The sequence below is a fragment of the Chionomys nivalis genome, chromosome 5 (assembly GCF_950005125.1).
Source record: "Chionomys nivalis chromosome 5, mChiNiv1.1, whole genome shotgun sequence".
Taxonomy (NCBI): Eukaryota; Metazoa; Chordata; class Mammalia; order Rodentia; family Cricetidae; genus Chionomys; species Chionomys nivalis.
The window spans coordinates 101953297-102025385 of record NC_080090.1 but is presented as its reverse complement, the minus strand read 5'-3'; the positions used below and the strand labels follow the sequence as shown (position 1 = coordinate 102025385).

The 72089-nt window shown below is 40.2% G+C and overlaps 1 pseudogene; it reads right to left on the bottom strand.

Moving 5' to 3' along the window:
* Positions 1-27159: 27159 nt before the first annotated feature.
* On the bottom strand, positions 27160-41496 carry LOC130874187 (60S ribosomal protein L7a-like; annotated as a pseudogene).
* Between the last annotated feature and the right edge of the window lie 30593 nt (positions 41497-72089).

The following is a 72089-nucleotide window of genomic DNA, read 5'->3' as shown; positions in this document are numbered from 1 at the left end:
GGTATGACATCAGCCAATAAATAGAGACCTTTGTGGCTCAATTTGCCTGCTACGATTACATGAAAAGAATATTCATAATTTTCTCACTCAGAGGAAATGCTTCCTTAAAGATTTGAACTCTTTAATGTCAACAGTTTCCTAGAAAGGTTAAGCATTAAGGACATATCCTTTAGGCTCACCTTAGACACCTTCAGAGCATGGCAGCATATTTGGCTCACTGTCATGGACCCCAAACATAAACAAGCCATCTAAGACCATATCAAAAGTCATTTGAGAAAAAATAAATAAATGTTAAAGCAAAATGGTTGAACAAAGACAAAACATAAAACTTTCCATAGACAAGTTTAATATGAAGCTAATTGGACTAGAGGCATGGTTCAGCCGGAAAAGTCCTGGCTGGGAAAGTGTGGGAATTTGAGAGGGTAACCAGGACCTATGCAAAGGCTGGACATGGTACCACTAAGAGGACAAGTTTTCTTGACAAGAAACCATCAAAATATACTTCATAAATAAACACATAGTGAATTCTGGATGATCTTCTCGCACCCCCCATTGATCATGCATGTTACATCCTGTGACTTTGGTGCTGCAGACTGGAAACTGAATAAACAGCAATTCATACATTGCACTGATAAGGCTGTTGGCTCTGTCTGAACATACAAGAAGTACACACTACACTGTGCATACTGAATCACAGGGCCACACTATCAGCACTGTCTGAAACACCTTGGCTGGAATCTGAGACTACTATGTGTTTAGAATCACAGTATTTTTAGTTTTAATTTTGTCTGTATCTGTGACTGTGTCTGTGTGTGGGGGGTGTGCATGAGTGCAGGTGTCTGGGGGTATATGTGCATGAGTGCAGGTGTCTGGGGCTGTATGTGCATGAGTGCAGGTGCCCGGGGTATATGTGCATGAGTGCAGGTGTCTGGGGGTGTATGTGCATGGGTGCAGGTGTTTGGGGGTGTGTGTGCATGAGTACAGGTGTCTGGGGCTGTATGTGCATGAGTGCAGGTGTCTGGGTGTATATGTGCATGAGTGCAGGTGCCCTGGGTATATGTACATGAGTGCATGTGTCTGGGGGTATATGTGTGCATGAGTGCAGGTGTCTGGGATTGTATGTGCATGAGTGCAGGTGTCTGGGGTTGTATGTGCATGAGTGCAGGTGTCTGGGTTGTATTGCATGAGTGCAGGTGTCTGGGGGTGTATGTGCATGAGTGCAGGTGTCTGGGTTGTATTGCATGAGTGCAGGTGTCTGGGGGTATATGTGCATGAGTGCGGGTGTCTGGGGGCGTGTGTGCATGAGTGCAGGTGTCTGGGGGTGTATGTGCATGAGTACAGGTGTCTGGGGTTGTATGTGCATGAGTGCAGGTGTCTGGGGTTGTATGTGCATGAGTGCAGGTGTCTGGGTTGTATTGCATGAGTGCAGGTGTCTGGGGGTGTATGTGCATGAGTGCAGGTGTCTGGGGGTATATGTGCATGAGTGCAGGTGTCTGGGGGTGTATGTGCATGAGTGCAGGTGTCTGGGGGTGTGTGTGCATGAGTGCAGGTGTCTGGCGGTGTATGTGCATGAGTACAGGTGTCTGGGGTTGTATGTGCATGAGTGCAGGTGTCTGGGGGTATATGTGCATGAGTGCAGGTTTCTGGGGGTATATGTGCATGAGTGCAAGTATCTGGGGTTGTATATGCATGAGTGCAGGTGTCTGGGGGTATATGTGCATGAGTGCAAGTATCTGGGGTTGTATGTGCATGAGTGCAGGTGTCTGGTGGTGTATGTGCATGAGTGCAGGTGTCTGGGGGTATATGTGCATGAGTTCAGGTGTCTGGGTGTGTGTGTGTGCATGAGTGCAGGTGTCTGGGGGTAGATGTGCATGAGTGCAAGTGTCTGGGGTTGTATGTGCATGAGTGCAGGTGTCTGGGGGTGTATGTGCATGAGTGCAGGTGTCTGGGTTGTATTGCATGAGTGCAGGTGTCTGGGGGTGTATTGCATGAGTGCAGGTGTCTGGGTTGTATTGCATGAGTGCCGGTGTCTGGGGGTGTATTGCATGAGTGCAGGTGTCTGGGTTGTATTGCATGAGTGCAAGTGTCTGGGGGTGTATGTGCATGAATGCAGGTGTCTGGGGGTATATGTGCGTGGGTGCAGGTGTCTGGAGGTATATGTGCATGAGTGCAGATGTCTGGGAGCCCAGAATAGGGTATCAGATACCCTGGAACTGGAGTGCAGATGACTGTAAGCTATTGAACTTGGGATAGGATCTGCACTCAGACCCTATGCAGAAGCAGTATATTCTCTGAAACAATGACTCAACTCACCAGTCCCAAATTAAAGTATTTTTATTGGCATATAAAGTTGTCTGCTCTTAAGAACATATAATGATTTAATAATGAAAAGCACAGTTTTAATATTTGCCCTCCTCAGCATAGAAGTGTCAAATTATTCTAGCTTTGGCTTCTGTTGAGTTAACATTTATCTTTAAAATTTGCTATCTGGGTTCCTATCTTAAATTTCATAAAATTGATGAATTCATTTTGACTTATTGTCAAGACATAATTTCCAATAATTTCTGAAATGGCCCTAAATATACCTTCACCATTTTATAAGCATGCTTATGGAAGGTCATGTTCTTCTCATCCACTGACAATCACAAAATCAAAATACCAGTCAACTTTGAAGACCATTGAAGATGCTCCATCTTGCAGTATCAAATATCAGTCAAGATTTACTTCTACATGTGAGAAGGAACAGGCGTTTATCTCATTATTACATGTTTTATTTGTCTTTAATAGCTTTTTTTACAGTATATACATATATACTATATAGATATAGATATATATATAGAGAGAGAGGGAGGGACATAGAAAGACATAGAGAGAGAGAGAAAGAGAGAGAGATGAGAGGGAGATACAGATACACACACATGCTTTATTATAGATTAAATTGCTTGATTTGTATATCTGATTTTGTATACTTGTATACCTGGTCATGTAATCCTCTGTCAGGTAAAAAGTAGTCAGGATGGGAAAACATTTAAGAGGTTCCCTCTGTCTTAGACTGGAGGTAAGTGACTATTTGTGCATTCCCTCAGCATGAGCTTTGATAGAGACCCCTGGTAGCAGGCATTTCAGAGGATGCAGGATGCTCTGATCATCCGTCTTCCTTCAGCATAGTCTCTAAGACCACTGCAGTGGTGTGAGATAGCAGTGAGAAGAGAAGTGAATACCCACCAGACAAAGCACTAGCACCTTATATAAATATTCCTTAGATCACACTTGACCTCAATGTTGCTTCCTCTGTAGGTGAAATCCTAGTCACAAACACCTCAGGGGGTTCACCTGAATATAACCACTAGTATTACTGTAAGACATTGAATTGAATTCAGGTTCTCTTTGAAAGTAGGAGATGACTTAGTCAATAAAGTGCTTTCCATATAAGCACAGGGATTGAAGTTCATTCTTCAGGAATCCATGTAAAAACAGGTGTGATGTGGACCTGTAATCTCAGCAATGGGGAGTAGAAAGGAGGATCACTCTGGTCTGGTAACAACCTAACATACTGACACATTTTAGGGGCAGTGAGAGCCTCTGTCTTGAAAAACAATTGCACTAATAAATAAAATAAAATAACAGAGAAAGGGAGAGGGAGAGAAAGAGAGAGGGGGGGGAGGGAGGGAGGGAGGGAGGGAGGGAGGGAGGGAGAGAGAGAGAGAGAGAGAGAGAGAGAGAGAGAGAGAGAGAGAGAGAATGAATAAGGCTCCCATCTCAGCACCAAGGTGCCCTTTCTTGAAATTTGCAATGTTTTACCTCTAGTTAGCTCTTTTCCATTTCAGAGCTTATATATATTTTTTTAAATAAAACCAGTCATCCTAAAATTTCATTGAGTAAACACTACAAGGTTGGTCTTTCCTTAAGAGAGGACTACCTCAGGGCTTTCACTTCCACAGAGCAATAGGACTTAGTAATAGACTAATCTGCCTAATCTACCAGTAACTGTCAGAAAGCTATTCTTTTTTTTATTCATTAAAAATTTTCACCTCCTCCCATTTCCCTCCCACTCCCCACACTCCCCCTACCCCTTCTTCTCCAGTCCTAAGAGAAGTCAGGATTCCCTGCCCTGTGGGAAGTCCAAGGTCCTCCCGGCTCCACCCAGGTCTAGGAAGGTGTGCATCCAAACAGACTAGGCTCCCACAAAGCCAGTCCATGCAGTAGAATCAAAACCTAGTGCCATTGTCCTTGGCTTCTCAGTAAGCCCTCATTGTCAGCCACATTCAGAGAATCTTGTTTGATCACATGCTTGTTCAGTCCCAGTCCAGCTGGCATTGGTGAGCTCCCATTAGATCAGTTGCACTGTCTCTGTTGGTGGAGGCACCCCTTGCGGTCCTGACTTCCTTGCTCATGTTCTCCCTCCTTCTGCTCTTTATTTGGACCTTTGGAGCTCAGTCCAGTGCTCCAATGTGGGTCTCTGTCTCTATCTCCATCCATCGCCAGATGAAGTTTCTATGGTGATATGCAAGATATTCATCAGTGTGGCTATGGGATAAGGCCAGTTCAGGCACCCTTTCCTCTGCTGTCGAAGGAACATGCTGGGGACATCCCCTTGAACACCTGGGAACCCCTCTATAGTTAAGTCTCTTGCCAACCCTAAAATGGATCCCTTAATTAAGATATCTACTTCCCCGCTCCCATATCCACCCTTCCTCCATCTCAACCATCCAATTCCCCCAAGCTCTCCCCAACTCACCCCATCTCCCCTTACATCCACCCCACCCCCACCCTCAAGCTCCCAACTTTTGCCTGGCAATCTTGTCTACTTCCAATATCCAGGAGGATAACTATATGTTTTTCTTTGGGTTCACATTCTTATTTAGCTTCTCTGGGATCATGAATTATAGGCTCAAAGTCCTTTATTTATGGCTAGAATCCACTTATGAGTGAGTACATACCATATTAATCTTTTTGGGTCTAGGTTATCTCACTCAGTAAAGTGTTTTCTATTTCCATCCATTTGCATGCAAAATTCAAGATGTCATTGTTTTTTACTGCTGAGTAAAACTTTAAAGTATATATTGCAACACCTTCTTTATCCATTCTTCTATTGAGGGGCACCTAGGTTGTTTCCGGGTTCTGGTTATTACAAATAGTGCTGCAATGAACATAGTTGAACAAATGCTTTTTGTAGTATTATTGGGCATCTCTTGGATATATTCCCAAGAGTGGAATTGCTGGGTCCTGGGGTAGGCTGACTCCCAGTTTCCTGAAAAACCGCAACACTGATTTCCAAAGTGGTTGCACAAGTTTGCATTCTCACCAACAATGGGTGAGTGTTCCCTTTACTCCACATCCTCTCCAGCATAGGCTATCATTGGTGTTTTTGATTTTAGCCATTCTGACAGGTGTAAAACGGTATCTCAAAGTTGTTTTGATTTGTGTTTCCCTGATTGATAAGGAGGTTGAGCATGACCTTAAGTGTCTTTTGGCCATTTGAACTTCTTCTGTTGAGAATTCTCTGATCAGTTCAGTGCCCCATTTTTTAATTGGGTCAATTAGAGTTTTAATGTCTAGTTTCTTGAGTTCTTTATATATTTTGGAGATCAGACATTTGTCAACATCTCTGTTTTTGTGACAATACCAAGCTGTTTTCATTACTGTAGCTCTGTAATAGAGTTTGAAGTCAGGGATGGCAATGCCTCCAGAAGTACTTTTATTGTATAGGATTGTTTTGGCTATCCTGGGTTTTTTGTTTTTCCATATAAAGTTGATTATTGTTCTCTCAAGGTCTGTGAAGAATTTTGATGGGATTTTGATGGGGATTGCATTGAATCTGTAGATTGCTTTTGGTAGAATTGCCATTTTTATTATGTTGATCCTCCCAATCCAAGAGCATGGGAGATCCTTCCATTTTCTGGTACTCTCTTCAATTTTTTCATCAACACTCAAAGTTCTTGTCAAATAGATCTTTCACTTCCTTGGTTAGAGTTACCCCAAGATACTTTATGCTATTTGTGGCTATTGTGAAAGTTGATGTTTCTCTGATTTCCCTCTCCGCTCCTTTGTTCTTTGTGTATAGGAGGGCAATTGATTTTTTGGAGTTGATCTTGTATCCTGCCACATTACTAAAGGTGTTTATCAGCTGTAGGAGTTCTTTGGTAGAGTTTTTGGGGTCACTTATGTACACTACCATATCATCTGCAAATAACAAAAGTTTAACTTCTTCCTTTCCAATTTGAATCCCCTTGATCTCCTTATGCTGTCTTATTGCTATTGCTAGAACTTCTTGCACTATATTGAAGAGGTATGGAACTGGAAGCTCAGTATATGTGGAATGAAGACAAAGGTTAATGTGTTCAATAGCACTAGAGACAAAGTCAGGAACCAGGTAGAGCAGGGTCTCATGTTACACTGTCAATGTAGACTTAATCCTGAACTCAGCTCTACGTCACTGAGGTAAGTGAGATGCCATTAACTAAGGAATGGAGTGATTAGATTTTTGTGGTGTGTGTATGCATGTGCATGTGTGTATGTGCATATGCGTGCGCATGTGTGTGCTTATGTGCGCCACAGAGCTTAAGTGGATGTCATCGGACAGCCTTGGGTGTTGGTTCTTGCCTTCCTTCTTATTTGAGAGAGGCTCATTTTTATTCCTGTTAACCACAGCCCTGAAGCCTCTGGGAATTTTCCTGCCTCTACCTCTCATCTCTAGGAACACTGGAATTACAGATGTATATGCCTCTGCCTGGCTTTACAGGGGCTTTGGAGATTTAAGCTCAAGTCCTCATGCTTGCACAGCAATCGATTTACACACAGAGCCGCATCATTTTCCCTGAATATCTATACACAGAGGGAGAATGTGCATCATGGAAGACCAATCTGGAGATGATTACAGCAGTCTAAACCAGTGTCAGTGTGAACTCTAGAAATGACTGTCCCTTTCTACTGGGACAGGCTTTTGATAAACTAATAAAGAATGCCTAAATTTGAATGACATACAACAACAAAAGATGTGCATCTGTCATGTGTCAGTGCCCAGGTAGCTGTCATCCAGCCAAAGGATTTCCATAGCTTGGAATTCATGTTCACTCTGCATTCACATGTGTATAAAAACTCTATGTAATACAGAGAGAGAGACTAAAGAGTTTTATGTGGCTTCTTACCTTTAACCTTAGTTAATGGGACCAAGAATTGCCAAAGACACTAGCATATCTATGAGGAATTATTTATATTAGGCTAACTGAGGTAGAAAGAGCCACCCTGGCTGTGGGCAGCACCAAGCCATGGGATGCTGCCCTGGACTGAACACAAAGGAGGAAGTGAACTGAGCACCAGCATTCATCTCTCTCTGCTTCCTGACTGCAGATGTCAGCTGTGTGACCAGCTGCCCCATCTTCCTGCAGCTACGCCATTCCTCCCATGATGCACCAAACACCCTGAAACTCAAAGCCAAAGCAGACCCTTCTTTAAGCTGCTTTTGTCAAGTATTTATTCTAAACAAGACTAATACACTGGCTTTAAGTCATTCTCAAGGAAGTCACCCTACTACTTTTGTTCACATTTCACTGAAAAAGAAAGCAACTCCCCTGTGTCATGCCTTCCTCAAGGGGTCAGAACTGTAGCCAGGCTCTAAGGAAAAAGCCTGCAGGTAAGCTATGTAGTAGTTCTCATCTGTGCATGATGCTAAGAGGTGTTTTGTAATGACTGGAAAGTGTTCTGATTGTTACAACAATGATTGCAACTGGTATCTAGTGAGTAGAGCCAAATACACTACTCAGCATCTAACAATCAGTTAGGGGTGATATGAAACTCTGCTGAGCCCCATAAACAACCAAATTTGATGAATGGTTAACTGTTTCTGTTGATTCAGAATCAAGGAAGACTTAGCTGTGCACAGTGTCTGGTCAGCTTGCCAAGTGCTAAGCTGAGAAGCACTACCAAGCTTGGTGCCTTGAAACCCATTCTCGGTACAATGCAGCTGTACTGGCTCATGACTGCTAGCAATGTATCCCTGACACAGCAGTAGTTGCACTTTCTTATCTACACCTTTGCTTTTCAATCACCTATATCTATGACCAATGACAGTCCAAAACTACAGGTTAAAAATTGGGACCAGGATCTAACTATTTGCACACATTTGCGAGAAGTCCAGTGCTCCGTGAGCAGCAGTACCTCACCTCCAGTGTTTGAAAGTGAGCTGACAAAATAGTGTGCCATTTTGAGATACCTTCATCAAGACTGGGCCTCCTGTTGTTCTTTTCCTGTGTCTGGTTAGCATCATTTTCTTCACTAACAAAGAATAGAGTTTATTCAGACACCTGCCCATGTCTGTGCTTCAGGATAAGCTGTTTCCAGTTCATTTGATTTAGACACAGGCATACAAGACACTGAAGGTAAACGCCAAGCCAGCAAGGGCCACTGGAAGGCTTCTAAGAAAGTGTTTCTGCTTTCTTTAACCAAGAATTCAGGAGGAATGCCTTCTTATGCCCTACTGAGCGTTGCTGAATTTGTGTGTAAAACCGTGACTCTTTGTAGCCATATTGCAACTCTAATAGAAACAGTCTGAGAGCAAGCAAATCCTTTAAAGACAAAACAGAGAAATGTCAGGAGAGATATTAGTTCTGATTTAACCAACCCTGGGTACTTCATATAGAAGGATTTTTATTATCTGGTATTAAAAATTAATTTTATGGGCTGTGAAGATGGCTCAGTGGGTCACAGCACTTACTATGCAAGCATGAGGACCTGAATTCAGATCCTGGCACCCAATTTATCTTCACTTCACCAGGATTCTCCCAGAGAGCAAGTGTCTGCATTTCCCTGGAGAAAAATTTCACCTTCCATGGTGTTGTATGATTTCAATGTGCATTTATTTCAGGAAGGCTAGCCCTTGCAGAAGTATGGGAATTCATCAGGAAATGAATCTATAAGGTTATCATAAGGATTCAGAGTAAAGTTGGTGGATGGATAGGCCAATGTTTCTCGTGAGCTGTATGTGCATCATCTTAAGTGTTTCGCACACTGCACTTCAGTAGCTTATTTCTTAGCCATCCCCTAACTGAATGATAGGCTTTATAAGAGCCTAGACCAGAGATTGGGTCTCTGTTTTGCCCATATCTAGCAGAGCCAGAAACTGACATACCTTTATAAATTGCCTAATTAATATACAAAATGAAACAGTTCACATTTTATTATATGCTTTCATTATTACCTTTTAACCCATAAAATGTAAAAGGTTAAAATGCAATAATTTACCCATCAGTGGTTGTGTTTCAACATCGTTTTTGTCTTTTTGTTGTTATTGTTGTTATTGTGTTAATTCAAATATTCTGGGGACCTTTTACTCCCCAAGTCTCTTCTGCATTCTTCTGCAATCTCCAGGACCAAGGGCAAGTGTTCCAGGTGCTTAAAATTGAGTGGATTGTTATTTTTTTGATTGGGGGAAAGGGTGTTTCTAAAAATACAATTAATTTGTTCATTTAAATGACTCCTACATCAGAAGAGATACATTTCATTTCAACTTTTTTTTTTTTTTTTTTTTTTTTGGTTTTTCGAGACAGGGTTTCTCTGTGGTTTTTGGAGCCTGTCCTGGAAAAGCTAGTTTCATTTCAACTTTTTTAAAATTAAACTTTTAGTTCAACTCAATCATGTCTAAATAATTCCTGAGACAATCTACTCTTATCCATGTTTTGGCCATTTCTGAAGTATTCATGACTTATAATAATGATTAATACTTCAATATGTGTGTGTACATATTATGTACACACATAGATATGACTATCACTTTCTTCTTTTTCTCTGTATATATAGTATATATATACATATGTGATGTGCGTATGTTTATGTGTTCGTGTGTATAAAAGTTTGTGTGTGTGTGTGCCTTTGAGTCTGTAATTCATGCACTTATGCATCAAGTGTGTTTGGAGGTCAGAGTTCAACACAATGAATCATATTCCCCACCCCCCTCTCTTAATTTTTGAGACAGGTTCTGGAGTTTCCAGATTTGGCAGAGCGGGATGACCTGAAAGATCTAGGAATATGCCTGTCTCTGTTCTTTTGCTTCCCAATGCTGAGGTTATAGGCATGCATTGCAATGTCTTGGTTTTTATAGATGCTGGGGATCAAAAGTCAGGTCTTCATGTTTGCAGTCTGAACAATCTGACCATTGAAGGCTATCACTTCCTCATAGCACAAACAGCTGCTAAATACAGCTCCTTGGGATCACTAACTTGTTTCCAAAAGCCAGACTACTTCTAGAGCACTTGTACTTCGGCTGTGCTCTGTATGCAGGAACTCGGGACCAAGAAATAGTTCAAACATCATTCATAATGTACTAGAACTCTCTAACAAACCTCAGTCAAAATGAGAGCCACTTCTCGTTTCCCCTTCACAGCAACTGTGTCCTATTCTCCCCAACTTTAGAGAGAGTGCGATGAAAGATACAGAAGACAAAGGATGATCAAGAAACTGCCTTGGGAAAACATTGTTTATGTTTACTTAGAAGTACATATATAATTTGTATATTTAAACACACCACACACACACACACACACACACCACAAGTGCATACTTTAAATGATGTTATGCCAGGGCTGGAAAGATGAATCAGCAGTTCAGAACATTGCTTCTCTTCCAGAGGACCCAGTTTCAATTCCCAGCACTCACATGGCAGTTCATAACTGTCTGTAACTCTTGTTCCAAGGGATCTGACACCTTCATACAGATATACCTGCTAGCAAAACACCAATTTATATAAAATAAAAACAAATACATTATTTGAAAAAATGAATTTGTATCACCCAGGGTGATAATGCTCCAGCAAGTGCCATAGACTGACAAAACCCAGCACTAGGGATGGGATACTTCCAGGTGTTGGTCAGGAAGTACAAGAGATTCCTAAAATAATACAGGCTATTCTCATTGCCCTTGTTTGCTTTCCAGAACCTAAAGATGAGACCTACTTGCTGAAGAACCACGTACTTAAGGCAAAGAACTTGTAGGAAGTGAGCTGGAACTGACTTAGAAGCATCCTCCCTGAGTACTAGCTCTCACAGTATCAGAAGATACTACAGAAGGTATCAAGGTAGAAAAACCAAGTGATATTCTTACTCATCTATAAATTGTATGAATTGAACCAATGGACAGAACAGCAAGCTTATCTTCAAATGCTCAATAGTAGCACTTATTTCCTGGGGACAAAACTAATAACCATCTAATTGTTCTTAAGGTCCACCCCAGGAATCCCTGCCTCATATTATAAATCTAGCCAATGACTTGTGGTTAGTGATGTCATGGACACTACAAGAGAGCCCATTGCTGCCACATTCCTAAACCAGTATAATTTCCAACTGTATTCTAAAATAAATCTTTATTTCCACAGATATGTGTAGCTCTAAACCCTCAACAAAAAAGCTTATTGCTGCAGTAGATGGAGAACATTGCAGAAATCTCCAACAGATCAACAGGAAGAGAGCAACGGACACAGGAGTGTTGAATCACAGTTGATTAATCTGCAACACCAACTCTGTTCCTAAGGTTCAGGGAACACCAAGGAACAGGTGTGGGAAATTCTAACAACCAAAGGACCAGGAAACCTGTGGTGCGATAGTCTTTGCTATGTGTAACAGGGAGCTGCAAACATGAAACCTTAACAATATGATCACCTAAATGAGACTTATGCAATGGAAGTACCTGCTGATGTCCCAACATGGGAACTTTCACAAGGCCCTACTGTTTTTTATCTTCAGCACAGTGACTGAACCTTAATCTACTACTATTTCAACCAGCAACTGTGACTTCATAGTTCAACTATCAGCCTCCTTCTCTGGTAGTGGCCCAGATGCTCAGGCCACACCCAGCAGCTCTGCTGCTGTTGCTGCTGCTAAAGGTAGCTTTAACTAACTCTCCATCATTCTAATTATAAATAAGATTTAAGATTCAAAGGCTGGGGTGAAAACCTGCTAGCTCAGAGAAGTTGAGTCATAACTAACAAACCTTTTGTCTTTGCTGGTGTCTCCCCAAAAATGAAAGCCCTTCTGCTCTGCTAAGGAAAAAACAAAGCCATGCCTCCCCAAATCTCTCTCTCTACTAATTCTGGTGCAGCTCTCTATGTCTTCCAGTGCCCTCTGATGCTCTATGATTACTTTCTATCAACTAGCTGCTAACTCTGCCTCCTGACCCAAGGTTAATTTTAATTAAGTAACACAAATGCAAACTCGGTGTTCATAGTATAATCTAATAGCTCCCAACAGTATACCTCTAGGTAAATATCTATAGGTAATTCATAGTCACCAAGAAAGTAAAATCTGTTTCTCCAACAAAGAGCTGCCTGATACATTTTCTAATCCCAAGTGGTCAGCCCTAAAGACATATATACACAAACCACACTAAAAGTACTCAGAAAGCTGTATTTGTCTGTGTGTGTGTGCGTGTGTGTGTGTGTGTTTGAGAGAGAGAGAGAGAGCAAAAATTGAAAAAAGTCATGAATTTGAGAGGAAGGAGGAAAAAGAGGTGTTGAAAGGAGAAGATAGCTATAGTTATTTTTAGTGATGAGGCGAGCAGGCCTGCTTTTCGTCCTGCCTGGCTCCTGCACAGCTTGCTTTACACCCAAAATAACAGTACACAAATTGTATTCATTTAAACACTGTCAGGTCCATTAGCTCCAGCCTCTTACTGGTTAATTCTCACATCTTGATTAGCCCATTTCTATTAATGTGTATAGCACCATGAGGTGATGGCTTACCAGGAAGATTCAGCATGTCTGACCTGATGGCTAGCTTCATGGCATCTGCCTCACTGCCTTCTTCCTCCCAGTATTCTGTTCTGTCTACTCCACCCACCTAATTTTCTGCCTTATTTAAAGGCCAAGGCAGTCTCTTTATTAACCAATGAAAGTAACACATAGATGACCCACCTACATCATTTCCCCTTTTTCTGTTTAAACAAAAAGAAAGGCTTTCACTTTAACATAGTAAAATTACATATTACAAAACAGTTATCAAGCAAGAATTACAATAACAATATTTAGATCTATTTTATGTTTTTCCATAACAAAGGAAAACTGTAACTATAACTAACCATTCTTCAACTCCATCAAAGACTCCAGAAGGATATAATATTACCTAATTAAACAACTTCCAAGCTCTAGAAATGACAAATACTTCTCGCTGCCTGTACAGTCACCCAAAGTTCCACTGTACCACTGGGGCATCCATCTTCAGTCTTCAAGCCCATAGTTTCCAGCAGACATTTCCATGAAACAGGAAATTTCAAAAGCAGTTCAGTCACTATCTGCTGTGTCCTGCAGAATGTCTCACAGACTCTTTCATGAATCAGGAACCCTGAAGGCCATCTCACCTTTAGGCAAGTTCAGCAGACCTCTCTCTGTGGGTTCTCTGTGTCCAGTTTATGCAACAGTCCAGGCAAGAGTAGTTTCTTGCCCAAATGGCTAACCAACTCCATAAGGTGCCTCTTCGATGCCCATCTTCCTCTTGAAGTAGATTGGGCCAGGAGCAGACATGTCTCATTGTCATGAAAAGCCTAAATTATTAAAACATTTAAAATGCCATATTCTGTAATCTTTGGAAGATATGAAGAATACCTATCTGAAATATATCTATGCACATATAGAAAACCTAACTAACATGACTACAAACTTGACTATTATCGATGAGAGTGCTTGCTTGCCTCTAGCAAGCAGAACAGACCCAAGAAATAGCTGCCACCAAGAAAACATGCCTTACTCTATTCTTTCCCAAGCTTTCTCAGGCTTTCTGTGGATTCAGTTATCCACGTCTGGGTGCCATTCTGTAGTTAAAGCCTTTCTTTTTTGTTTAAACAGAAAAAGGGGAAATGATGGAGGAGGGTCATCTGTTTATGTGTTACTCTCATTGGTTAATTAATAAAGAAAACTGCTTGGTCTGATAGGTTGGATCATAGATAGGTGGGGAAGACAGAACAGAATGCTGGGAGAAAGAAGGCAGTGAGGCAGTCACCATGATTCTCCAACTCGAGATGACCTAGGCTACAATCTTTCCCGGTAAGCCACCACCTCATGATGCTACACAGATTATTACAAATGGGTTAAGCAAGATATGAGAGTTAGCCAAGAAGAGTCTAGATATAATGGAGAAGGCAGTCTTTAAAAAAGTACAATTTGTGTGTTGTTATTTCTGGTATAAAGCTAGCCATGCGGAAGCCAGGTGGGATGAAAAGCAGGCCTGCTCACCTCATCACTACAGTTATTGATCTGGTGGCTTTATTTTTTAAACAGGATATCATGATGTATCCAAGGATAGTCCTGGACTCACAGTATAGCTAAAGATGACCATGAATTTCTGATCTTCCTGCCTGAACCTAAGTGTTGGGATTCTAGGTATGGTCCACCACTCCTGATTTATATGGTCTGGGGTAGAATCCATGTCTTTGTGCATGAGAAGCAAGCACTGAACTAAGCTCCATTTCCAGTCTTATTCCCTTATTTTCACTGAACACATTATGTGAGTTCATATATAGGACATATTTTTATTCCTTGCTTGTAATTGAAGGATGGGTTGTGAGCTTAATCTCCTGTAATCACCACTTCAATAGGATCCTTTCACAGTAGAAACCAAGTGACTGATTTTACTAAATGTGTTCACTCTCCACTTGGACCTGCAGGTGTGTGTTGGATAGTTAAAACAGAAAAAGGTTAGAATTTTTGTTTTGATTTTGAATCTCTCTCCTTTCTTTCATCTCATACTTTGAGTGAGAACCCTGTGTAGACATGTTAACATTTCAAGAATTGCACTTGCTACTTTTTCATTGCTGTGATAAAATACCATAACCAAAGCAGCTCAGAAGATATAGTTGACTGGGGCTCACAGTTCCAAAGGGATAGGGGTTCATCATGGTGGGAAGGCATGGCAGTAAGAAGCAGACAAGGTGGTAGTATGACAAAATGGAAAGCTCACATCTTCAAATGCAGGTATGAAACATAGAGATCAAACTGGAAGTAGGTGAGGCTTTTAAATATTACATACACTCTCAGTGATGTACTTCCCCCAGCAAGGTTGTACTACCTAAACCTCCCACCAAAAGCACCACTGGGGACCAAGTATTTAATTGCAAGGAACTATGGGGGACATGTCTCATTCAATCGACTAAAGAAGTGTCCCTAGAAAACTAGCAATCCACCTCCTTTAAGGCCAGGAGCCATTCAGCTTAGTCCTGGACCTGTGTATGAATTCCTGTCCAGTGGGTCTCCATGATGCAAAGCCATGGAGATAGTATCTCACTTGGAAAAAACCAGTAGACCACTGGGCAGTGCAGGACTTTGTTGAATTCATTAAGCTTATAGAATCTTTTCTCTCTCATTATATTGTTGATTTCTTTGGTGGTTTTAAGTTTCACTTGTCAATTACACATGTGTCAGCTGTCATTTTACCCAGAAATTCTGATCCTTTATGAGTATTTTTCTTTAGAATCAACAAGGGGTTAATGCTTCCCAAATTTCCTATCTGGAATTACTAACTACAACTCCTAATCCTGGGAACTTTTCTGACTCAAGAGAGGAAGTTAAAATTAATGAGTCTTGCTTTTATAATTATCCTAAGGAAAAGATGGATAGAACCGCCTAGTAGAGAAAAAGACTCCTAGAATGGTATTAGCAGGAAGTAATAAGTTCATATGAGAAAACAACACTTGGAACATTAACCGTGTTCTGGAAAGAAGAGTAAGGAATGTATAGACAGAATAGGGGGAAAGCCTCAGGAATATACATAGTTCCAACTGTTGAGATTAAGTTCCCTGGACACCAAGCATATAGAGTCAATGGTAGTTCTGGTATTATTCAGTGATAAAAAAATGCAATGCAAAATATGGGATGTTATATCTATATTTACCCTACACAGGAGCTCATATTGGTGGAAGAAGTATGGTATGGTGGGATGGGAAAAGAGTGCCTTATCAAAACTGCCTTTAATAGAGAGATTGAGACATGGGACCCTCTTGAAGAAAGGGGAACTGTATAAAAGCATATCTTACAGACACGAAAGAACTGTTTGGGTTTGGATACTCTTATCCTTAAAGCAATGCACCACTGTCTATTATTTTTTAACTTTGTAAGCACAAGTATCTGCCAGCTGACATAAGTGCTGCAAGGGCAGGATTTGCCTGGCTCGATGTTTAGTTAAGTTTGCAAAACCGTTGAACTCTGTGTCTAGAATAAGGTTATATGTGGGGTGGGGAAGTGTACAAAGGGGAACAATGGGGACTTTTATAATGACTATGATGCATTTTTTAAAAGTCAAAAATAGGACCCAAAAATAAAGCTGATCTTGTAAGCCTGGTAGAAAAAAACTCTATTATAGTACAAGCATATATGGTTTGAGCTATTCAGGTCTATCTGAGTGCAATCCACAGGGTTGTCAGATTTTGTTTTTTGTTGTGCCGACACCCCTTCCCCATTTCAGGACATGAACCTGAGCCAAGGCTGGACCATGGCACAGGGGCATCTGGAAGATAAATTTAAAAATGATGGTTTCTTGATTCTTTCCTAGTTGAGGCATACTGAACAAATTACTTTAACACTTTACAACAGGATTAATTGTTTGATCTTTTGGAAATAAGTAACTGCTGTGGTCTATTGGAACCCAGAGTCCAGACTCTACACTAAAACTCCAGGAACACCTAATATTAAACTTAATTTCAGTCTCTAATATTTGTATACATTTTTCCCAAAGGTCATACATTTGAAAATTTTCAAGTCTCATAAAATCTGGATTCATCCCTATATTAATCATAGGCTTGACACTTATTTGAAAGATCAACAGTATGTAGAATTATAAATTTCTTGGGTCTTTAGAAAGGCCTTTTGGAAACACATGGATCATTATGGATATCTCTGACTGTCTGTTTCCTCAACCCCAAACATGATCCAACAGTAGGATGAAGTCAGTCCCCTGGAAAACTAAATTGACTTAATCTTTCTTAACCTGCTTCTGCCAAAGCTCTTAGCTCCATTAAGAGATATTTGGAAAATGGACACTCTAGGAGATGAAAAGTTCAGGAATCATGTGGACTTAGTGTCTCTTCCTGTTGAGCCTATAAAATAACCTGTAAAAGCAGCTTAAAGGAGAAAGACTTTATTTCCACTCATAGTTCATGGATGCAATGCATCATGACAGAGAATAAAACACTAGGAGCTTGAGGGAGTTGATCCCTTCACATTCACGGTCAGCAGACTAGGGTCCAACTCAACTGGATTTCTATGTTTCGTACTGTCCAGGATCCTTTGTCCAGAGGATAGTCACCAGCTATAATTAACACAGATCGTGCCACATCAACTAATGTAATCAAGATAATCCCTCACAGAACTGTCTCCTAAATTCTAGATTCTATTAAATTAACAATTATCATTAACCATCACCACCACACACATACCACCACTGCTACTACCATCACCACCACCATCAGTTCCTGGCTACTATCTTTCTTTACCACCAAAAGCATGTGATTTGTCACAACCAAATCACACACACACACACACATACATGCCTTACCAGTCTTTCTTAAAGGCTGTTATATAGGTGTTAGTGAAAGGAAACAGGTTCATTTAAAGCCACCTGAGAAGTCAGAAGAGACCCTTAATCCTAGGTCTTTAACCATAGAGGTCTCAGGACACATGCTTCTATTTAAAAAAATGGAGATGAAATCATACAAAGAACCAACCTGTAAGATATCAGGCTCTGGGTGAGGTCTTCATCTAGAGGTATGCCTTTGTCCTTCTCTGGTGGTGTTCTGTACACATGGTGCAGAGAATATTCTATGAAAGCCATAATTTCAGTTTCTAATGAGTGAGTTTATTAAGTATATCAAAAGTAAAATAACAAATCAAAGCAACATATAATCCACCATCAAATCAGGAGTTTAAAGCATGCAGCGGAGACAAAGGGTGCAGCCTGATTGGAAGTTTGCAAAGGCATCATCAAATCTGGGTCTTGCAAATATCCAGCAGGAACTGACTGGGAAGTTGAAGCAGTCAGCTGGAATTTCTAATTAAGGTTTCCCTCCATGGATGAGCTCCTGAATTTCTGTTTTCTGGCAGAAATTTTTTTAATATCATGAACTAAACAATAATAACATCTGCTCTAAACAATATGCTCTAGAACTTCTCGAGGACACCCAAACTACAAGCTGGTTGGTTTTTGCTGTTTTCCTTTCATCCTGGCAGAATTAGGGAGGTATCTTGTCTCAAGGAAAGGAGTTCTGGAGAACATTCAAAATAAGCATTTGTGGTGGGGGAATTGAGTCGGGGGGAGGGAGGGAGTACTGTAGTCAGGATCAGGATGTAATATATAAGAGAAGAATAAGATTAAATTTTTTAAGGATTGGACCCTGCAAGCCACAAGTCCCACTCTGCCCCCAAACACTCCTATCCTCTGTGACCTCAGTGGAAGCCTGAAACATTGCCAGATACTACACAGAGAGGACCAAGATATGAGTGACAACCCACCAGCCAGGACATCTTACTCTCTAGGCTCTCCACACAGAGGTAAAACCCTGGGCCCCTCCCCCACCTGCCTCAGCTTTTCTAGCCAGCCAGAAAGCAAGCTTCCTGCTGGTAGGCTGCTCCACACCCCACCCCATCGATTGGAACCTGCAAACTACAAGTCCCACTCTGCCCCAAATCTTCCCATCCCAAAAATTCATTAAACAACCTAAACAAACAACATGGTAACACCAGAACACAGTGGTCATACAACAGGAAGACTTGATCATCCTAACCCATAAGAAGCAGAAGAAAACAATTTTAAACATAATTTTATGAGGATGATGGAGACCGTTAAAGAAGAAATGAAAAAATCCCCTTAAAGAAATGGAGGAAAAGACAAACAAAAAAATGGAAGAAATCAATAAATCTCAAAAAAGAAACCCAAGAAAATCAAGAAAAAGAAACAATAAAACAGGTGAAATAAACAGTTCAAACAGTTCAAGACTTGAAGACTGAAATAGAGACAATGAAGAAAACACAAACCAAAGGAATTCTGGAAATGGAAAATCTGGGTAAATGAATGGGAACTGCAGAGACATGCATAACCAACAGAGTACAAGAGATGAAAGAGACAATCTCAGGTGTTGAAGATATTCTGGAGTAAACAGATTCATCAATCAAAGAAAACATTAAATCCAACAAATTCTTAAAACAAAACGTCCAGGAAATCTGGTATAACATGAAAAGAGCAAACATAAGAATGATAAGATTAGAAGAAGGAGAAGAACTTCAGCTCAAAGGCACAGAAAATATATTCAACAAAATCACAGAAGAAAACTTTCCCAACCTAAAGAAGGTATAAGAAGCTTCCAGAACACCAAATAGACGGGACCAAAAAAAAAAAAATGTTCCCTCACCATATAATAATCAAAATGTGAAACATACAGAATAAAGAAAGAATATTAAAAGCTGCAGAGGAAAAATGTCAAATAACATATAAAGACAGACCTATCAGAATTGAGCCCAATTTCTCAGTGTAAACCATGGAATGCAGAAGGTCCTAGACAGGTGTGGTGCAGACACTAAGAGACCACAGATCCAAGCCCAGACTCTTATACCCAACATACCTTTCATTCACCATCGATGGAAAATAACAAGATATTCCATGACAAAACTAGATTTAAACAATACCCATCCACAAATCCAGCCATACAAAAAGTATTAGAAGGAAAACTCTAACCAAATGAAGCTAACTGCACCTACAAAACATAGGCAACAGATAAGCTTATATTAACAAACACCAAATAGGGAAACACACAAACACAACCACCAAAAAATAACAAAAATTAACAATCACTGGTCATTAATACCACTTAATATCAATGGACTCAATTTACCTATAAAATGACACAGGATAAGAGAATGGGTACAAAATCAAAATTCATCCTTCTGCTGTGTACAAGAAACACACTGCAACCTCAAAGACAGACATTGCCTCATAGTAAAGGATTGGGAAAAGATTTTCCAATCAAATGGACCTAAGAAACAAGTTGGTGTAGCTATCCTACTAACTAACAAAATAGACTTCAAACTAAAATTAATCAGAAGAAATGGAGAACACTTTATACTCATAACAGGAACAAGTCGTCAAGATGAAATCTCAACCCTGAACATCTATGCCCCAAATACAGGAGTACCCAAATATGTAAAAGAAATATTACTAAAGCTTAAATTACACATCAAACCACATACACTAATAGTAGGAGACTTCAACACCCCACTCTCCCCAAGGGACAGGTCAACCATACTGAAACTTGACAGAAAAATAAGAGAACTAACAAATGTCATGAATCAAATGGGCTTACCAGACATCTACAGAACATTCTAACTAAACAAAAGGAATATACCTTCTTCTCAGCACTTCATGGACCCCTCTCTAAAACTGACCACATACTAGATAACAAAGCAAACTTCAACAGACATAAAAAAACAAACATGGAATAACCTCCTGTATCTTAGCAGCTCACCATGGTTTAAAGTTAGAATTCAATAACAACACTAATTGCAAAAAGCCTACAAACTTAAGGAAATTGAACAGTGCTCAATTGAACCACCCCTGGGTCAAGGAAGAAATAAAGAAAGAAATTAAAGACTTCCTAGAATTCAACGAAAATGAAGGCACAACATACCCAAACCTATGGGACACTATGAAAGTGGTGCTAAGAGGAAAATTTATAGTACTACTTGCCTACATATAGAAAGTGTAGAAATCTCACATGAGTGACTTAACAGCACACCTGAAAGCTCCAGAATAAAAAGAAGCAGACTCACCCAGGAGGGGTAGATGACATAAAATAGTCAAATTGAGGGCTGAAATCTATAAAATAGAAAGTAAGAAAACAATACAAAGAATCAATGAAACAAAGGTCTGGTTCTTTGAGAAAATTAACAAGTTAGACAACCGTTATCCAAACTAATCAAAAGGCAGAGAGAGAACATCCAAATTAACTAAATCAGAAATGAAAAGGGAAAGATTACAGACACTGAGGAAATCCAAAGAATCAGTAGGCCACTACAAAAACCTGTACTACACAAAATTGGAAAATGTAAAAGATATGGAAAATTTTCTGGATAGGTACCACATACCAAAATTAAATCAAGACCAGGTGAACAATAGACCTATAACATTCAAGGAAATAGAAACAGTTATCAACTGACTTCCAACCAATAAAATCCCAGGGCCGGATGGTTTCAGTGCAGAATTCTACCAGAGCTTCAAAGAAGAGGTAATACCTATACTCCTCCAAGTGTTCCACATAATAGAAACAGAAGGAACATAGCCAACTTCTTTTTATGAAGCTACAGTTACCCTGATACTAAAACCATACAAAGATTCAATCAAGAAAGAGAATTAGAGAGCAATCTCCCTCATGAATATAGATGCAAAAATACTCAAAAAAATACTGTCAAACTGAATCTGAGAACACATAAAAAAATCAGCCACTATGATGGAGTTGTCTTTATCCTAGAGATGCAGGGATGATTCTATATACGAAAAATCTATCAATACAATTCATCATATAAATAAACTGAAAAAAAATATGATCATTGCATTAGATGCTGAAAAAGCATTTGACAAAATCCAACACCCTTTCATGTTAAAGGTCTTGGAGAGATCAAGGATACAAGGAAAATATCTAAACATAATAAAATCAATATACAGCAAGTTGATAGCTAACATCAAATTAAATGGAGAGAAACTCAATGTGATTCCACTAAAATCAGGAACAAGACAAGACTGCCCACTCTCTCCATATCTCTTCAACATAGTTCTTGAAGTTCTGGCTGTAGTAATAAGACAACAAAAAGAGATCAAGGTGATTCAAATTGGAAAGGAAGAAGTTCCTTGTAGATGATGATGGTATGCATAAGTGACCCCAAAACTCTACAAGGTATACATATACAAGGTATACAAGGGAACTCTTACAGGTGATAAATACCTTCAGTAATGTGGCAGGATACAAGATCAATTAAAAAAATCAGTAGTCCTCCTATGTACAAATAATAAAGAAGTTAAGAAAGAAATCAGAGAAACATCACCTTTCACAATAGCCACAAATAACACAAGGTATCTTGGGGTAACTCTAACCAAAGAAGTGAAAGACCTCTGTTTGACAAGAACTTTAAGTCTTTAAAGAAAGAAACTAAAGAAGATACCAGAAAATAAAAAAAAAAATCTCCCATGTTCTTGGATAGGTAGGATCAATATAATAAAAATGGCAATCCTACCAAAAGCAATCATTTTACAAAAAAAAAAATCTGCTTTTTTGCCAAAAGCAGATTCAGTGCAATCCCCATCAAAATCCCAACACAATTCTTCACACACCTTGAAAGAAAAATACTCAACTTCATGTGGAAAAACAAAAACAAACCCAGAATAGCCAAAAACAATCCTGTGCAATAAAGGGACTTCAGGAGGCATCACCACCTCTTACATCAAGCTCTATTATAGAGGTACAGTAATGAAAACTGCTTGGTACGAGCATAAAATCAGACAGGTTGATCAATGGGATTGTATTAAACACTAGGATATTAGTTCACACACCTATAAACACCTAATTTTTGACAAAGAAGCTAAAATTATACAATGGAAAAGAATGCATCTTCAATAAATCGTGATGGCATAACTGAATGTCAACATGTAAAAGAATGCAAATAGATCCATATCTATCCCCATGCACAAAACTCAAGTCCAAATGGATTAAAAACCTCAGTGTAAATCTAACCACACTGAACCTGGTAGAAGAGAAAGTTGAAAGTAGCCTGCATTGCATGGGCACAGGAGACTACTTTCTAAATATAACACCAGTAGCACAGACACTAAAGGCAACAATAATGAAATAGGACCTCCTGAAACCAAGAAGCTTCTATAGCAAATGACACCATCAATAAGACAAAAAGGCAACCTACTGAATGAAAAAAGATCTTCACCAATCCCACATCTGAGAGATGACTCATCTCCAAAATATATAAAGAACTCAAGAAATTAGACATCAAAATTCCAAATAATCCAATTTGAAAATGGGGTACAGAACTAAACAGAGAATTCTCAACAGAAGAATCCTAAATGGCTGAAAGACACTTTAAGAAATGTTTAGCATTCTTATCCATCAGGGAAATGCAAATCAAATGACTCTAAGATACCATCTTATACCAATCAGAATGGCTAAGATAAAAAACACCAATGATAGCTTATGATGGAGAGGATGTGGAATACTCCTTCATTGATGGTAGGAATGAAAACTTGTACAACCACTCTGGAAATCAGTATGGTTGTTTCTCAGAAAATTGAGAATTAACCTACCTCAGAACCCAACAATACCACTCTTGAGCATATACCCAAAGGATGCTCAATCATACTACAAGGACATTTGTTCAACTATGTTCACGGCAGCATTATTTGTAATAGCCAGAACCTGAAAACAACCTAGATGCCCCTCAACCAAAGAATGGATAAAGAAAATGTGGTACATTTACACAATAGAATACTACTCAGTGAAAAAAACAACAACAACAACAAAAAAATGACATCTTGAGATTTTCATGCAAATGGATGGAACAAAAAAAAAAAAATCCTAAGTGAGGTAACCTAAACCCAGAAAGATGAAGGGTACATTCACTCATATGTGGATACTAGCTGTAAAGCAAAGGATAAAAAGCCTATAGTCCATGACCCCAGATAAGCTAAGTAACAAGGTGAACGCTAAGAAAAAAACGTAGAGATCCATCTGCGAAGTAGAAATATACAATGTTTCCTGATAAATTTGGGAGCATAGGGGTGGGGGTAAAAGGGAGGGCATAAAGAGAAGAGGGAGTGTGGAAGAGAACTTGGGGGAATGGGAATAGTTGAGATGGAGGACGGGCAAAGATGAGAGCAAGGAAAGAGATATTTTGATTGAGGGAGACATGGTGTGGCTAGAAAGAAGCCTGACACTAGAGAAATTCCCAGAAATCCATAAGGATGACCCCAGCTAAGACCCTAAGCCTTAGAGGAGAGGGGGCCCAAACTGCCCTTATCCTGTAGTCAGATTGATGAATATCTTAAATGTCACCATAGAACCTTCATCCAGCAACTGACGGAAATAGAGGTAGAGACCTGCATCGGCACACTGGACTGAGCTCCCAAAGTCCAGCTGAAGAGTGGGATGAGTGAGAATATGAGCAAAGAGGTCAAAACCATCATGAAGACACCCACAGAAATAGTTTACCTAAGCTAATGGGAGCTCACCAACTCCAAGTAGACAAGGAAAAAACCAACATAGGACCAAACTAATCCCTCTGAATGTGAGTGACAGATGTATGGCTGGGGCATACTGAGGGACCACTGGTAGTGGCACCAGGATTTAGCCCTACTGCTTACTGGCTCTTTGGGAACATATTCTCTTTGGAAGGATACCTTGCTCAGCCTAGAAATAGTAGGGAGGGCCTTGGACCTTCCACAAAGCAATGTGCCTTACCCTCTCTGAGGTGTGTATCAGGGGTAAGATAGGAGGCAGGTGGAGGGAATAGGAGGAGCGAATAGGGGAAAAGAGTGGGAACTGGGATTGGTATGTAAAATGAAAAAAAAATAGTTTGTTTTTTTAAAAAAATAAAATAAAACAATTTTAAGTATAAACGTTCTAAAACCTCGAACAAGAGTGCCCCAGACCCCCAAAGTCCACTTTTAATGAATTTAAACAACACATGACACTTTACCAATTTGTATATTATACTTGAGAACTATGCAATGGACCCCTGTCTCCTTCACTGGTTAACTAGAACTGTAACTGGAGTTTCGGGCTTAACATCCCAGCTCAAGTATCCCCAATATTCTAGGACAGCATTCCAATCTGCCAGTTAAAGAGACAAACACTGATCATGAGACTGATTAATACAAAATGCCTGGGTAGGCTAGGAAGATGGCTCAGTTTGTAAAATAAGCCTGGAGATCTGAGTTTGATTCCCAGACTCATGTACAAAGCTGTGCATAATCTGAATTGTCAGAGACAAAGACAGGAGGATACTCGGGGCATCTTATTAGCTAGTGTAGACCAATTGATGAGATTCACAATGTTCCACAGCATCTGTCTCAAAAGCAAGGTGGACAGTGTTAGGGTGATGATGTCTAAAGTCAACCTCTGGCCTCCATGTGCGCATGTAGATACACATGAACAGGAACACACCACATACATAAGGGGAGGATATAGTCACTGCAGGTACAGGACAGTGACTTAACTCTGTGCTTCCAGATTGAACAAGGATGAACTAAATGCCTGCCACAGCAGCTAAGAAAGGGTATCTCTATAGAAAAAAAAAAAAAAGACTGGGAGGACAGGAAAGGGAAAATGGGGGAGGGGAAGAGAGATTTTCAGATGAACTCTAGTTTCTGACTCACAGCTATATATAACCATAAGCTAAAGACTTAAAGTACTCTGTTGTCTGCATCTGGATGCAGCAACACACCATTGAATAAAGTCCAAAAGTAAACTAAAATAATTTACTGTATCTTCATCAGTGGGTTCTTATCACTATGAGGTCAAAATGACTGGGGCAACTTTGGTCAGCCATACTTTTGTTTTTGTTCTCAAGGTGACCATCAAACTCAAGGTATTTCCTTCATGTTAGAAAAAATCCTTAAAAATGTTATATCACAAGCCTCTAGCTGCCTTACTCTGTCTTTCAGACATGCCCCACCAATACATGCCTGCTGTCTTTCCCTGGACAGAAGACTGATAAAGCAGACTATACAGCTCTGAATCTTCCTTCCCCTTACAACTGTGACCAACTTGAAGATATCCTTGAATTATAACTTTAGTCTTATCCAGGCCTTATAATTTGTACCACAGGTTAGAGCTTGCCCTCCCCCTGAAAATCTATATAAATCAGAAACTCCCTTTGCCCTATGAAATCAAAAGTTCTGCTTCCATTAAGACTCCACTGCTCTGTCGTCCTACAGTTTGATGTCATGGTTGTCAATGGCGTTGAGCCTGCAGCACTCTAATGCTCTGCCTTGTCGGGGTTCATCATCATTTCCTGTGGTCATGAGCCTGTAACTGTCCTAAATAATACTATTATGAAGGGAGATTTTTTGTGAGATTTTTCTCCTTGAAGCTGCCATTATGTTTTCAAAGCTCAGAAACACCATGGCTATTGGTTTATGCCTAGTTGATATCAGTGCCCTGTAGTAATATATAACCAATTGAAAATGGGTATGACTGTGGTAGATGCTATGAAGCAGGCTTTGTTCTCTCTTAGAGCTCTAAATTTACTTCAAAATGTATGTAGTGCTATCAGCTAATTAAGGTAAATTAAAGATGGCCAAATTACAACTGGTAAAAGGCTGCTTGATGTTTACAATGTGTTCATCCATTGTTGCCCTTGACTGACATCTTCCCTAAAGGGTATTCCATAAAATTCCCAAGGAGCTGCCTCAAGAGCAAAGGGTTCCTGGACCGCCTTCCAGACTGCCAGCTTCAAAGGGCTTGTCCCATCTCTTGCCACAGATCAGGGATTTTGCATAACAAAAGAATAATTGAATCCGAAATGCAACAGTACATGACATAGATCACCATTTGTAACAGGAACATTTAAGTCATGAATAATGAACGATTTCCTCTGGGGTAATTTATGGTCCTGGCACTCAGCAAAGCAAACTCAGTAAGTATGCCAATGCACCCTACCTCCCACCCAGAGGAGCTCAGGGAGGCCCCTCAGCTCATTTACATCCCTTTCTTTGTGACTTCCAATTAGGGCAGATAGCAAGGTGGCAGGTATGAAGACAGGATGTTTTTGTTTTATTTTCCCCCCAATGCTTTGTGGCATCTGGCCACAAGAGTAAAGGAGAGGTTCACAAAAGCGGCTTAATATTGAGTGAGCAGCTGCCAAGGAACCATAGCTTCTCATAACTTGTGACCTCTATTGAATTTGAGTCATTACATCTGGTCATGTTGCAGAATACAAACCATCTAATAGCTAGTGTTCCCAACAGGTTAGTTGTCCAGAAGCCGATGTGCAGAAAAATAGACTCCACTCACGTTTAGATATTGAAAAACTGTCTTTACTCATCTATAAATTGTATTTTTCTAAACAGTGTATACCAAAGATATCCTCTGCATTTTGTAAGAAAAATATCCTGAAGAATTGCTATTGACTCAACCATCAATCTAGCAACCATCATGGAAGAGTGAAGCAATAAAGGGGCGGGGGAAGGAGAAGAAGAGGGTGATGTTGTGGTTTGAGAAGGAGAGGGTGATGGTATAGTTGGAGAAGGAGAGGATGATGGTGTAGTTGGGAAAGGAGAGTGTGATGGTGTAGTTGGGGAAGGAGAGGGTGATGGTGTAGTTGGGGAAGGAGAGGGTGATGGTGTAGTTGGGGAAGGAGAGGGTGATGGTGTAGTTGGAGGAGAGGGTGATGGTATAGTTGAAGAAAGAAAAGATGATGAAGCGACAAGAGCAAGGAAGTCTAAGAGAAAATCTATGAAACACCAACAAATCTGTATTTGTATCAGTGATTACAGAAAAGTATGTTAAACAGAAGAATCATGGGTGTGGCTGGAGAGATTGCTCAGTGGTTAGGAGTATATGCTGCTTTCTCAGAGGATTTGAGTTCTGTTCCCAGCTCCAACTTCTGGCACCTCACAACCACCAAGAACTCTAACTCTGATGCCCTTTTCTGGCCTCCATGAGCAGGGCACTCAAGTGTACTGACCCACACACAGACAAACATTAAAAATTAATAAAATGACCTTTAAAAAATAATCTTGAGCATACCCACAAGGGTAATAATGTTACTATTACCCACTTGTTGATGTGTTTTAGGTTCTGCACTATATAATATTCTTATTAAATCTTAGCATTACTCCATTGTCTCTATTTTCCAGTTAAAAGACAGAGAAGCAGAAATGTAAATTACTGGGAAAAAGTCAGCATGTAAATTCCGTATTTTTTTCTTGTTGTTATGAAAATTAACTGACAAGGAACAAGTTAAAGAAGAAAGGGATTATCTATCGTGGATCACCGTCCCAGGGAATTTATCCACCACTACTTGAGGCCCAAGGATTCAAGCATACAAGCCTTTAGGAGACAATTCACACTCAAACCACAAAAACAAGTGTCTACATTGGAAAAACAAGCTCATTTTGGTTTATTTAAAAGGATCAAAGATGTATTTGTATCTAGCCAAATGGAACAAAGTCAGGCAAAACACAATTTATGGCAAGCACCTGAGGCCCTTTCTATGCTAATACTATACTTGTTAATAGCAATTCAAAGCAAACACAGGATTTCAAGATCTTCAGTGTCAAGCATGAGAAACAAAATTAGACACAAATAATTAAGCTCAGACCTTGACATTTGTGCAAAATGGATGGTGTATCAAGATAGATCACATAGGCATTGATTCTGGGTAACCAAAGCAGGAAAAGACTTAATCAAAAAAAATAGGCATTGTATTGACCAGAGTGATTATCAAGTAAGTACTATAGGGCTAGAGAGATAGCTCAGTGGTTAAGAGCATTGACTGCTCTTCCAGAGGACCTGGGTTCAGTTCAAAGCACCCACATGGAAGTTATAACTATCTGTAATTCCAGTTCCAGAGGATCTGACACCCTCACACAGACATACATGCTAAAAAAAAACACCATATAAAGAAATAAAAATTAAAATGTTAAAAAAAAACGAATACTACAATAGTATTAAAACACAATGGCTAAATTTGAAATTGGCTGAGGCCTAGACATACCTAGATAAAAATTTCTTAAATAACACATTTTTTACTATTTTGCTTGATTTTTAGACATGACCTCAAATAGTCTTGAACCCCTTTGGTAGCAGAGGATGGCCTTGAATTCCTCATCCTTCTCTCTGCCTCCCTCGTGATAGAAGCACAAGTGTGACCGACCAGGCCTGGTCTACTTGCTGCTGGAGATGGAACTCTGCCTTCACACGTGCTAGGGAGGCACCCTGATAGCTGAATGCATCCCGAGCCCCACAGAGCTCTTAAGCTTTCCTTCAGGAAAAGTCTCTACACACTCCGCTAATGACTCTTGTGGTTTAGAACCAGAGATTAAAGATGAGACAGAAGCCATTTCCTTCCATCACTGGCATCTGGAGCATAAAATCCCATGCACAGAGCTTAGCTCCCACAGAACCAAAGCGGCCTGTGAAGATGTATTTATCACAGCAAGCAACCTCCTTCTTACTGCCCACCCACTCCCCAGCTGCCACGTCCCTCCTGTCAGACAACTACAGGGCACTTAAGTCCATAAACACACTGCCTTGGTTTCCTTGTATTCCAAAAGACACTGGGGAACAGAAATTTATGAAAGGAAGTGGGTTTATTAACACTTGAATTAAATCCTGTTTGTGGCCATCTTAGAAAGTTATAAAATAAAGGATAGAATACCATTAAGTTTTAATAGTGAATCAAATTAACTGGTGTGTGTGTATGTGTACATATATGTATATATATTATTATTGAGAATTTCATACTTGTATATAGTAAAATAAATGCATGTATAACTACTCCCTATTTCTCCCTCCAATTCTCTCAGATACCAAAACATGTTCCTAAGTTCCTATGACACATTGATGTATTTTGTTTTTTATGTACACAACCTACTGAGTTCAAATAGTGCTATCCACATGTACATGAATTTAGGGTCATTCACTAGAACATATGCAGTCTGTCAATGGTGACATTCCCAAAGATGGAGGATCCTCTCTCCCTGAGCAGCCAGCCAGCAACTGCCAGTAGTTTCTCAGCCATAGCAGGAGTCTTCAGATCTTCTTCGTTCAATCCATGTTGAACTTTTGGAGCCTCAGTTGTGTGCATATAACCATAGCAGCATGAGTGTAACGTCCTACCCACAAGACAGCATTTCACAGCACTCGTCCCCACACTCTTGCTCTTCCATTCTTTCCAACTTTTAGGCTAATTGCCATTTCTCTGGCAAGAAAGGGAGGCGTGGTTCCCAGGTTGCTTCTACTCTCTACTAGGAGAAGTTTCGTTGATGTTATTATTGTTTTGCTTTGCTTTTTAACTCAATTTCAGGCTCAAAAAATGAAATCTTGGAAATCATCTGATTTTGAAGAGGCTCTGTTTTTTTGTTTGCTTATTTATTTCAGAATGTAACCCCACCCTGTAGTTGGACATTTTCGTCTGGACCACCAGCACACTAATCTCATTACATAGGGACTTATTATTAATTATGAAAGCTCAGCCAATAGCTTAGGCTTATTACCAACTAACTCTTATAACTTAAATTAACCCATTTAATCAATCTACTTTTTGTCTGTATTACCTTTACTCTGTACTGCCCAAGCTGCTTCCTCTCAGTCCTTTCTTCTTCCCAGCATTCTCTCTGGCCAGAAAATTCTGCCTAGCTATTGGTTGTTTAGCTCTTTGCTAAACTAATCCAAGAGATACTTCTTCACAGTGTACAAAAAGATTACTCCATGACACACACGCACTCTAAATACAAAAACTAAATCTGAGCCTATCAGAGTTCTATGTTCTTAGGTCCATTCCTTTGATAAATGTAGAACAGAAGCCTGCTGTATCTTTGGAGGTCGATCTCAGCTGCCATTCCTGCATTCCTGTTAAATACACTAACCCGACTAGGGAAAAACAGGCAGAGTACAAATGTCTCTCTTTAGAATATTTCTTTTCCTGCCAAGGTTTCAGCATAGTGTAACTGTTAAACTACCACCAACTGATCAGGGGAAACAGCAGGAGTGTCCTTTTTTGTTTTGTTTTGTTTTTTCCTCTGGTCTCCTAGCCAGTAGATCATATAATTAAACTTTGAGTCTTCTCACAGAAGAAGAAGAAGAAGAAGAAGAAGAAGAAGAAGAAGAAGAAGAAGAAGAAGAAGAAGAAGAAGAAGAAGAAGAAGAAGAAGAAGAAGAAGAAGAAGATACATGGCCGTGAACCAATTCAGAAGGTACTGAACACTAGAGTGCTTTCACAGGAAAACACATGAAAGCAAACTAGATACCAGAAATTCATGCTTGTCACTAGTTTCAAAATGTGACACAGGTGATAATGGGATTCCTCTCTGTATATGTAAGTATGTTTTATTACTATTGGTTATTAAAGAAGCTGTTTCGGCCACTGGCTTAGTAAAGCCAGGTGGTAAATCCAAACATAGATATAGAGATAAAGTAGGCAGAGTCGAGGAGATGCCATGTAGCTGCCAAAGGAGAGAGATGCCAGCCACCAGTCAGAACCTTACTGGTAGGCCACAGCCTCATGACAACAGACTGATAAAAAAAAATGGTTAATTCAGATGTGAGAGTTAGCTAGAAATATGTCTAAGCTATTGGCCAAACAGTGTTGTAATTAATAGAGTTTCTGTGTGATTATTTCAAGTCTGAGCAGCTCGGAAATGAATGAGCAACCTCTGGCTACACACAGGGCTGAGAGAGAGATAGCTCAGTGTTGAAGAGAACATATTGCCTTCACTGAGGACACAAAATCGGTTTCCTGCACCCATGTTGAACATCTTCACAGATGCCTGTACCTCCAGCTCCAGAGGCAACTGAAGTCCTCTGCTGCCCTTCACGGGTGCATGAAGCATACATGTGCATATCCATAATCAGATACACATAGTTAAAAAGTGAAAATACATTTTCAGAATGCAGTGTGATTCATTTCATACAACCTTGGAAAGATTTAAATGGAAATGCAGGTGTTCAAATAAACTCGGAATGAAATAACTGGAGAGCCAATCTATGAACTGAACACTTACTTCCTACTTGTTTTCTTCTTTGACTACCAAATGTGTCCTTTGATTACCAAATGTGACCTCTGATAGGTTCCCTAGTTTTTCCTAGACTCAGTTTCCTCATTGTTACTACTATGACCAGGATATGTCATCAAGGCATAGGGAGAGACAGGCGGATTTCTGTGAGTTAGAGGCCAGCCTGGTCTACAAGAGCTAGCTCCAGGACAGGAACCAAAAGCTACGGAGAAACCCTGTCTCGAAAAATTAAAAAAAAAAAAAAAAAAAAATATATATATATATATATATATATATATATATATATATATATATATCATTAGCTTCTAATGGATTCCAAATCAGAAATTTAAAAATTATAATCTGTGGACATATACATTTCAAACAGAGAGTCCTCATGCATCCATGTGTTTGAAACGTAAGACAAATGTGAACATAACTTCTAGTAGATAAGAAGCTGAGAGTATGTACAGCCTTGCTCTTGGGGGAGTGGACTGGGGTCTGAAAAGCACCCAATGAGATTTCTAGACTCTTTGGTCCCATAACAATGAATTAGACTAGGACTACATGGAAAGTGATAGAAATTAAAGATAGTTTGCTATGAAGAAAAAGGCACTTTGAAGTATGATCATGGTCCGAGAGCGGGGAAAGGTGGGAAGCTATAATATTATTCAGCCAGGAAAATGGTGAGCATTTACAGGTAATTGACATAGCACTCACCTACACCCTATCTGGAGATCAAGGAGTTTTCTCACTCAAATTCTCCAAGACTCAGCAGAAAAGTTTGAATAGCTTCTTTCATATGTTAATCAGATGCGTCTGTCTCTCTGCAATACTTTACTTTTCTGATTTAATTTGGGTTGAGAGTTTCTGCCTTTGCCTCCCAGCCATCCTTGTTACTACCTAGGAGTAACTTGTTACACACACACATACACACACACACACACACACACACACACACACAGAGAGAGAGAGAGAGAGAGAGAGAGAGAGAGAGAAAGAGAGAGAGAGAGAGAGTTCTGAATTCCAAAATCAACCAAAGTTCAAAGTTCACATCAGAGACTGTAGACTACATTCTACATTAGTCTGGCCTCATCTCAGGCCATCAGGATTTCAGGGCAAGAACCTCTGCCTGCTAATTTTGTAGGTAGCGATAATGGATACTATGACTCCAGTAGATCAGTAATCGTTCACTGAAATCTGAGCAAATCAATTTGCTAGCATTTAGAATTTGAACTGAAATTTCAAAGTAATATAATGGCCTTTGCTAATGGGAAAGGCACAGATAATTCAGACTAGTATCAACCAGATATCATGATCAGGAAAAGATAAAGATAAATCAGCTCATTTAGCCCAAGAAGCATAATACAAAGTATCTGTCAAATAGTTAGCATTTGGTAAAGGATAGATCTCAAATAAATGTATATTTGCATTACTTATAAAAGTTAGTCAGGAGGATATAACTGGAATAATTGCTAATCAGAACTAAGAACTAAGACAAAAAGACAATACAAAATGACAAACCCGCAAGATAGCTGAGCAGGTAGAAGTTCTTGCCCTGAAAGTCTGATGACCTGAGAAGAGGCCAAAGCAGACGAGTGTGCTATAGCTTCTGATTTGAACCTTGTAATTGATTTTGGAACTCAGGACTCTGTGTGTGTGTGTGTATGTGTGTGACAGAGAGAGAGAGAGAGAGAGAGAGAGAGAGAGAGAGAGAGAGAGAGAGAGAGAGAGAGAGAGAGAGAGAGAGAACCGATGTGGAAGTTCACATGCAAATGTGTGCATACATGTTAGATGTCTTCAATTGCTCTCAATATTATGTGAATACACATCTATGAGTATGCATTGTGCATCTGTTCATAAGTAATATATATCTACGTGTGTGTGTGTTTGTGTGATGACTGTGCCTAAGTCTGTATGAAGAGGATAGAGGAGGACATTGGTTGTCCTGTTCAATTATTCTCAGTTTTGTGCCCTTCAAGCAGGATCTCTCATTGAACCTGGAACTAGACTGGCAGCCAGTAAACCTTCCTGGCTCTGCCTCTCCCTAGTTCTGGGGTTGCAGTTGGGTATGCAGCCAGCTGAACTATTCTAACCATTTTTAAGTGGATCCTGGGAATTCTACCTCATGTTTACTTATCAAAAACACTTAGCCACTGGGCCATCTCCTCATCCACACCACCTTATTTTTTGAAATAAGGTATCTCGGTGACTTGGGAGCTTACCGATTTGGCTAGACTAGCTATCTAGAGAGTCCCAAAGATATACCTATGTCAACATCCCAATTCTGGCACTGCAGGTCCATACCACATATAGACTTTTACAGTGGGTTCTGTTTGTCTTATTTTAGTTCCTCATATTTGTTCAGCAAGCACTTTACCAACGCATGCATCTTCTTAGCCCAGGACTTTTCAATTTTAAGAAAAGGTAATGAGTGCATGAAGCTTCAAGTCCTTAGTGTAAGACTGCATCAAAAGATGGAACACAATGATGCTTCTTGAGGGAGTAGATGAATATTCACAGTGACTGTGCTGGAGTCAATACATAGCCTCACATCTGTTCAGATCGCATTTGCTTCCAAATCAGTTCATGCGGGCTGAGGTCTCACGACCAAACCAGTTAAGAGATTTTGGATATTTTCGGATGGAAGAAAAAAGAGAAGAACACATAACTGAGTAAGAAAAACAGTGGGAACAACTGGTTCACCCTGTCTAGGAATATAGAAAACTTTACCTTCTGTAAGCTCTCTCTTGCATTTATACCATCTTCTGTTCATTTGAATTGTTCCCTATTAGCTAACATATTTAAACACTTGGTCCCCAGTTGACAGTGATGTTTGGGAGGTCATGTAAACTTTAAGAAGTGGAGCCTTGTTGGAGGAAGAAGAGAACTGGGAGCAGGCTTTGAAAGTTTATAGTCTCACCTCACTTCCAGTTTTCTGTTTGTAATTTGTTAGTATTTGGTGGTGTGATCTCCTAGCTTCCGCTCCAGCCACTTGCTGCCATGGCTCTCCCATTGTTATGGACACTTCCTCTGAAAACTCAAGTTAATTTAAACTCTTCCATAAGTTGCTTTTGGTCATGTTGTTTTATCAGAAAACCAGAAAGTAACTAAAATATTGTGTATTTACACATAAACAGACAGTTGGATAGGTGATAGATAATGAATAGACACATGGAAGAATGTGTAGATGGATGAATACACAGACAGATAATACTAGATACATGGATGATTAATAACAAATATTCATTAGTCTTCCAAGATCATATGTGCCCCAGAAGAAATGGCAAGCCACCAGATATTTGGACACAGCTTGCTGAGAAGTAGCCAACTGCTACTCAGTTGTTCTTTTGAAAATGTTATTTATCTCATGTCTAAAGTCATAAAACTATTTCTTAAAGCAACTTGTTCTCCATGTTTGTAAATTTTCATTTATGTTTCTTTTTTATATTTATTTATTAATATAAAAATACAGTTCTGCTTTTGTTTGAATAGTGGAACTATGAATTTTTTTCTGACTTTCTATTCTTTGGAACAGTTTCCCTGTTTCTTATTTTGTTTGTTTTGTTTTTAATGAACATGCATTTGTAAATACATGTGAAAAGTATCTGTAACCTTCCTGGGTATTGAAATTGCTTAAGTTATATATAGTTACATATAATATAACATATATATGTATGTATATATATATTGAAGGAGCTGCAGGCTGCGTTCGTGTTACCCGACCGCCTGGCTAGCTTATGCCCCGAAATAATTACACGGAAACTGTATTCTTTTAAACACTGCTTGGCCCATTAGTTCTAGCCTCTTAATGGCTAATTCTCACATCTTGCCTAACCCATATTTAGTACTCTGTGTAGCACCAATTTTACCGGGAAAGATTCAGCATGTCTGACCTGGCGGCTTGCTTTATCACGTCTGCCCTGGAGAGGAGCGGCTTGGCATCTGCCTCACTTCCTCTTCCTCCCAGCATTCTGTTCTGTTTACTCCACCCACCTATGTTCTAACCTATCAGGCCAAGCAGTTTCTTTATTAACCAATGACCTTCCTCCATCATATATATATTTAACCAGTTTTCTTAGGACTTATTGGTTCTGTAGCTTATTTTAGATATTCCATACTTTCAACAAAATGACTGACAGTCACAAGACTCTAAGCTCTCACAAGATTCTAAGCTTCAACATTAACAAGGTTTCTAACATAGTTATTCATCTAAGCTAGAATGCGCCTGGCTATCTTAAGCTAGTATAAAGGAATTGTTCAAAACCCTGCCTATAGGCCCCAATTTTAAAGCTACACACACGACTTGAATGATTTTGGTTTTATTTATTGTGTTTCACCCATTTTACTTATTCTGAGACAAGGTCACAGCCCAGGCTGGCCTCAAGTTCACTATGTAGCCAAAGATGACTCTGAAATTCTGATCCTGCTGTCAAGTACCAGCTGACCACATCCTAACATACCATTTCCAAATTCCCAATTCTTGGGACTTCTATTGAAACTTGTAAAACTCACACAGAGTGTCCTAGAATTAAGAAACATTTATCCATCCCTGGCCACACTGATTGATCTGTGTAGGGAAGTAACCTACAATGCTCAGATTATAGCTAGAAACATTGTATAGGCATGGGACCTACAATGCTGAGATTTCTTTGAGTATTTGTGAGACAGACACATTTCCAAATCACTCCAGTGATGAAGTGTTAAAGCTACTATTCAATGATAACGTCTGAGCATAAGTCTGCCCATAAATATGGAAATGGGGCCGTGTGCATGCTATAACTAAAACCTGCTTACAGATAGAGCTAACTTCCTTTTCATCTTTCAGATAAAACCGAGTTTTCTTATATTAATAATATAATATTAATACTGGCAATAATATGTTGCAATGTTGTTGTGTGGCACTATTCCTGGGGAGATGTAAACAAATGTCTACTCACTCAAGGAAAGGAACTTCCAACGGAACAAAGTCCAAGTCAGTGAACCAGAGTTTTGTTGGGGTTAGTACTTTTGTATACGAAAAATAAAAATCTATTAATTACAAAATAACGACTAGAAAGAAAAAGAAGTAAAAAAGAAAATGTGATTACCAAGTATGTAGGAAACGGCCGAATCAAGTATATTTTTACTTGACATATTATTAAATGAATTAACTGATTAAAAGGTAGACATTTTCTTACATTTTAACATATTAGAATTAATGGTATAATTCCAAAGCAAAGAAATGTGGAAAATGTGAACAGAAATGGTAAAATACTGCCATTGAATTCCGATTATGAAATAATGGTTTTTAAATGAAACTTGATCAGGCTTAGATAACTGTTGAGTGGTAGATCATGTTCCTAATGTATGAAACCCTAGATTCAACCCTCAGCACTGAAAAGGAATACAATAGAAAAAAGTATAATTAAGAGAATTAACTAAGGAAAAATCAATAGCAAGCAGATATAATAACCTAACTCTGTGCTATGTCATTATGTAGACCTAAATTCTGTAATGTATCAAAGGACAACATGACTGAGACAATATGTAATTCATAGAAACAGTGGGAATTTCTACACAAGCATATATACCAATGACAAACTATCTTGTCCTCAACATTATACCAGAGCACATGATTTGTATAGCTCAGCAAGTACAATCTAGTGATTATGTTTATCGTTTTGTGCTATTTATTAAAGCTGTATTTTTCTGGAGATGGCTGAGGAAGTCTCTGATCGATGCATATAACAGAATGTCACTAGGAGCCTGCAACAGTTTGGAACAAATACAGAGATTCCCAAGTGCAGAGAATAGACATCTGGGAACATTCAGGGCTCTGGGGACTTTGCAGGCTAGGAGACAGAAAGATTGGAAGTGCTACAGAGGTCGGGAGATGCCAAAGAAACAAGGCCCTCATGCACATGTGAATTCGATAATGGCATGCACATGGTCTACACAGCCTAAGCTAGATGGGGTCCCAGCATTGAGAAGGGAAGGGGACAGAACTCCCCATTCCTAACCTAGAAGTTAACTCCAACCGATCTCCAATTGATAACTGTCCACAAAGGAAACACTAGTTTTCTCCAATGATGTCTTACTATGTATACAAACCACAGTTAGTTGCAGGCCACATACTGAACAGTAGATGGCCAACACAAAGCTAACTTAATAGTACCTTCTGGAGGTTTTTATTTGGTGGGTGAAGGGAGGACTCGTAATGCTTTGTTTTGTTTGTTTGTTTGTTTGTTTGTTTGTTTTCCCTTATGGGTCTTTTGCTTATATGTTTTTTGATTTGGAGTCTTTATGGGATTTCTGTGTATTCAAATGTGTATGTCTCTAAGTCTATATGTGTTTCTTGTGCTTTTTCTTTGATTTTTCTTTTTTGTTTACTTGTTCTGCCCTATTCATGTTTGTTCATTATTATTATTAGTTATTGATTCCTGTTTGTTTTCTAATGAGAGAGGACCAGAAAGAGTGTAGATCTGGGTGGGTGGAGAGGTGGGGATAACCTGGGAAGAGTGGGGGAGGGAAACTGTAATCAGAGTAATTTCTTTGAAAAAAATCTATTTTCTATGAAAACAATCATATTTTTGGCCAAAGTCTATGAAACAGTGAACAACACTGCTGAGGATGTCTCAATGTTCTTAGCAGACTGAGTCTTATCTCTGACCACAAGCTAATAAAATTTAAAATGAACATATATAGAATTACAATATTTCCAAATTGATAATGTTTTAAAATAATTTATATTTTCCCTAATTTTAAAAAAGTCAAGATGTCTTTAAACATTTCAAGTTTATAAAATATCAAAGCATGCTGCTACTTAATCACAGAGCTAAGGGTGAAATCAAGTAAACTGTATTGAGTATTTGATGACTCAATAGCAGCTGAATCTTATAACATTAGAATGTATACTTAGAGGGGAAACAGTGAGACTAAACATGTTTGTCAGAAAGCATCTGAATGAATAGGTGAAGAAGTGTTTGTCTCAAGGAACTTGATAAACCTGAAGCAAAAATTTAAAGAAATTAGAAAATAAATTAAGAAAGATCACAAATCCTTAAATTGAGAACAAAACAATGTGGCTACAGGGTTTTGATCCTACTGCATGTACTGGCTTTGTGGGAGCCTAGCCTGTTTGGATGCTCACCTTCCTAGACCTGGATGGAGGGGAGAGGACCTTGGACTTCCCACAGGTCAGGAAACCCTGACTGCTCTTTAGACTGGAGAGGGAGGGGGAGGGGAGTGGGGGGTGGGGAGTGGGGGGGAGGGGAAAGGAAAAAGGAGGCGAGGAGTAGGCAGAAATTTTTAATTAAAAAAAGAATAAAGTTATGCTAAAAATAAAAAAATAAAAAAATAAAATAAAAACATGTGGCTACAATACCTGGTAAGAGACAGGGATAAATCCATAGCTCAAAAAGACACCAGCAACAGTAACAGCTGAAAAAGAAAGGGGGGCATGGAGGGAGGGGTGGAACAGAAAGGAGGGGGAGGGAGAAAGAAAGAGGGAGGGAGGGAGAGGGATAAAGAGAGAGAGAGAAAGAGAGAGAGATTACCAATTTATAAGACACTTAAAAAAGAAAGGCAGAGACAGACATATGAAGACCTGGGGACACAAAGACAGAGAATAATAATAATAAAAAAAAACAGCTTTATAGATCCTATTTCAGTGATTAAAAATATTTTTAAAGTATTAGAAATAAATATATGGCAAACCAAGAAGCCTTTAGACTTTGATATAAAATCAAGAAATCTTAGCTGCTGAAATTGACATGCAGAAAGGAATCCAGAGCTGGAAAGACAGTTTGGCAATTTAGTACACATAGGACTCTTCCAAAGGACATGCATTAATTCCCCCACACGTGTTAGACAGCTGACAACCTCCTGCAACACCAGTTCCAGGGATGTGGATGCCCTCTTCTTGACCCTTCAGGCACCCACACTCTTATGCACTTACCCTCACACACATGCATATGCATAACTAAAAATAAAAAAAACACTAGCTTCCAAATGGAAGTGGAGAAAGGGGATAGAGGATGGACAGAAAAAAGTACTATAGAAAGCACAAGAGCACTTCCGGGTTACAAGCCAAGCTAGGCCTCACCTCTGGGCTAGCTGGCAAAGGATCTGTTAGTTACTCTTTATTACTATTATGTTGTGATAAAACACAATGACCAAAGTCATTCATAGAAACCATTACTTAAGCTTATTGCTCCAGAAGAGTAGGGTCCCCCGTGGAGAGAGGCACAGCAGCAGATGGCAAGTGTGGTGGGTGGGGCAGGTAGCTGAAGATCACATTGTCAGTTGCAAACACAAAGCAGAGAGCAAAGTGGAACTGAGGAGAGACTGTATGCTCTCAACCCTGCCCTCGGTGACTAACTTTCCCAAGCAGCAGGGCTCCATCTCCTAAAGGTTCCATAAAGTCCCCATGCAGTGCTACCAACCAAGAACTGAGTGATCAAATGCCTGAGCCTATGGGAAACACTTCTCGAGATAACAAAAAGCAAGTTGATTCCAAGGAGAGGATGAACTTGGAAAAGTACAGAAGGAATGAATGATGCCTGAGAATTGCAGAGAGGAGGATGACAGGTAGGGCTCAGCTTCAGCATCTCAGCTCACTGCCAGAGAGAGCTGTCACACTTTGCTGTCTGCTGCTGTGATAACACCAACCCAAACAACTAGGGGAGAAGGTGTACTGGGTTTATAAGGCTCAATCAGAACCTAACACTGAGGGAAGTTAGGGCAAGAATTCAAGAAAGAGCAGAGTCAGGCCATGGAGGAAAACTACTGGCTTGCTCCTCAGCTTGTTCAACCTGATTCCTCCCTTCCTTCCTTCTCTCCTTCTCTCTGTCCTTCCTTCCTTCCTTCCTTCCTTCCTTCCTTCCTTCCTTCCTTCCTTCCTTCCTTCCTCCCTTCTTTCCCTCCTTCATTTTCCTTTTTTTTCTTTCTTTTTTGGAGGTGAGACAATTTTACAATTATACTCATGTACAGAAAACTTTCAAGTGTAGCTTTAACCCAGTTCAGTGACAAGTTCCTTGCCTTGTCCAGCTTGTCAATGCAAGCCAAAGATTTTTGACCCAGGATGTTGCCTCTCCATTGATGTGGATCTTTTCATATCTGTCATTGCTATTGGTCCTGATATCTTCCACAAGCTTAGTCGGAGCACCTTTGTCTTCCTAGTTAACCTGGGTGAAGGCAGGAGTGGTGCATGTCTTCCTGTGGGCCAGCTGCCCAGGCTTCCTTTTGATGATGCAGTAGGGCAACCTCAGCTTGCAACAAAGAGCGTGCAGAAGACTTGCTCAAAGGGGTCTACCACGGGGGCGATTACTACCAGCTGAGCCTTCTTGTTCTCCACCAGAGTAGTGACCATACTGATCCCTGCTCGATGGAGAGGTGGTCTCTAGTGAGGATACCCCCGTTGCTAGCGGCCCTTTTCTCAGCATGGGCCGGCAGCTTTGTCTCTGGCCTGTACTTGTGAGCAAGCTTGGGCATCTACATAGCTGTTTAGCTGTTTCGTAGTCCATGACCTGGGGGAACTGGTAAATAGCAGGGGGTTCTTGAATCCACTTATAGAAGATGGCCCTTTGCCACTGAGGCCATATAGGATGGGACCATTTGACAAAGCAAGCGAGGTCCCTTTTGGGCTGGATGTCCTGTCCAACGCTGAAGTTGTTACGCCTTTTAATAAACAGATAATTCATCACGTTTTGACCTCCTATTTCTTCACAATGGGAGAGTCATGGGCCACCTTCTTCCCCTTGGCCTTCTTTCCTTTGGACATCATGCCATACTGGAGGAGAGGGAAAGAAAAAGGAATTGTGGGTAATATGTAAGAGCCAGGGTTGTCCTGAAAGCCTCTGTCTACTTTCTTATCCAACCCAGGGCCATCTGCCCAGGACAAGCACTGCCCACACTAGGCTGAGTCTCTCCACCTAAATTAATAAACCTAGAAAATGTCCTGTAGACATACCCGCATGCCAGTCTGAGGAAGACAGTCTTTCAACTGAGATTTGCTCTTCCCTCATGATTCTAATAGACAAAACCTAACAAGCACAACTGATCCTTTGTCAAGCTGACACACAGACACATCAACATTAAACCATAACAGTCCTTTCTGGCTTATCCCCAAGATCTCATGCTACAATCATAATACAAAACAGACTGTAATTTTTTAAAGTACCATAATCTTTCTTTCAAAAACCAGTTCAAATTCTTTAAAATTTTTTTATTAAATTTATTTATTTATTTATTAAAGATTTCTGCCTCCTCCCTGCCACCGCATCCCATTTCCCTCCCCTTCCCCCAATCAAGTCCCCCTGTCTTGTCAGCCCTAAGAGCAATCAGGGTTCCCTGCCCTGTGGGAAATCCAAGGACCACCCACCTCCATTCAGGTCTAGTAAGGTGAACATCCAAACTGCCTAGGCTCCCACAAAGCCAGTCCGTGTAGTAGGATCAAAAACCCATTGCCATTGTTCTTGAGTTCTCAGTAGTCCTCATTGTCTGCTATGTTCAGCGAGTCCGGTTTTATTTCATGCTTTTTCAGACCTAGTCCAGCTGGCCTTAGTGGGTTCCCGATAGAACATCCCCATTGTCTCAGTGTGTGGGTGCACCCCTCGCGGTCCTGAGTTCCTTGTTCGTGCTCTCTCTCCTTCTGCTCCTGATTTGGACCTTGAGATTTCAGTCTGGTGCTCCAATGTGGGTCTCTGTCTCTGTCTCCTTTCATCACCTGATGAAGGTTAATATTCAGGAGGATGCCTATATGTTTTTCTTTGGGTTCACCTTCTTATTTAACTTCTCTAGGATCACGAATTATAGGCTCAATGTCCTTTATTTATGGCTAGAAACCAAATATGAGTGAGTACATCCTATGTTCTTCTTTTTGGGTCTGGCTTACCTCACTCAAAAGAGAGCATCTTCTAACAAATTGTGCTGGCAAATTCTTTAAAATTTTAATCTTTTTAAATTATCCAAGAGTCTCTTAACTGTGGCTCCTGAAAATCCAAAATAAACTCCACACTTTCTTGTTCCAAAAGGGAAGACCACAGCACAGTCATAGATGGATCACAGCAATACAAAATTCCAACAGTGGATAAAATCCTGTAGCACAATGTCCAGGACCTGCTCACTTATAAAAAGGGTTAAGGCAACTCCAGCTCTCTGTATCTACCATTCACAACACACGCCTTCTCTCAGTCTCAGGCCAGCTCCTCTCTGCATCTGTCACTCTCAGTCCTATCATTTCCCATTGTCTTTCCCTAAGCCCCAGGTCCTCGTTGCTCGGGTCCTTCATACATTTTGACAGCACATAGAACGAACCGTCAGCAGCTCCTTTCACATCACAGCAGCCTCTACCTGGACCCAGGTCTTTTCCTACACCATATATTTATCTTTGTCTTGCGGGGAAAGCTACTATTTTCACATATTAAAATAACTTTCCTTTGTGCATTCCTAGTTGTAGAGTTCAAAGAAGGAGCAGACCTGTGATTATTCATGCCTGACCCATCTATTTGAAGCAAGTATCCTGATCGTAGAGGTTCATTTGTCATGTTGCAGGCAGATGGAAAGGTGTGGCCACCGTGCTGACACTTTGATAGATCTTAACAGCCAGAATTCTTCCTGGAGGTTATGTTTTATCTGAAGCATATAACTAAATTCATCCACATGTTATACTAGTTTTCCTTTGACACTTGGGTATAAATACAGCAAGACAGACTTAAAAGCACCTTTCCCCTGAGACTAGGTACTCTCTGACAGTACCTCCACTCTGTATTTTCTGGTATCCAGAAGGAATTAGACTTCAGGGAAGGTTTTGTTCATGATCATGGGCTGAGACATGCCCCACACTAGGCTTCTGCCCTGAACAGGGTCTTTCACAGAATAAACTATTCATTACCTTTCTACTAAGCTGCAGGTTCATTAATAATCCATTAGTCTATCTAGTCTCTTAATTCTCTAAGGCATTATTTATCTCTTTGAAAATGCAATGTGAATACCTTAAAATATAATAATGTCTGGGAAAGTAAATCATGCCAAGATATGGAAAATAGTCACTCCTCCTTGGAAATGCCCCACAGCCCCACATTGCTTAGTTGATTCCAGATTAAATCAACTTGACATTGAAGAGTAGCCAACCCAACGCCAAGCCAGTTCATCATATGGAAATTTTATCTATGGCAGAAGTTTAATTTCATTTTTAACTTAACAGTAAACTTTTTGGTCTACTTCCCCTCCTTGAGATTCTCACAACTAAGTTTGAGTTGAAGACGTGATCTCTCTTCTGTGACCAGTCCTTAGATGGGCTGCTTGCAGGCCTTTTTAAGCCTTTCTCTTGTCTTGAATGGAGCTGTCCTGTGTTAAATCCCAGGAGGTTTTCACACATAAGGTCAGAATACTTTAGTGAGTGCCAGGCCACTAAAGGAGATGCTCACCCTTGTGCCAGATTTCCTGAAAGGAAGGAAGAACAATGAAGAGTATAATAGAGAATGAGTCAGACAGGCCTCTTCCCGGGGCTGCTTCTGCATGCTTCCCCTCTGTGCCAGCAGAACGTTCGTGTTAAAGCCATTTATATTACATTTATTTGTGTGTGTTTGTGTGTGGTGTATGAAGACGTGTGTGTGTGATGTATACAGGTATGTGTGTGTGGTGTGTGAAGGGGGGTGTGTGTGATGCATGCAAGTGTGTGTGTATATGTGCTCGTGCACACACACACACGTGTGTGTGTGTGTGTGTGTGTGTGTGTGTGTGTGTGTGTGTGTAAAGGGTATGTTCAGGTTAAGGAAAATAAAAGCCAGAGGTCAGAGTTGAGCATCTTTCTCTCTACCACTCTCTACTCTCTCTCACTGAAACTTGAGCTCACTCCTTTGGCTGGAGTGACTAGCAGCAAGCTGCAGGGATCTACCTGTCTCTGTCCTATTCAGCTCTGAGTTACAGACTTGTGCTGTGGCTCCCAGTGTCTACATGGGTGCTTGGGGATATGAACTCAGATACTAACACTTAAGTATCAAGCACTTTATCCTTTGAGCCATCGTCCCAGTGGTACATGCAGGACATAGCAAATTAAAGTGTCCTTATTGCAATCAGAAGCAATTGTGTGACTATTATCATCTAGTATTTTACTCATTTTGATACTTTCATAAATAAGTAAGGCCTATCAATGTATTTCATTCACACACACATACACAGACAGACAGCCCCCCCCCCCCCACACACACACACGCACACACCTCATTTGGCTTAGTTAATCACATTAACCCAGATGACAGAGTGTGTGTTTGGAGATGATTTAACAACCCTGTTTGAAACCCAATCTCAGGGCACCGTCCTCCAACAGCCACCTTCGCTCTGAGAGGGCGAGAAGAATAAAACCTACTGAAGAGCTGTGGCTGCCTCACTGGCAGGTTCGGCTCTCACGTTGTCCCCTAGTCTTTGGCAGAGACACCCATGCTCTCTCAGATTGCAGCTGTCCTGCTTTCAGAGCAAGGCGTGACTTGTGCTCTGTCCTACCTCTGCCTTGAGGCCGATGAGTAAGCGTGGGTTTCCTCAACACAGAAGAAAGAATAAATAAACTTGTCAGGAAGAAAAAAAAAACAGTGTAATCTATTAGAGGTTTTGATTGTCCTATTTGTCACAGAGAATAACAGATGCATTACTGCACACAGCACTTAGAATTCAAAGGCCGTCACTACACAAATGACAAATGATGCTCCTATAATATACCATTTGTCTTTTTTTCACATAGTTAAAAAACCATCATTACTAAAAATCATGACAACTTGCCAATTAAACAGATCCACTCACCCACAGATGAAGCATGCATCTTTTCATTTTGCAAATTAAATTGCGGTGGGAGGGAAGGTTGGGAATGTAATGTATGGTGATGTACTGGGAAACCTGAATAGGTACACATTAAAATAAAACAACCCCACCCCCGTCTGGTGCATCAGAGCCATGCAGAAGCCAACTTCACTTACAAAACACAAAACCTTTCTAATTTCTCCATAAGAGATTCGTTTGTAAGACTAATTACTTCTTCCTTTACTTTTATTGCTTCAGAGGACAACTGAACTAATACACATAAAGGGGGCATATTAATCTTACACTGTATACAGGGGTGATTGGATTGTAAATGTGGACAAAAATAGTGGCTGTATGATGGTGAAAATGGGAGAGAGAAGAAGCATTTTCCTGTGGGAGGGCACCGTTGAGAGAGATGAGCCTGGGCCGATGGCTCAGTGAGTAAGACGCAGCTGGACAGCATGAGAACCTGAGGTCAAGTCCCAAGAAATGATGCGAAAAGCCAAATGTGGAAGCACTGTGGTGCGGAGAAGGGAAGGAGACAGGCAGATCCAGGAACTGATTGGCTTGCCAGCCTAGCCAAATCCGTGAGAATCAGGTTACTCTTTTCCTCAAAATGCAAATATCCCCATCCCTTACCTACCACCTGAGATTTGGGGATAGCCTGACGGCTAACATGTACTACCAATGACAAGCAGGTAACGTGAAGTCCTCTGAGACCTCTTTGAGGAAGAGAGTAAATAATTTTGCTTTATGTGAGTTAGAAGATGGAAGTGGGTAGGAGGGGCATATTTGGCATTTCATGCATAGGGGCTGTACCACCAGAAGCTTGGGTCCATAAACATCCCAGGGAATGGGAATTAGAGTGCTCATCATAGTCCTGGAGTTCAGACACCTGGGGTAATCTGCTAGAGAGTTTCAGCAAGAGCGAAAGGATCATTGCCAGGCTTTGGTAGGAAGTTCTGGCATCTTCTCCTTTACAGCAACAATGACAGTGGAGGCTATTATTGCAGATGAACATGCCTGAATTGCCCCAGCCCCAAATCTTGTGGTTTGTTTATCCATTTCCACCTCTTCTTGCTGTTCCTTCTTTGGGTGAGGGTGTGTAAAGGTTTACTTATATAGCCTGACTGGCCTGGATCTCGCCATATAGACCAGGGTGGACTGGGATTCATAGAGATCTGTCTATAAGGTCTACTTTGTAGAGCTGTTGTGGGGGCACGATGAAGTAAATCCTGCCTCCATGGTAGATTCTCAGCTTCCAATTTTTGCTGTGTGCTGAGTTGGGAGGGAGATTTATTTTCCTTCTTCCTATGTTTATATGGCAGAATGCCCAAGCTGGTGCCCAGCCTCTTGGAAAAGGATGTGATCCGCAGATACCATCCCAACGTGGGTGTTAGCAGAAATGTGTCCTTGCCGTCTGTTGGAATACACAATGTGCCAGCTATGGTTATCATAAAGGGCTAATTAATTTGAGAATGGACAAAGTCCAGAAAAGCAGAATCTTCGTTTGCAAACAATTGTGCGGCAGTCAATGCTCTAACAACAATAAAATCCAGATTTCTCCAACTCATTTTTGTGTTTTGTGACAATGGGATTGTCATGTGAGAAAAACAGCTTCAGCATGGATGAATCTGGAAACTGGCACTTGAGTGGAGGCCTCAGCACATGACACTGTGTGGTTCCCACTAGGCACCTTTCACAGAGCCGTTCTAATCTCCCCCGAACTTACACAATGAAGACATGGTTTGAAACTTGGCAAACTTGGCCCAAACACACACATTTGTTTCCTTTTAATTTGTTTGAATACATCATCAACACAATCAGAATCCCTGTGCAGTTGCTACAGGACTCGTTAATTAGCAAGCATAGATAAATATGAAAAGTGAAAATATATTTGCTGTTTAGAATGAATTTTGTCAGTTTGGAGCAAATGTTCAGTGATAAATTCTTCCATTCCTAAGCAAGGAGAGGGTGATACATGATTTGAACAATGTATAATCCATATATATATATACACATCCCATTACATTATTATATTATATATTTATACCAAATTTTAGGGGGAAAAAACCTTCACACTTAGAAGTTGTGCTCTTTAGTTTTACCTGTCAACTTGATACAACCTAGAATCACCTGGAGAGAGTGTCGGAATCCCTGTGGGGAGATTGTCTTGATTGTTACTTAGTACAGGAAGCCCCAGCCCATGGTGGGCAGTACCATTGCATGGGAAGCTGGCCCTGGGATAAGAAAGAGTGAAGAAAATTATATGCAGCAAGCAAGTGGTTGCAAGGGTGCATTCCCTTCTCTCTGCGCCCAAATGTAGATATGATGTGAGTAGCATTACAATGAGTAACAATGAGTTACTGCATTGACTTTGTCATAGTGATGGGCAGTAACATGGACAAGGAAACCAAATAAACCCTTTCCTCTCCTGTGTAACTTTTTATTAGAGTATTTGTCACAAGGACAGAAAGGAAACGAGAATAGTGGTATGATGTAAATAGAAAAATGAGAGGCTATATATACAAGGACCCTAGAGGTTGCTGCTTGTTGTGAACAAACCCCTGACCAGAAGAACTTCACAGGAGGAAGGGTTTATACTGGGTCACAGTATAATAGCAGATACAGCCCAGCACAGTAAAGAACACAGATGCAGGGCCAGAGGCGGCTGTTCACATTATGTCTGTAGACAGGAAGCAGTATATTCACAAGGATGGGGCTAGGCTGTATAACCACATGCTCCACCCCCAGTGACTCATTTCCTCCAGCAAGAGGCCACCTCTTAAAGATTCACCAGCTTTCTGAAACAGTACCAGCAGCTGGGGGCCAAGTGCTCCAACGCATGAGCTGATGAGGGAAATTTTACAATCAAACTTTACCACCATGAACCTGCATAGTGATTCGCACAAATTTCCTAAATGGCAAGAGTGACATTTACTAGGGCATGTCTCTCTCTTTCTAAATTTCCAGGATAAATAGAAAAGTTGGATGAATGTAGACAGTCTTCATCCTCCATAGGACAAGGACGTCTGTGGACACGGGTTACCTTTATTTTCACCTGATACCAAATAACACCTCCTTTTCTTTGTACCACACTCTGACTTCTCTTTACTCAGTTCTCAAACTCTTCTTTAACCCTTGAATGCCCATCCCCTTTCTGTCCCCACTCCTTTTTCCACTTTATGTCTCACAACTGAAGAATGAAGTCTCATACTCTTGGAAGGCTTGATGGGGGCTTGATATAGTCTGTGTAGTCTCTTAGGGTGATTTGTTCCTTATTTGAATACTGGATGTTTAACCTCTCTTTCCAGGACACTTGCATGGCTAAGTTTGCAAGTGCTCAAGCCAGGGAACAGAGATAAGGTTAATCCCAAATGTCTCACACCTAATCAAGTCACAGAAGACCTAAATATTCCCCTGTTCTTCCTAAGACACCATGAGGATTATCAGATGTAAATAGCTGTGTTTAAAAGAATTACATATAGGGTCTAGATAGATGTCTCAGTGGATAACGTATTTGCTGATTAAGCAAGGGAACCTGAGTTACAATTGCAGGTATGGACATAAAAGTCCAGCATGGTTGTATGTTCTTGCAGCATGCTGTGAAGCAAAACCAGGAGAATTCCTGGAAGCTCAAGACCTGCTAACCTGTTATATTCAGAGGCAAACAACAAGAAAGCTCTTTCAAACAAAATAGAAAGTGAGGGCCACACCCAAAGTTGTCTTCAGACATTCACATTCATGCTATGGCATGCATACACCTGCACTCACTCATGAGAATACACACATAATATGCACATACACATAAAAAAACAGTAAAACGGTTATATACGGAATTTGCCATTTTATTAGTAAAGAGCAAAAACAGGTGAAAATTTAAATACAATTCACGAAGGAAATTTTCAGTTGCCCCATCCACATCTTCACATAGAGAGCTGAGGGAGGAAAGAGGCTGAGTCACATTGCTCATGACTGTAGCAGGAGGCTGTTGCGCTTGAACAAAAGTGGGGAATGAGAACCACTGGGCTAGAAAGACACACAGCTGGTAATCGCAGCCAGTGAAACCACCTAATGAGCACCTGGAGGAGATCCATTTGCAAAGTGACAGGGCATGCTTTTTTTTTTTTTTTTTTTTTTTGGATTTTTCGAGACAGGGTTTCTCGGTAGCTTTTGGTTCCTGTCTTGGTACTAGCTCTTGTAGACCAGGCTGGCCTCGAACTCACAGAGATCCACCTGCCTCTGCCTCCCGAGTGCTGGGATTAAAGGCGTGCGCCACCACTGCCCGGCGTTAGGGCATGCTTTTAAAGAGGAGCAGAAGGAGGAATTACAGAGCATTTGTGATTGTGGATTCTGAGACTCCCTCACACACGGAGGTCAGTACCCACTCATTTTGTCCCTCATTACACTAGTTCAGGCAGAATGGGTCAGTTTGTGCCTCTGTGACAAGCAGCCCCTGAGGTCCAATAAGATCCTCCATGAAACAAGCATTTCTCTCTCACACAAATGGTGGCACAGATCAGCCCGGAGTGGTCTTTCCGGCTAATGAAGCTTACCGTGTGGAATAGGAGAAGGAATTGTAGGGAATCAAACACTGGCTTTCAAGCTCCCGTCTAGAGGTCACACAATCTATTTCTAATAAAATGTCAGTTGTCAATGCTAGGCACAAGGTCAGCTGTCATGTCAAGTGGGGAAGCAATTTCAGTTCTCATATGCATGCAGAAAGATGAGGGCCAGAACCCAGCATGTACCAACAGCCTGGATAACATCACTACCTCCAAACAACAGTTTGTTTGGAAAACATACTTTTTATATTCAAAATGGAGTGGTAGACATTCTGAGAAGTACTGAACCAGGAAGTGGATCCAAGACCCACTGGATACAGATGCTTGTGAGGGTTTGTGTCAGTGGCTGTTAAGAGTCAAATCAGAAAGGAACTTAGCTTTTGTAACCTTCCCTCACCTGGGAAATGTCACGCAACTATTTCTGGACATCTCTGACTACTGACAGGTCAATGTTAAGCCATATTTACTGTGTCGTGTTACATTTCCTAGGGAAATATGAACAAATGTCTTTCTATTATATTAATATACACATGGTCTATATAAATTCTATTTAATTCTATAAATTCTATATGAATTTTATTCTATTAATATATATAGACTATGTTGTGAACCGATGAACTTGTTGGAGTTACTTACAAGAGTACAGGTAAAAAGGAACAGCATCTCCAGAACACCCACCTCAGCATGAGAGGCAAATCGTTGGAGCCGCATCCCTGGAATTCCATACAAAACCTGTAGGTGGCCCTACCATATGATCCCCAAAGTAGCAGGGGATCTTGTGAGTCCTGTAGCTCTCTGTCTTAACAAGAAGAAATAGTTACTCAACATGATCTTTAGTATTTTTTTTTTGTTTGTTTTTGTTTTTGTTTTTCGAGACAAGGTTTCTCTGTAGCTTTGGTGCCTGTCCTGGAACTAGTTTTTGTAGACCAGGCTGGCCTCGAACTCCCAGAGATCCGCCTGCCTCTGCCTTGTAAGTATGTATTAAATCATGCTGTTAAACCCGTGAACTTGATTAAGCAGTTCTTCTCCTCTATGGTGATCTACAAAGTGGCTAGACCAAGACAAGGCACACAGCACATCTACTGTAAGCTTTTGGCAGCTGAAAACTGGCTTAAGTCTGATAGACAGATAGATGATAGACAGGTAGATGACAGATGATAGATTGATAAATATATAAGAGTAATTTATAGATAGATTGATAAAAATGACATTTTTTAAAAGCAACTGATAGACAATACATGATAGATAGACAGACAGATAGATAGGTAGAGATGATAGATAGATGATACAAAAATATGTTGATAGATGCATAAACACATAACCTATCATGTGGATTGATAGATGGATATATATGGATAGATGACATATGAATAAATGATAAATAAATATATGACAAATAGATTTATAGATAGATTTCAACCCAATGAATGTAAGCTGGGCCCCTCATGTGCCATCACAGCATATAAATTTATGTATCAAGAGTATATCACTCTCTTGTCCCACTCAGCCTAGCCACACAGAGTGAGTTGGAAGACCTCTAAATAGAAATGACATTTGGCTGAGCCCAGTTGAGGACCGTCATTAATATTGCTAACGGGCCCATGTGTTAAATTTGGCCCAACACCACCACCAGATGCATCCTCCCAGGCAACCTGGAGGCCTTTCTAATGACGCCTCTAGGCCAAGAACAGTGCATCTGCTTCTATTCAGGCAGTCTGGCCACTTGGCTAGAAACAGAGCATCATGGCAAGTACTATGTCCTAGGGAGGCTTCATTTCATGAAAAGTGAATGTAGCTAGGGGCTGAGTCCGGCAGCCAGATCTGGCCTACAGATGGTGTACTTCTTCTAATGATAGGGGAAGCTATTTGAAGGGTAATCTAGAGCAGCTTCTGAGTTAACTAAATTCAACAGGGTTTTGTACATAGTCATATGTCTACCTTGTGTCTAGCCTTGTGTGATGGCTAATCTTGATTATTAACTTGATGAGATTTAGAGTCACCATGGAAACAAACATCCAGGCATGCAAGTTAAGTTTCTAGACTGTGTTACCTGAAGTGGAAAGTCCCACCCTAATTGAGAGTGGTTTCATCTCATGGACTGGGGACCCAGACTAAATAAAAAGGGGAAAGTCAGCTGGCCAGCAGCAATCACTTCTCTGCTTCTTAACTGTGGACACATCATGATCAGACATTTCCCTCTCCTGCTGCCACAACTCTCCACCCACAAAGGACTGCACACTCAGACTGTGAGCAAACATAAAGCTCCTTTAATCTTTAAGTTTCTTTTGTTGAATGTTTTGTCCTGGTACCTAGAGAAGAAACTCATGCACCTTGACTTAAGTAAAATTAATGATCAGAGATTCAGAAAAATGATAAAACAAGGTTCACATCGGCCAGAGTGTGATAATAGAATCAACTGCAAGAAGTGAGAGAAGGGAGCCAACCTTACTCTGTTGATCGAGATTCAGACCTGCTGAAAGTTTCCTAAGGAATTCAGAGACATTGTTCCTTAAAGCAGCTGCAATCCATCATCCTGTCCCTCGGATGAGGACACTAAAGCTGACCAAAGGTTATGTGGCTTCCTTCATGGCCGAGCAGTTGACAGAGTCAAGATTGTAGCCTCTGAATCTGATGACCATTTTCCTAGATTCTCCAGAAGACATTGAGCTGAGTTCCAAAGATAGACTTAGAATATGACTAGTAAATATGAAGCATTACTACAGAGCAGGACAGCTGGCAATTTGCTTAGCCTTACAAATGATAACTCATTTAGCCCTTCATAGCAACATGAAAGTTAGTTGCTAATACAGCATTTGTTTGCAAATAAGGGCACATGCATAAAGAATCCGAGTAAGCCATTAACCCAGAGTTACCCATTGAGCAGAGGAGGTATGGGAATCTGTTCTCTGTGAAGGACCCTTATTCCTTGCCTGCTATACTGCATTAATCAGCATGAGATGGTATCATGAAACTGTTTTTTTCTCCTCACAGAATGGCCAGGCCTTTGTTTGAAAGTGTCATGGATCTTTACATTTTGCCTCAAATCAGTAGTTTTCCAACTCGGTCATCCTTTGCTATCAAACTCTAGAGAAGGAAATCTTAAAAGCTTAAGTATGGACAAAGTTACATAAATAAATGGAGATGGGAGAGATGTGAAAGACAGAAAAAAAGATGATAAATGGAGATAGATAATAGATAATGAGATAGATGATAGAGATAGATAGATAGATAGATAGATAGATAGATAGATAGATAGATGATAGATAGAGATAGATAGATAATAGATTATAAGATAGATGATAAAGATGATACATACATATGTAGAGATATTTAAAGAGCTGTGTAGATTGATGAACATATATATATATGGATATATATAACCATGTATTATATATATATATATATATATATATATATATATATAATTGATAGCAGGACTTTTTAAACTGCTCCAAGGAAGAGGGACCCCACAGGTGAGAGGGTCGTTTGTTCTACTCTCTGTTCTATACCTTAGAGAAGTGGTCAGCATTCATATAGCAAGGCTACTTGAGCCTGTACGTCTCCCAACTTTATCAATAATTGCACTGTGCAAGTTTGATACAGAAATAACAATGCTATTTACCTAGAGAAACTTCTAATTTAGACAGATCTACTCCTGCTGACCACTGTGGGGAGAAGACGAGAGAACCTGGGCTGAAAACTGCAGAACACGGCTGCCTTTCGGGATTCTGAAGTAATCACTGAAAAGGTGAAAGTTCTCCAACACAGAAGGAATTAGTTTCTCTTTAACTTTGACAAATAGCTTGGAGTCAGATTTAATATTACTTGGAATAAATAAAGTGACAAAATTATTTTCGAATATAAAACGTGTGACCAAATTGAAATATTTTGTGGTTTTAGTCAGAATATCTGAATAATAATCCCCTTCCTTTTCTGATGTGTTCTTCCCTACTTCCTCAGTAGAAAAGAGAAAGAAAGAAAAGGACAAAGCCACAGACAATTTCAGTGCTGAATGAAAAAAAAAAAAAAAAACCTAGAGAAGCTAATTAAGAAGGTAAACCCAAAGAAAAACATTTAGGCGATGAAAGGAGACAGAGACAAAGACCCATATTGGAGCACCAGACTGAAATCTGAAATCTCAAGGTCCAAATCAGGAGACAGAGCATGAGCAAGGAACTTAGGACCGCGAGGGGTGCACCCACACACTGAGACAATGGGGATGTTCTATCAGGAACTCACCAAGGCCAGCTGGCCTGGGTCTGAAAAAGCATGGGATAAAACCGGACTTGCTGAACATAATGGACAATGAGGACTACTGAGAACTCAAGAACAATGGCAATGGGTTTTTGATCCTACTGCACGTACTGGCTTTGTGGGAGCCTAGGCAGTTTGGATGCTCACCTTACTAGACCTGGATGGAGGTGGGTGGTCCTTGGACTTCCCACAGGGCAGGGAACCCGGATTACTCTTAGGGATGATGAGGGAGGGGGACTTGATAGGGGAGGGGGAGGGAAATGGGAGGTGGTGACGGAGAGAAGGCAGAAATCTTTAATAAATAAATAATAAAAAGAAAAGAAAAAGTTTCTTGTAAGTCTGTGAAAATGCATACTTGATGGTATTGTCATCAACTAGGGAATTGTTAACTTGTCTGTACACCTATATAATCTAAAAGCTTTGTGGAGATCACCCCTTTATTTTCATTCCTTATGCCTTATCCCCTCCCCTTACCCTTAGGCCTATGTCCTTGTGCTTCTTCTTTTTGTTCCCCTTTCTTTCTTCTTATCCCACGGAATAAAAAATCATGCTGGTCCAAAAAAAAAAAAAAAAAAAAGAGGCCTATTAGCTTTTCCCAAGTACTTAGATCAGATGTTTTGCCCTCACTTCTCAGGAGTGTGTTGTATGTCTAATTTTTCCATTAAGGCTTTCACAGCAGAGACCAAATCATCACTTCAGTGCTGAGCACTGATGAGGTACACTTGCTTGGTTGAAGGAGAGGAAAATGAATATGTGTACTTAACACTTTTATGATTACACTTTTTAGCAATGTGACGAGGGTAACTGTGGCTTCGTGGCAGCTTTAAGGCAATTGGTTCCACTGAGAGACGACGGCACGTCAAAATGCGAAGAGCAGGAGAGCAGAGGATGCTTACCCAGTAATTGGAATCCAGGCAACAATAACAAGGCATTATTGAACGCTTGCTGCTTCTTAAGAAAAAGGTCTCCTTTCTCTCTGGAAAATAAAGGCTCACTTACTGTGGAGCATCACGACCTTACCCAAGAGGAAAGGGGGAAATTAAAGATCATCTCGCCTGAGTGCATTTGCCTTTGCAGCACGCATATGCTGAAGTCTGTGCCATTTCTGGCTGCAATTTCTCCACCCCATCTCCTCTCCTGATAAAAATCACAAGATTTCCAGTTGAGGGGTGTGCTTTAGGGGTAACTTTGCATCCAATTTTTATTTTATGGATGGGGTAATAAAAATATAATAAAGTAAAATAGTAGCTGGCAGGTTGGCTCAACAATAAAGGTGTTTGCCACTAAGTCTGAAGTTGAATTCAATCTCCAGAAGCCATATAGTGGCTGGACTATTGCAAACTGTCCTGAGCTCCTTCAATGTGTCACGGTTTGCATGCATTCACACTTGTGTACAAGTGCATTGCAAATATACACATGCTTCCCTCTCACACACACAGACACATACACAGAGAGACACAGTCATGTGTGTGTGTGTGTGTGTGTGTGTGTGTGTATGAAGTAAAGTGACTTGCCTGTGAATGTGTATAGTCAACTTATGATTGTCCTTATTCTTGTAGAGCAAGAAAGGGAGAGTAGATGGATATTAACACACATCAAATCAGAAAGGACTTTAAGAACTGAGAGATCTGTCATTCTGGGGATGTGCCAAGGACAACTAAGCTAAATGACAGCTGATAAAAAGTTATTGACTGAAGTAAAAACATCAACTAGTGCTGGGTGATGGCTCAGTCAGTAAAGTGCTTTCTACTCAAGCATAAGGACCTGAGTTTACCCCTCAGGAGCTACGTTAAAATAACATCAAACAAGCTAACAAAAAATCCAGACATAGTAGCACACACTTGCAACCCCAGTGCTGGAGAGGAAGACAGGAAGGTTCTTAGAGTTCACTAATCAGCCAGTGGAGCCAAATTGGTGAGCTCTAGGTTCATGGAGAGAACTTGTGTCAATCAATAAGTAATAAATAACTGAGAAAGATACCCAGCCCTGACATCAGCTTCTTTTCTCCATATACATGCATACACATGTGCACATGGACCCACACATACATGTGAACAGAGATCTATTGATGATCTTTGCAGGACTAGTTACAAAAAAAAAACAGTTTATACAAACCATTTAAAATGTGCTTGAACTAAATGTTCATAGGAAAAAACAAAACAAACAAACAAAAAAAAAAAACCTGGACTTAGGAGTGATTTCGTGTGTAACATGTTCAAATGACAATCAGTGCTTTTGCTCCCAGCTCAAACTTTAGTTCTCCGTTGATCTCCCCTTTGTGGCATGTAGTACTGTCATGATACATGTATGAAGACCACCCATATCCCTCCATTTAAGTCATCCCGGTTCAGTTTTGCCATCTTCAGTAAAAATAATGCCTCCCATTCAGAGCTCAAACAATAGTTATGGGAAGAGCATTAATTAGCTGTGTAGAACATAAACTAACTGTTCCAGTCTTCTTCGTGTTGTTGTGATAAAGCACTCTGACCAAAAGCAAGATGGATGAGAAATTTATTTGACATTCACTTCCAGGTCACATTGTGGGAACTCAGGGCAGGAACTTCAGCAGAAACTGGAACTAAAACAATGGAGGAACACGGCCTATCAGTTTGCTCTCAGATTAATGCCTGGCTAGGTTTCTCTTACAGCCCAGAATCACCAACCCAAGGGATAGTACTACCTACAGTGGGCTGAGCTCTTCTGCATCAATTTCAGATTAAGACAAATCTTCACAGATATGCCTTCAGGCCAATCTGACCTGGTCAGTCCTTCAACTTAGACTCCCTTCTCAGATGCCTCTAGGCTATGTCACGCTAACAATTAGAGCTAACTAGGATATTAACCTTGACAGAAAGAACCAGTTAGCATGATTGTCTAGATTTGGGTTATAAATGAATCCCATATCTGAAAGACTACAAAGGAGTTTAAGGGACTCAGACTGTGTGGTATAAAAACATAACTTCTTGGAGGAAACAGACTACATAATAGGAAGGAACACTAAAAACATAAATAAATAAAAACATCTTGAGTCATTTTTGCTGACACAAAAAACCATACACAATTTGTTACATATAATCTTGTTTGTGAATTTGATGGGATTTAGAGTCACCGTGGAAACAAATCTGAGGCTTTATTTCTTAGCAATTATCTAGAGTAGGTTAGGTGAGGTACAAAAACTCATCCTAAATATGTGCAGAACCATCTTAATAGTTGGAATTCTGGACTAAACAAAAATGAGAAGGTCAAACAGAGTACCGGCTTTCATCTCTCACTGCTTATTCACCATGGATGCAATATGACCAGATGCTCCAAGTCTAGGCCAGGATGGAGCGCATCCTTACACCCTACCTAAAATAGACACTTCCTAATGTTACTTTTGTCTGGCACTTTGTCATGCAATGAGACACATAATCAGTATCTTCCTCTTCTTGAGCATTGGGTTTCACATTACAAATTGCAAGTATCCATACATAATTGCAATTATGTTCAAGACTTCCCAGGGGGCCATAGCCCAAAGTTAGTAGCAGAAGCTACACACTGGTTTCATATCATGAGTGCTTTTCATCTTCAAGGAAAATAAACTTGAACCTCTGTGCCTATTGAAAAATTACTTCAGCATTCAGTGGTCGATGAAAAGAACAAATGATCGATTCCATCATCTAAAAGATTCAGATTGTAAAATGAAAAATAATGTCAAATTCTAGAATTTAGGAAGAAAAACATAATGATGTTCTTGACTTATAGTATATGTACACAGTCCTGGACAAGAATGACAGCATCTCTCTACAGGGTAACAGTGTCTTGTCTTCTTTCTGAAAAGTAACCTCATCAGAAGAGGGCTTCCTATTCCAATTTTTGTCCATCCCTTGGGTTTTCAGGTACAACAATGTGCAAAGCCCATTTGCTTAATCTCTAAGAAATCTCAAGATCTAACCCCACTTCCTTTTCTACATAGGAACAAGTGATGCATTTATTGTTGCTGCACCGCTGTCCACCCGCTGAGTGCTTTTTTCCACAGCTGTAGATCCTGAAAGTCATATCACAATTATCTCCCGACTTGCAAAAATCAACCTTGCTATCTGCTTTTCAGGGAGCCCAACCTATGTCAGGTAGTAGCAAAAGAAAATATTCCAAAAATTGTTCAGATCCGACTTTGCTATCCATCCTGCAGGTTAGTACACAACTAGACTCTTGCACATGGAGATGGGCAGAGCAAGTACAGCCACTGGCACATAGTGACAGGGAAATTGTTGCAACATGCCCCGTTTATTGACTGGGGTAGCACATCAGAGAAAGAGAAAATAATAACCCATGAAATACTTTAGATGACTAAGAAGTATGTGAGTATCAGCAATCATGAGAAATACAGCACTAGATGGATCCTGCTGTGAGCAGTGAGCACTTTGTAGATACATGAGAAAAGGTTGCACATAATTAATATCCAAGGACGAAAGCTAGAGAATCTTCCTTAAGACTTAGAAAGAGATTCTTGGCCAGATATCGCGGTATACAGGTATGATGCTACCACTATGCAGGCTAAGGCAGCTGTAATAAAAATTCGAGACCAACCTGGTACAGAGAGAGAGAGAAGGAAAAAGAGAGAGGAGAGAGTTTCAACTGACTCAGGCTTTAACAACGATGGTAAAAGAACTCAAGAGGAGATTGAATTTCCTCCCTTGTCTACTTAGACAAGGCCAGAGACTGAAACAATCAAAATCTATAAAAATCCAACAAGGTTCATTATTAGTCACAAAAAGCAAACCAACCAGATATTCACACAGACACCAGTGTGTGTGTGTGTGTGTGTGTATGTGTGTGTGTGTGTATTTCCAACTAGTACACACTCACTTTCATGTAGGTGAACATATTTGCATAGGTGTTAATATGGGCATTATTTATTATGAGGGACTGACTGACACACTGTGGACGATGCAGTGCAAGTCTACAGTCCCGAGCCAGGCTGCCAGAAGCAAATCCTTCTGCAAAACTCAAAGCTGCTGTCCACAGTTGGAATTTTTTGTTCTTCTCTTTCTTTTTCTTCAGAAAAACTCAACTCTGTTCTTCACTCCCTCACTTGATTTCAATCAGACCAACATTATGATTTAGCACCATTTTCCTAAAATCTGCTAAATAGAGACCTTAGTCATGCCTACGAAATACCTGCACAGCCGATCCTATGTGAAATAAATGGATGCATGACTGTGGACATAGTCATGAGTGTAGTCAATTCATAAAATGAATCATCTCAGGAGTGCTGAAAGCAAGGACTTCACAAAGTCCAAGCTACTGGCCATTGTATATATTTTCCTATAACTTTAGTGGAAAAGTAGACTCCTGAACTTCATTGCAGTTACTTCCTGTCATCCAATGGTTCCAAGCCTAACTGTGTCTGTGATCCCTTCTTCTAGCTATGAACACAGGTCTTCATGCCTGAACAATCATACTACGATTTCCTTTCCACCCTGCCATCCTTTGAGTACTGTATGACCCAAGCACAGTAGATCAGAAACTACCCCAGAGATTCAAATGTGTGTCAGCCAGTTTCCCATCACTGTAATAAAAAAGAAGACTCAACTGATAGAGAGAAAAGGTTTGGTTTTACTCTTGCTTTTAGAACTTCCAGTAAATGATCTAGTAGATTCATTGCTTTTAGTCCGTGTGTGTGTATGTGTGTGTGTTTCAGGAGTGATGGCAATGGCAGGGAGCATGAAGATTACCAAAAATGCTCACCTCCGATTCAAGAAGTAAATAGTCAGAATATAGCAACATTTCCATCATCCCCTTAAACAGAAAGCCCTTAGCATCATAAAGATTTCCCACTATTGCAAAGCTCACTGAGGTTACAATAGCACTAGCTTTGTGTGCTTCACAGCATGGACATATATAAACACTAAAAAGAATCTCTGCTCCTCCTGACAGTGATCAGCCTGCATTCTAGCTGCCGTTATTTATATACAGTCTCTGCATCATCATAATCTCAATGAGTGATACAAGGTTGATAGATATATGACACAAAGAAAGATGACAAGATAATGGTAGAGATATATGCTAGACATAGAAGCTATAGTTGGTTGGATAAATAGAGAGATAAGTAGATGTATAGAGAGATGGTAGCTAATAAGTGGTAGAAGTTAGATGCTAGATAGGCAAAAGATGGTTGCTAGACAGTAGATTGATATAAGTGAAATATGACAGATAGGTAGGTAGGTAGGTAGGTAGATAGATAGATAGATAGATAGATAGATAGATAGATAGATAGATAGATAGACAGATAGATAGGCATATATTAGATATAAATAATATCTGACAAATAAGTGATAGATAATAGAGAGATAGATAGATACCAGTAGAAAAATCTACTTTCCAGTTCATCTCTATCTTTTTATATTACTCTCCAACTGCTAACACCATTGCTTACAATCCTAGCTCCACAAACAGATGCTTCTTTATCATAAGTCAGAAAGGATGATGACTTGTGGGTAATAAAAAAAATGTTGCATGAAAAACTTCTAGGTGAAACAGCCACATGAAAGATATTGAGACAAGACAGTATTAGACCAACTGCCTATCCCATAGCGATTCTTAATCTGATGTGCAATAATTCCTAACATTAAAGAGTCATGAGGAAGCAAGGAAAATTGGACTTGTCTATCATGTGCAACCTCAAATGCCCCTTGTCAGGAAGCGTGGAGGGAACTTTAAGCAGAATGCTGGGCCTCTAGTTCTATGTCATAGGTTGAGTTGCCTAGGTATCAGATGCAAAAGGAGTAATTTCTGTGTGAAAAATTAGCTGAAAAGAGCTTTCAAGTTCAAATATCAAAGTACACAAGCCTGAGCAGAGGAGGAATCAAACTACATCCACCAAAGCAAAGACTTTGGAAATCCAATCCTTTGGACATTATTGGAACAGAGAACTCTTCAGAACTGACTCATTCTGGACAAAGAAGACAAATGTGTCTACTCTGCATCAACCTGCTTTTAGTTGTACCTTTAGAGAAGAGTACTTGACTTTGGCCAAGATGGCTTTGGCAGTGACTGGAAGAGCATGTGCAATATCTGGGGTTGTATTTGAGGATTTAAAGTCACAGTCTTTATTGTCATAGCCTGCAATCCTTTATTCTCACCTGTCACAAATCCTCGCTCTGTAACCATCCAGGAAACAGTGAAGCTATTCTAAAGAGTTATGCCAGCCTCTTCTTTTGGCTGTAAGATTATTCAAACAACTTATTCACCCCCAAACAGAATTTCCCCAAGAGTCTCAAGCTTGGAAAAGCCAATGACTGTGGCCCTGGTGCCAGCTGGAAGAAATCTATCTCCCAGGAAGTGATTTCCCATAGTGCCAACAACTTGTCAGACAACCTTGTAGGAGAACTGAGAACAAGTCAACGATGGGTCAGTTATGGGCAGTACCTTGACTCCTAAACATACATACATACACACACACACACACACACACACACACACATATATATATATACAGATATATATATATATATATAATATTTAGACTTAAAATCATGTTATTGGACACAAAGATGGACACTTGAGGGATCTCTGGACACATTTGTCCCCCTTTCCAATGTGGCCACATTGAATAAATTTCCTTTCTCTGTTTTTCACTGTGTTTTCACTGTTTTTCCTTAATTGGCCACTTGAGATTGCTGCAGTACCTGGCGGCATGTGAGCCTGGGGCCCAGTTTCTGAAGCACTAGCTCTAGGAACAGCTGTAGGTTCATTGTGTCATTTTATTTATTGAAAGTGCTAGTGTCCAATCAGTTTATTGATTTTTTTAAAGAAACTCTTCAGGTTCACTGACTTTCTCTGTGTTTCTTTCACTGATACTCAATAAACACATATGGCTATCTTTATGATATATTTCCTTTTACTTCCACTGAATCCATTTACTTTCCTAATTCTCCAAAGTGACATGTGGCTAACAAATCATGACTTTCTTTTACAAAACAATATTCTCTAACTTAAATATTTATTTCTTTTTACCATACTTTGAACCTGTGTTGGTTCTGATGATGAGAAAAACATTCACAAATTAGTCTAAGGCAACAGTTTTCATTATTGGATATGGTTAGTTTTGTTGTCATTGTTTTGTTTTTGTTTTGCAAATTTGATTAAATTAGGATCATCAGGGAAGAGAGAACCTCAACTGAGAAAATGTCTCCACTGGATTATCATATAGGAAACTCTGGGGAATTTTCTTGACTAATGATTAATGCTAAAGGGCCTGTCTTCCACTGTAGATGGTACCAACCCTGGGCAGGTGAATCTAGGTGATATAAAAAACAGGCTTGGTTAACAACAGGGTATACAGCCAGTGAACAGTACCCATTCACCGTCTCTGCTTCAGTTTCTGTCTCCTCGTTTATACCCTGAGTTCCTGCCAAGCTAGGTTTGGCCACTGTTTTTGTCACAGCAACAGACAGCAAAAAAGACATGACAATTTAAAACATTGACCCGGGATTGGAGAGACAGCTCAGAGTTTAGGAGTACTTATTATTCTTGTAGTGGCCTGGGATTTGATATTGTGCTCCTACAACAGGCACTTCATAACCACCAGCAACCCCAGTTCCGGGTCTTTAATGTCATCTTCTATGTTCTTGCCCACATGTGGTGCATATAAATTCATGCAGGCACACTCATATACACACTAATAAACAAAAATAAATAAATTTGAATAATACAATAAAACCTGTTCTTCAATTCCTTGACACTGAAGTTGCTTTGTTTCTTAAAATCTTAGAGGCTTATGGCTTCTTTATAGCAAAGAAGAGGTTAAGAACAATACTGTGTCTTCTATAGGGATGTTGGCAAAGGGTCAATCAACCTGGCTTGGTTAACGTGGATAGCCATCACAGGTAAAGCCAGTTACTTTGTAAGTACGTTGCAAGAGATAGCTGGTAAAGAAGTCACCCTGGGCAGTTCACATGACAAAGTAGCTGGGTAAATAACTGACATCTGGCCACGTATGTACCATTTCTTAAGTACATACACAATTAAGGCTTCCACTACCTGCCTTCCTGCTGAGGTCTGACTGCAGAAACAAGTAAGGACTCTTCTGCTAGACCCCTGACACACAGCATCATAAGTAAAAGAGAAGTATCTATTATATAACATGACACATGTGGCTATTAGTTACCTGAGAAAGGAAGAGAATTTAGTACCAGAAAAGGACTACTATTGTAATTAGAACCCAAATATGTAGTATGTGCTTTATACTTAGAAGGTACAGGCAGAAGCTGGGAGAAACCTGTGAAGGACTTGGTGGAAACGTGATGACTTTTAAGGAGGTTGTTGTTGAAGGCTTAGGGGAGTGTGGTATGGAAACCTGAGTGCTATCTCATCATTAAATTGCTCTGTAGAAGTTGGTATGGGCAGGTGCTAAAGTAGGCAGGCTCTACTCATCTGGCAGACAACAGCATGGCATAAATGTCTGTAGGAACCCTCACAGACCGTACTTGGCACAACTTCTACACAAGAAATTTGAATTGAACTTTCACTTTACTAATAAGTGAGTTTTCAATTTAGATTTAGTATCTTAAATGAATGGCCAAGATAAAAAACACTGATGACTACTTATGTTTGTGAGGATTTGGGGTAAAGGGAACACTCCTGCATTGCTGGTGGGAGTGTAAGCTGGTACAGCTGCTTTGGATACCATGGCAATTCCTCAGAAAATTAGGAAATAACCTACCTCAAGACCCAGCAATACCACTTTTGGGTATTTACCCAAATGATGTTCAATCATACCACAAAGACATGTGCTCAACTATGTTCATAGCAGCATTATTTGTCATAGCCAGAACCTGGAAACAACTTAAATGTACTTTAATCGAAGAATGGATAAAGAAAATGTGGTACATTCACACAGTCGAGCACTACACTGCAGAAAAAAATAATGACATCTTAAAATTTGCAGGCAAATAAATAAATCTAGAAAACATCATATTGAGTAAGGTAACCCAGACTCAGAAAGACAAATATCATATGTACTCACTCATAAATGGCTTTTAGACATAAAGCAAAGAAAAAACAGCCTACAATTCACAATCCCAGAGAACCTAGACAACAAAGAGGACCCTAAGAGAGACATACATGGATCTAATCTACATGGGAAGTAGAAAAAGACAAGATTTCCTGAGTTCATTGGGAGGAGGGAGAGCATGGGAAGGGATAGAAGGGGAGGGGAGAGGATGGAAGAGGAGCAAAGAAAAATATATAGCTCAATAAAAACAATAAAAAAAGAAGTGCTGTGGCCAGGCAGTGGTGGCTCATGCCTTTAATCCTAGCACTCTGAAAGCAGAGGCAGGAGGATTTCTATGAGTTCAAGGTGAGCCTGGTCTACAAGAGCTAGTTCCAGGACAGGCTCCAAAGCTACAGAGAGACCCAGTCTTGAAAAAAAAAGAAGAAGAAGAGGAAGGAGTGCTGTGTTGGTGATTGCTATTATTAAACTTTTTCAAATGTCTAGGTCCAGTCTCCAAGCTTTAACTCAGTGTCATTGTAGGGGTTGCTACCTCTTTCTGAGATATACATTATTTTCCCTGTATCTTAGACAACAAACCCAGAGGATTATGAAATGATGGAGGTGGGTCTTGTATTAATCTGTTGCTTTCATTGGTTAATTAATAAAGAAACTGCCTAGGCCCATTTGATAGGCCAACCCTTAGGTGGGTGGAGTAAACAGAACAGAATGCTGGGAGAAAGAAGCTGAGTCAGGGAGTCGCCATGATTCTCCTACTCCAGACAGATGCAGGTTAAGATCTTTCCTGGTAAGCCAGCTCATGGTACTACACAGAATATTAGAAATGGGTTAGATCAATATGTAAGAGCTAGCCAATAAGAGGCTGGAACTAATGGGCCAGGCAGTGAATAAAGAATACAATTACGGTGTAATTATTTGGGGGCATAAGCTAGCCATGCGGGCGGCCGGGTGCCGGGGACGCAGCCCCGCCGCTCATATTACAACAGAGTGGCCCCCACTGCGTCCCAGGCACCGGGCTGCCCGCATGGCTTTACCCAAAATAATTACATGGAAACTGTATTCTTTTAATCACTGCCTGGCCCATTAGTTCCAGCCTCTTATTGGCTAGCTCTTACATACTGATCTAACCCATTTCTAATATTCTGTGTAGCACCACGAGCTGGCTTACCAGGAAAGATCTTAACCTGCGTCTGTCTGGAGTGGGAGAATCATGACGACTCCCTGACTCAGCTTCTTTCTCTCAGCATTCTGTTCTGTCTACTCCACCCACCTAAGGGTTGGCCTATCAAATGGGCCTAGGCAGTTTCTTTATTAATTAGCCAATGAAAGCAACAGATTAATACAAGACCCACCTCCATCAATGAAATGTCCTGCATTGATTAACTGTAAATGACATAGGAAGGTTTTGAATGATGGGTTGATTTTCACATTGATGCATTGTGTGATCTGTTATGTTTCCAGTTCAATGCCAACATCTAGGTATTGAGAAATATTATACCCAGTTCCTGCTCTTCTGAGTCTTGGAAATCCAGAAGTCATTCACAGCTTCCAGTAAAGTATTCATTTTGCAGGACCGCTAGGGAAGATGAGAGAGGAACAGCTGTAGGGAGTTCAGCTCCAGCAGAAGAGATGAAGTTTGAATGGTAAGGAAGTAGCTGCCCTGGGTTTCCCTGAAGAGCAGTGATCTGTCAGGTACAGATTGCATCAGAAAAACATCCCAGGTCACCAGAGTTTAGTTCCATTCTTGCAATAAAAGACTGCAAGAACTGCCCTGGAAGGTTGCTTCCCCTAAATAACTTGCAGTGGTTAGGGAACAGACATATTTGAAACTTCTAAAGTAATGTTTGCATTTTACTAATACTTCATTGGAAACAATATCATGAACTTTGACCTCCCCTGAGACATTCAATACTATATACTGAATGGTTTCCTGGATGACCCCATAGATAGTAAATATATCTTTGGAAACTAAAGTGATACTAACATTCTCTTCTAAGTTTATTTTCTTTACAGGCCTTATTATCACCATTACTGTCAGTGGCTTTGTGCAAGATAAACTTTCAAGTCTTTCTTTTCTCCCAGAAAATTGGTAGGTGCTGTTGAGATCTCCTAACACTCTACCTCTCTGTCTTTTCCTTCTCCTCTACTTCCCTCTTTTTCTTCTCTCTCTTCTACTTCAACTCATTCTATATCTCAATTACAGCTATTTTACAGCATCACATTTCTGATTATGACTATTTGTTTTACTGTGTATGAATGTGACAGATAGGGCACAGAAATGCTACAAGAGGGCACACTGATGGCACAACAGTACAAAGCAATGCACATTAAAGAACCATGAGAGCACAATAGGACACAGGAATGGTACAGCAGGCAAAGAGATGGCATTAGTAGGACACTGCAGCAACAAACTAAGGCACATTGATGGTATAACAGGATACTGTGATGCCACAAAGGATGCACTGATAGCAAAAAGGACATAGTGAGGACACTTAGATGATAAATGATAGAACAATGACAGTCCAAAAGAGCAAAGTCCACAAGAGGAAAATGATATGGCATAGTGGCACTATGATGGCACACTAGAGCACACTGAGGACACAAATGATCACTGAAGAGAGAGCAGAATGGTGGTACAGAAGGGCAAAGTGATGGTGCAAGAGGGCATTCTCACTGGTGACACAGTATTACTCAGTAGGGCAGAGTGGGGACTCAATAGGGAACAATGATGGCATAATAGGTCAAATCTATGAATCTGTATGGCACAGAAATATCACAAGGCACTGTGATAATACAAAGGGAAATGTGATAACTCAGTAGGGCACAGTGGTGGTAAAATAGGACAATAGTACACTGTAGTGGCCCTAGGGCATAATGATGACTCCTTAGGGCACAATGATTGCGGAACAATTCAGAGTGATATCACAAAAGGACACAATGATGATATAAGAAGGTATTGTGATGAATTAAAAGGAGCATAATGATAGCACAATAGGACACATTGGTGGCATTGTGTACATTTCTGATGACATAGTAATATTAGCATTGTGAAGACTCAATATGGCAAAGTGATAGCTCAGTAGGCCAAGAGACAGCACAATAAGACAATGTGATAGCTCAATAGGACACTGTGATATGACATTAGAGAACTGTGTTTACACAAGAGAGCAAAGTGATATCACAAGGATATGTGGTGGCACAATAGTTCACAGTAATTGCATAATAAGCCACTGTACTGGGATGGCTCAATAGCAGACAGTGATGGGCCAAGCACAGTGGGTACTGAGATGAATTGGTAGGGCATAGTGATATCAGAAAAGGATATAGTGATGGCACAACAGGCAACAGTATAAACGGCCAGGTAATCACAAGTTAAGATACCGTGATATCACAAATGACCACCGTGATGGTATAGCATCAGTACCATATGGCATTGTGGTGGCACAGTAGGCTACTGTGATGGCACAGTCATTCAGAGTGATGATAAAATCATGCATAATGATTATATAGTATAGAGTGGTTCTATAGAGACCATAGGGCACTGATTATTTAATAGAACACAGGGATGGCCCAATAGGCTAAAGTAAATGCACAATAATAGGCCACTGTGGTGATGCTGTAAGACAAGATGGCACGATAGCACACTGAAGGCATAAAATGCTTTTTTGATGGCATAATAGGTCACTGTGAAGCTACAATATGAGAAAAATCACAGTACCAGATGACACAGTAAGGGCACAATAGGAAACTGATGGCTCAGTAGAGAAAAGTGATGGCACCACAGGGCACAGTGGATGGCAACAGGACCCTGCAGTGACTAAATAAGTTTCCACAGGATACTGTGGCGGCACAATAGGCAAAGTGAATGCACAATACATCATTGTGATGGCTAATGGGACACACTGAATGTGTAAGTTGCTCTTGTAATAGTGTAATAGGTCACTGTGATGACTCAGTATAAGAAAAATCACAGCACTTTATGATATGGTGGTGTCACAAGAGGACATATTGAAGGTGCAAGATGGAATTGTGATGGTACAATAGCTACAGTGATGGCATAGTGGGGAAATGTTCTGAATCAGCAGAGCACAGTGATGGCAAAATAGGACATTGATAAACAGGATAGGACATAATGTTGGCAAAATATGGCACAGTGGTGGCACAATATTCCACAGTGATGACAAAATAGAACACTGTGATGCCGTAATGGGTGTGCTAGAGAGTTTTATGTCAACTTGGCACAAGCTAAAGTCATCTAAGAGGAGGTAACCTCAATTAAGGAAATACCTCTATAAAATCCAGCCTTGGGCAATTCTCTGAGGCATTTTCTTAATTAGTGATTGATAAGGGATGTTCCAGTCCCTTGTGGGTGGTGCCATCCATAAGTTGGTGGTTCTGGGTTCTATAAGAAAGCATACTGAGCAAGCCATGATGAGCAAACTAATAAACAGAATCCCTCCATGGCCTCTGTGTCAACTCTTGTCTCCAGATTCCTACCCTGTTTGGGTTTCTGTCCTGACTTCCTTCAGTGATGGACTATTATGGGAAAGTTTAAGCCAAATACACCTTTCCCTTCTCAACTTGCCTTTGGTTGTGGTATTTCATTATAGCGATATAACCGTAATTAAGACAATAGGGCACTGTGATTACTCAATAAGGCACATTATTGCCACCATGGAAAACACTGTTGGGAGAAAAGGGCATCATGATGATACAATAGCTTGATAGACAATAATGATATTACATTAGGACACAGTGGTGTCACAACGGAACACTGTAATTGCACAATAGTGCAGTGATGGTACAAGAGGACATTGTAATAGTGCAAAAGGATAGGTGATTGTAAAGTAGGCCACTGTTGAGTTATAGTGTAACAATGATCATTTCATAAGCCAGAGTGATGGCACATTAGATCAGAATGATGACACAGTGATGGACCAATATGCCCATGGGTACCATTTTAGAACAGTACAATGAAAAAATTAAGGCATTGGAATGATTTGTTCAGGCACAGTGATAGAACACAGTGAGGGCCCAAATAGATCATACAAATAGCAAAATAGGCCACAGTGATAGCACAATATGAAACCATCATGCCGAACTAGGAAGCTATGTTGGCTCAATTGGGAATAGAGATGATACAATAGAAAACACAGATGACTCTATATTCCCAAAGGATGGCACAGGATGACAATAGTGACATAGTAAGCCACTGTGATGACTCATTAGGACACAGTAGTATTGCATTAGGCCACAATGGTGGAAGAAAAGAACAATGGGAAGACTCAATATGGTACAATAAAGGTGAAATAGGTCACAGTGATGGCAGAGTAGGCCCACAGGGATATCAGCAATAAACTTTATAATAAAAAGTTTGGCACAGGAATGACCTTATTAGGCCCTATAATAGCACAATACTCCAGAGTGATTGTACAATAGGAAACTATGATCCTACACAAGGACACTGTATTGGCACAATTGGGCACAGAGATGGCAGATAAATAATAGAGATGGTCCAATATGCCACTGTAATGACACAGTAGGGCACTATGATAACTCACTCAATAGGGATAGGGCAAATGAAGTATAATAGGCCATGATGATGGCAAAATAGAGAAGTGTTATGAGTTAATAAGACACAATGATGGCACATTCAGACACAATTTGGCACAAAAGCACAACAGTGCACAACAAGACATAGTGATTCCACAATAGGCACAAAAATGACTTAATAGTGCATTGACACACTAGGTCAAGTTCATGACATAATAGGGATCAGTGATGAACTTTATGACACCATAGGACACTATGATGACTTTAATAAGAGTGAAGAGTTAATAGGGCACAGTGATGGCAAAGCAGGTCACTGTGTTCACAACAGGACACTGTGATAGCACAGTATGCCAATGTCATTACTTAGTAGGGAACAGTGATTTCACAATAGGCTATGGTAATGACAGAACAAGCCACAATGATGGCACAATAAGACATTATGGTAAGTCAGTACAGTTGTAAAGACTGCTAAGGCACAATGATGGTACAATGAGCCAAAATTATTGTACAATAGGCAAATGTCATGACTCAATAGAGGTAAGTGAAGACTTAATTGGACACAGTGATGGTACAATAGTTATGGCACAGCAGTGAGTCTGATGATGCAATAGGATACTGTGAAGTCTAAATAGGACACAATGATAGCACAACAAGACAGTGACTTACAATAAGGCACTGTGATGTCACAATATGGCAGTAGTTTCATATTAGTGAGCTGTGAGGTCTCAGTAGGACACAGGAAAGGCACAATAGGAAGGACAGAATATGGTACAATATGGGGTATGATGACTCATCAGGGTACTGTGGTTAGTCAATGCATAGTGATTGCACAGCAGGGTATAGCATTTACTTTATAGGACACAACGATGGTACAGGAGAACAATGTTATGGCATAAAAGATAATTTTTGGCACAATAGGCAACTCTGATGACTCAATATGGCACTGGGATTGCAAAATTGGGATAATAGGACACAATGGTGACAACAGGCTAATGGGAACAAACTGCAAAACACTTTAATGGCACAATAGGGCATTGTGTTGTCTCAGTAACACACAGTGATAACATAATATTACTGAATGACAAAAGAATGGAAAATAGTGATAGAATAATAGACCACAATAATGAGAGAATATGAAGCTGATGAAAGAATAAGAATCTGTGAAAGCAAATAAGATGCACTGATGACACCATAGGATACAGCGGTTAAATAATATGACATGTAATACCCTCATAGGACACTGTGGTGCACATTAGGATAGGACACAGTGATGGTAAAATAGGAAATAGTAATGGCACAATAGGACATTGTAATGACAAGATATAGCACTACAATTATTCAATAAGAGTCAATGATGACACATTAGGCTAATGTATGGCACCATAGGGCTTTGTGATGACCCAAAGATGACACAATAAAACATAATCTTGGCTGAAGATTACACTGTGAAGACATATGTGTAACTGTGATGAGTCAGTAGGGCACACTGATGCCACAATAGGACAGTCTCATCATGTACAATAATGGTACCATAGGGCACAGTGATTGTTCAGCAGGTCACTGTGATAACTATAAAGAATATGAACAGCACAGTAGAGCACAGGGATGACACAAAAAGGCATTGTAATGCTACAATAGTGTCTAGTAATTTCAAAGACTCCACAATTTTGTGACATAATTTGGCACTGTAATGGTATAACATGCTACAGTGATGGCATAATAAGGCATAGTGATAGCACAATTGGCTAAAGGGATAACAAACTAGGATAATGGGATGGTAAGATATGACACTATAATGTCACGTTACATAACTGCAGTGACTCAATAGAGCATGGTGGTGGTATAAAGGACACTGTATTGGCACAATAGTACACTGTGTTGGCTCAGGAGGACACAGTGACGGCACAATATGGTACACTGATGGCAAAATGGGCCAGGCCTGTGACTCGATGTAGCACTGTGAACACACTATGATGGCTCAATAGGGCACAATGGCATTAAAGCAGGGCACTTGGATGATGCAGTAGGAGATAATGACAACATAATAGGCCAAAGAAATTGCACAATCAGGTACAGTATTATCACGGTATAAGACACGTGATGGAAAAATGAGGCACAATATTTATGGCACAATTGGACACTGTGATGACATTGTATGGCACTGTGAGAATACAAGGGCACACTAATGATACAAGAGGGACTGTAATAGGTTAT